Below are 72,089 nucleotides of genomic sequence, written 5' to 3'. Positions count from 1 at the left end.
ACAAATAAGCTTGATCAACTCAACAAAGAATAAATCGAAGAAATCAAATAAAATGATGGCCCGGTAACCGATACATCAACAACAATTTTATTGGTTGTGTAACACATATTCATGCTTCCAAATCAAAAAATAGCCGACTGAAATCTTCTCTTAGGCATAAGTAAGTTACTAAAAAAACATTTGACAAATTCCAACACTTGAAAGCTATGGACGTTATGGCAGTAATGAATAGTATATCCGATTTGAACTTGATAACATATCTTCCCAGATAATACAACGAAACCCAAATCGTGGTTAGCTTAACTAATGGACAATCGCTACATTAAGAGAATTTTAGACTTGACTTACGAATGACGTTAAAAGACATATCTCTAGAATGCCTTGAGGAAATTTAGATAAAGAAAATTACATCTTACAAGCACAATAGCAAATGGTAGATTCTTCATAAGCTCAAAACTTTAAGCTAAATGAGGGTTTGAATAAAAGAAAGGCCCAAGCATGCCATCCTAAAGGAACAAACGTACAAAACGAGTAAATACACGGGGACTATGGCACATTTTCATGCAACTGATGATCAAGAAAAGAGTAGCATAGATTTATCCTAAGATATGTTAAAATCATCGAGACCAATATTATGCACCATTCGGAACCAAGCAACATGGACCCATAATTTTAAACGAAGTCGAACATTTAAACTTGACTTAAATAATATCTAAACAACTAGAGATGAAACCCTAGAATTAGCTGTACCGCAAGAACACCAGAAAAAAGAAGAAGATATATATATATATATATATATATATATATATATATATATATTTATTTATTTATATAAAATAAAGATAACAATAAAATAAAAATTAACTTATACTAATTTGGATTAGAACTAAAGATGTAAATTCCAAAATAGACGCAATGAAAAGCACAGGGATAAATCTTTTAATCTCTTCAGAAGCAAGTAACAAGCTATGAGGAATATTATGAAAACAGAAATAAGATGACATTTTACAGATGCGCAAATGAAAAGGACCTCGAACTCAAGAAAAAAATATCAAATGACTGATTAATAAAACTAAACGGAGAAAAAGGCCCCGACTGAAACGAGTTCTTCATTGCTATTCCAAACCAAAAGAAAAGTCCTCGACCTCTCTTATCACTATCCTCTTCTCTGTGACTAAGTTTTCCCCTTATATTTTCGCATGTGTATTTCCTAAACAATTTTTTTCTACCCTTCTTTCTAAGGCTAACTGACCTTAGAATTCTTTTCAACTATTTTTCTTTTCGATTCTCTGTAGCTCTCCACTCCAGAAATTTCTTCACCAAAAAATTCCCCCATTTTTCATAGTGAAATGATCTTATATGGGGGAAAAAGTAGGGTTTCAGAAAATGGAATTGAGGGGTAATATCGAGATTCTGACCTTAGTCCTTTCATTTGATATTGAAAAAATACTCCAGAGTTATTGGCTGGAGACCTGCGAAATCGTACACTTGCCTAACGGCCAAACAATTTGGGGCGTCCAATTTCTTAGTAAGGACGAACACACCACGAGATTTCGCCAGCTCACTCGATTCGTCGTACCAATCTGCCTAAGAAAAGCAAGAAGAAACAGAATGCATGACTGTCCTTCATTTTCCGTCTCACGTTGTAAATTCACATTGTATCCAATGGCTTTCCGTTGACGCACACTCGCATGGGATGAAAGAGGTGCGTCAGGGATCTGAAGTGGGGTTCACGCATCTGCTGCCATCTTCTTCTTTGGCAAGACGTTAGAGAGTCTGGAACGCTACCCTCTCTTGTGACCCAGATTAGGTCGGGTCAACTAATGAGTAGCTGGGTTGGAGAGCTCAAGAGGGTTGGGTGTTTGGGATGCTTTGGATTTTAAAAAGGGGGATGGATATCAATTGATAAAAGTAAATTGGGGCGACTGGGATTTGGGCTGGTAGAAAGGTGAAGAATGCCCAAAAAGTTGTCTCAAATGGGTTTAGCATTGAAATAATGGTAAAATTCAGCCCAAACAAGAACAAAATGAATCAACATAGATTAACTTAACGAGCCTTTAGTTTTGACAAGCTAAAATAATTAACTTGAATATGAATAACAAGCTGGAGATTATAAGCTATTAATTTAGTAGAAATCAATTTCAATAAAGCATTAGAAAACTAAAGAAATTTGGGACGATTTTTGAATATTTTTTAAACATAAACTAATTATATACAAAACCAATAAAATATGTATCGCTTTAAAACAATGAAAGGTTCCCAAAGTCGTTTTAAAAATGACTCGAGAAAACACTTAAATCTTATAAAATGGCTATTCCAACTGGTTTGGAAATTAAGAAACTCGCTAATTCATTTATGTCGTTGAGGGTCAAATTTGGGTGTCAACACTGGTATACAAGCAAGTAAGCTTCTTTCGAATACCAGCAATGCATCTCATTCAGTGGCTCTATTTTACCACTTTCTAATTCTTTAATAGCATGAGGACATGGTATTCCTGTCAAATCCCATGTCCTACAACTTTACTTCTTTCTAGCAAGATACACAACACCTATCCAAAATCTCCATTAGCAACAACTTTACAACCTTGTGCAATCATTCTTAAATCATGATACAGATCCACAAAATATGGATTATACTCTTCCATCCACTTCTTACCCTCTTCTTCAAGTTTTTTCAATCTTTTCATAACCTATAGATAACAATGAAATATATAACATGTACATGACATATTTAATGTATACATGTACACCTACATATTACTATCATATTAAACATTAATAGATGTTATCATGTAGTTATATAAAATAGCGGCAATACCTTAATTCTAATGTCTTCCAGCATCGTTATTATTGGTCTTGCCCTTGCTTCCAATATCCATTTGTTGAAAGAGTCAGTAAAATTATTATCACAGGAGTAGTTTTTGCAGACAGTGTAATAAAAAACCCTACACCAATGTTCTGGTGGATACCATAAAAGACCTTCGACTGCTTTTTTAGTTACAGAACCCATGGACTTTAATTGGTCTTCCATTTCCTCTCCATATGTACTCCAAGCAGACCACCAAAATATCTTCTTCATCTGTACACCACTCCAAGACTTAGGCCAATTGGCTTCTATGTGTTTTGCACACCATCTATGTTGTGCTTTTGGAAGCAAAGCACTAACAACACCAATCAAGCCGTGTAACAATAAGAAAAAAAATAGAATAGAATAACTTAAAAAGATTCAAGTGTATACAATAACTATAAATAAAAAACTATCAAACACTTGCAAAATTACCTTTTGCATATTATACATTAGTGTCAATCCTTCATCATCTGCCAACCCCAATGAGTTCCTCTATCCACTACTTCCCAAGCAAGTGGATAGAAATGATTCATTGAATCTTGAACAAGTGCAACAAAAAAAATTCCCTTGAACTTCCCTCTTAAAAAGGTTCCATCTAACCCTATAAATGGTCTCAAACCAACTCTCCCACCACTTTTCAAAGCCTGAATATAAATGTACATTCTCAAAAATTTTCGTCGTCCATGTTCCAACAAAGTCTCTTTGGATATGTTTATAATTACATTAGCACTAGGATTACTGTCCCTTAACTCTCTAGCATAACCCTCTAATTTATTGAAATCATTAACATAGCTACCATCTAGTTTCTCTAGTACAAGTCTTTTAACCCTCTTCATTTTTGAATAACCAATATTAAGCTTAAAGTTATCATCTACCATCTTTCTCATTTCAGTCACTTTGCACTTAGGATCATTTTGGACCCTATTCTTGAAGTAGTGTGCTAGAGCTTGATGAGTTGTTCTTCTATTCTTGAATCGTTCTGGACATGTATGTTTTGTTGCAAAGTCTTAATTTGAAATCCTTGCCTTTTCTTATCTTCATAAATAAGACACACAAAAGGACAACTGACAATACAGTTATATCTAACTCTAACAGAGTCACTCTTATCAACTCTAAGGGTAACCTTCATAGCAATTGAGTAGTAACTTACAACCCTTTTAGCTTCATCAAGGTTCTTAAAACTCATACCTTTTTCCAACTCTTTAAAGTTGTCAAGTTGATCATTAATTTTCTTTTCTTTTCCAACCTAAAGGATTCCAATTCTTCACTGTTGTAGACACTTTGATAAGGCTCATTTTCATCATTTTCTTCCTCACTTGATTCACCTTAAGTCGCAACATCTATTCCAGCATTCACTGTGACAATATTAGGTTCATTTTCTTCATCTTCTTCCTTACTTGATAAACCTTCAGTAGCAACATCTACTGTGACTAGGTATGGTTCATCATTGTGGCTGATGTCAATAGCTGGAACAACATCATCCCCCTTGTCTACAACAAACAATTCAAGTACACCAAACTTAATAGACAATGTTGTCTGTATTGTTCTTATGCCAGAATCCCCCTCAATCAACAAATACCTCCCAGAAGGTCCTTTGAGTAAAAGTTGTTGGACCTTACTAAAACCTATCTTTTCATGGAACTCCTCACATGTCTATATATAAAAATAAATCTGGATCATACTCCTTCAAAACATGAGTTAATTTTTTAATGTAAATAATATACTGTCTCAGTACCCACTTTCACCTATAATAGAATAATAGGTCCACCTTGTCCACCATTCTTCAAGAAAAGGACATTATGGACAAAAAAATAAGAAGAGAAAAGGGCCATATTAAATAACAACAAAATATTTTTAAAAACAGATAAATCTACCAAGAGTAAAGGAATAGGGACCACATGTTTCAAAGTAAAACTTTACATACGCAAAAATATATAATATAATACCTAAAATCTAAAAAATTGACCATTTAATAAAATATTTCATAACTAACAATAGTAAAGACATATCTAACTAACACAAATTGAAATGTATTATGAAATGAAGGGAGAAACGACGAGTAAAGATAGAAAAGACCAAACTTGAGACAACAATAAAAAAATCCTACTCAAAATCAACATTGTAACACATAACACTAACATAAATATACAACACTAAACAAATTGTTGTTTCATCATATGTAATTGTCAAAAAAGCACAGAATTCACGAAAAATTAACATAAATAGAAATCGATTCTCAAAACAAGTAACATCGATTAAAACCTAAATCCTAACTATAATTTCGAAGTACACAAGAGTTCTTACTTGAGTTCAACTCGAGATTGTGAACGAAATATCCTTTATAGATTGTGATCATGAAGAACACAGTGAATGTTGCTACTTGAGAAGAAGAAGACAATGAAGTTTCACGATGGAAGTTGTTGCATGATCTATAGATTGTGAAAATTGGAGGAATAAGGTGTTAGGGTATTTAAATTAGATGGTTTTTTAAAAAAATTTGTTCAAGTGGGGCGGGTTTAGTTAAAATGGGTGGGTAATGGGTGGGTTTAAAATTATTTTTAATAATTTAATTATAACCAATGGTTGAGTGCCACGTAGTTAAAAAATATTATTTAATATTTTTAATTTTTGTCCGTTAATGAAGGGGTAAATTTGGACCAAAGGTGGATGTGAAGGGTATTTGGGGGCCAATCAGTGGATGGAGGGTATTTGTGTACCATTTCACATACTTCGAGGGTATTTTAGGCTCTTTTCTGAAAAAATTGGTTGGCAGGTTTATAAGGGATTGAGTAGTAATTAATTAATAAATTATATAATGACTGGAGATATGTTATTGTTTAGCTTTGGTTATGTCTGTTTGAATTTGAATAACTTTTTGTTATTTCAATTAAAATGGGTTCTTGATAGGCACAATATAATTGCAATATAAAATTGTAAGTGGAGCATAATGGTTGCATGACACACAATTTACGAGGAAACTCTATCATAGGCATTAATAATTCTATGAAAATAAGAAATTATTAAATTGGGTTGTTGGAAGTGATTATAAAGGAAAATATATGTAAATATTTTTACTTTTTTATAAGTTGAGAATGTACCAGGATAGTCACCTCAACTAATTAAGCGTTTGACTAGATGGTTAAGTATAAAATAGTAAATTTATAAAAATGTCCTTACTATTGTTCTCTTATTAAAATTCAAGTTTTGCTACAATAAGATAGAAAATTAATTATTGGTGTATTATATTTTATGTGTGTTAGGTTGTGGAGCCTGAGTAATATTTGATGTACTGTCATATATTAATGTTCACGCAGTTCTGGGTAGCGCCCCTACCAAAATTTTAAGATGTACTTTTTATTCTCCATTTATTATCTGTATGAAAAAATACTCTGAATTATTAATATATATACCCACAGCTGTGGAAGTTTACTCACGGGGTGTTACCACAAAATATTGGTTTCTCTCTTTCTCTATCTAAATCTCTCATCTCTTTCTCTTGAATGTTCTTGTGTTCTTCATTCATCAAGTGTGTGTGTGTTCATTCGATCCTAACATGTGAATTATTAGAATTGGTATTGGAAAAAAAGGACTTAACCTTTGGTTTGGAACTTGGAAAATATGATAGTTGAAATGTTAGTTGACATCAAGAATTAAGAATTTGATTATAAATTTGGGTGAATTTTAAGTTGAAGGTTAAACACTTAATAATGTGGATGTTTTTAGTTCCAAAATATTATTGTGAATATATATTTGAATAGATTGTATTGGTTCGCAAGTTCAACGAAAAGAGAAGGCTCATGTCCTAGAGTGATTATTCGATTGATTAAGGCAAGTGGATTTCTAAACTCTTGTTAACCGTATGAAATTCATGTATTTTCTTGTGAGGTGTTGAGAAAGACTTGGACATTTATAGCTTATTTGTTGGTGTTGTATTCCTTGTTGTAAATTGCGCTTTGTTATCAAAATGTTATCTCGTCATTTTCATCTGAGCATGTCATTTGCATTGTAACTGAGACATGGTTGTGGTAAGAGAATGTACCATTTTGAGGGTCGTTTCATGCGCCGCGATGGATATTATATTTCGAGGGACGTATCGCCAACGTGAAGGTTACTTTTATCGAGGGTTGTGTCGTGCACCGCGATATATGCATGGACAGATATGTCCCCCATGGCTCCTAGACTAGGAGATAGCGGGTGTATATCGTTAGGTAAGACATGCATCACTATTCTTTACTTTGCATCTCATGGCATTACACATTATATTATTCATGATTTGAACACGTGTTTTGCTGATCTTGTGAGTGTTTCTCTGTCAAAGTTGTGTCTGTTTAATATTGTGTTGTTATTGAGAATATGTAAATTGATATAGTGTGGTTATTGAGTTTTGTATTTTGTAAACTGTGAGTTGTTTGTATTTTGGAGGTTAAATTAGTGTGTAAGGAGTACCCGTATTTTGTTCACTTAACTTGTGTTTAGAGGTTTGCTTGTTAGGTACCCCGTGGTTTGGTACTCACCCCTTGATTCTACAAATTTTTGTAGGTTACGAGCTTGGATCTTCGTGATACCTCCCATTCTTTTCATTTTTGAGGCATCTAGTGGAGGATTGTGATGTAGTTGCTTGTTATCTCAGTAATTTTCCAGCTCACGTTTATGATATTGTTTTTACTTGAAAGAAAACTTCATTTAAGACTTCTGTTTTATTTCAATTTTAATACTTACATTACAGGCTTATGCATGTGACAACTTGGTTTTGGCGATTGAATTAAGACGACTTGTTTCCATAATAGAAATTGTTGTTGGATTGTTATTTACTTCCGCACTTTGTTAGATATTGAGTTTTAGGCTTACTTATCTTGGTGGTATAAGACGAGTGACATCATGTCCAATTTTGGGTCGTGACACACTTTTTCTTGTTTTTCAGCAAAAAATCCGTCCTCGACTAAGTCACCTATCATTGACTACTTTTTTTGTTTATGCTATTTTCTAGGTCTTTCATATAGACTATTTCTTGTTTTCATCAAATCACATGTCCTCGACTAAATCACTTGTCGTTGACTACTTTTTTTTCTTCTTTCTACTCTCTTCTAGGTCTTTCCAGTTCTCCATTCTCATTTTTCCATGTCCCTGTTATCTTCACTCTATTGGAATTCTGACCCCAAATTTACCTAAAGAATATGTATATTCGATATTTTCCTTTGCATATTAGAGAAATTACATTATGTAAAGTAAATAAAAGAATGACAGAATATATTATCGCGAAAAACCCCCAACTCATAAAGGGTAAAAATCACGAACTACAATTCTGTAAGATTTAACTCCACTTCATAAACTCTGAGCCTAAACCAAAAATTACAAACCTATGTAACCTAAGGAATTATAAACTCTAATTCCTAACTAATACTCACCTAGGTAAGACATAAAGAGACCGCACATACAACATCTTCAATACCCACCTAAGTGATCCTTAAGACTACTAAATATAAGCATACTTCATTTCATTTAGCAAGTCAACATCTATTACTAAAGGTACTAGAGGAAACATACATAGAATCAAGAGCTTCACATAAAGACCATCCTCCAAGATAGCCCCCAAGTTACACTTTGTGCAATGTGAAAGTAGAATCTCATATTACTAATTCCACTTAATGCCCCTTAGGAATCACCCTAGAGTAGTCACATCACATTCATCATTTACATAACTTCATAAAAAGTAGACAAAATATCAACATGTTTCAATAACATCAGAAATAAACTCAACTTACTTCATTAACATCACGTACTAACCCATCATACATTTTCATATATGAACACACAAAGACATTTTCTATATGTCTACTTGTGCAAAGGATATATAGCCTCCCATTCCACCACCTACCCTAAGTAGTACACCATTAAGAAGACCTAGTTCATTTACATTCATTTGTTGGGGGATAGATTTAACTGATATTGACCATGAGAGCTGGGCATGGAATCTCGGTATTAACCCCTACAAGACGAGGGATCTCCACTTGCCTACGGTAGGGTCATTTTCATAGCCTTTACATGGATATCAAATAGCTAAACCTATGCGGGTGCATAGTTAGGGGATAAGGAGATTGCTTATAAGTAACTCATCTCAACTCACGAAGAGTACTCTTTAATAGGTAGAGTTGATACAACATCTCTATTCACGAGGAGGATCCACCCCTTCTTCAAATCCTCTCGGTGCTAAGCATAACGCCCCGCGGAGTTCTATACATTCATTAGCTTAGGATAAGGGATTACCAAGTACTACATCGCAACTCACGAAATGTACTAATCTCTAGAGGTTACTTTAGAATACTACATCTCAAGTCATAAAGAGTATCCAACATACAATCTTTCTTTGGAAAACTCTTGGGAATAGGGAGGTTCCTACTAAACACTTCATCTCAACTCACGAAGAATGTCCTTCCCAAAATCCCCCTACTTCATTCACTAGAGTTCTTAGGAATAGTATGGTTGGTGTTAGAATCTACATCTCTACTCACGAATGATGTCTACCTTAGAATCCCCCATTTTCATTACTTAACTTTATTCATTCATTCGAAGTGTGTGTGTGAAGATATGTGAGAACACTCTTCACATAACCACCATATAAAGGACATTGACTTCTACACATAATCATGCTACAATAATCATAATTCACACACTATAATGCTTCACATTCATGTTATACTTCATTTTTAGAAAATTGACTTCTACACATAATCATGATACAATAATCATAATTCACACACTATCATGCTTCACGTTCATGTTATACCTTATTTAGACAGCGCATCTTAAAGACACATTGACAAATTCACAATACAACTTGTTGACACCCAATTTTGGACCTCCGTAACATGACTTAATCATCGAGCTTCTTAATTCTAAATGATTTTAAATTATTTGATTTTATAAAGTTTAAAATATTTGTAAGTTATTTTGGATTAATCTCATCACTATTATAATTTTAAGATAATATATATGATTTGCATAATTATGTATATGATTAGTATATTTTATGATTACTCGAAAATCATCTCGAAAGATTTTACTTTGTTTAAATATTTTACTAGCTAGTTTACTTTTATAATAGTTTGCATTTTCATTCTAATTTTATTTTTTTCGCTATTTTTATTTTATAATCAAGTCAATTTTTTTATTTTGTTAAAATTAAGATACTTATTGATTAATTTATTTATAGCCAAATATCTCAACCAAATTGATTTTGGGCCTTTTCTTGATACCTAAAAAAAACCCAACACAATTCCCTTTATTTCCAGCAGCCCAATCAAATATTCCCCCAGCCCACTTTCAATTTAAAAAAGACCCAGCCCAACCCTATTCTAGGAAACACAACACAAACTTTACGCATAACAATCCCAAATGCATACAGCCCCACCCGATACCTGCACTTGTTTGTCCTCCAAAAAATCTACCGAGACTACGGGAAATCGAAAGTCCAGCAGTGACTCAGCCCAATCGTGCGTCGTTCTCTTCTCCCGCTCGTAAAATCAGACGGATACCATTCTCATTCCGTTGAGAAACGTACGAATTCTAGCTGGTAGCAATCTCATATCTGAAGAAAGGAATTGAAAAAATATTGAATTTTTGAATTGGTGCTGATTACCCTCCATTTTCCCAGAAAATCTCCTCTATTTAAGCCCTCGTCTTGCCTTAAATTTTTGTTACTGTCTCATGTTCTTAGTGATATTTTAGTTCATGTTTGTTTTGGTTCTAACTGATTAGGTTTAGCTATGTTGATCACATTCTAGCGTGTCTTTCTCGACTTTGACTATTTGATTGTAACTTGTCTTTGTCCTTTTTGTTTTTGGGTAGATACTGACTTTCCTTGGCCTAGCAAATTTATTTATTAAAATTACTTTTCAATAAATAGCACAGTAGTTTAGTCTTCTAAGCTAGTTTGAACTCTAATTTTCTAATTGTTAGTTGGCATTAAGTTCTCTTGCTTACTTCGTTATTCAATTACTAGTCCCGAAGATTTGTTGTTGTAAAGAAGTTTTTTTTTGTGTGTTATTAATGTATCTAATATATTTTCAAGATTAGTAAGATATTTTCATCATTGTTTAAATTGGTAGCTATTTCCTCTTCTTCTTCTTGCATTCAAGGGAGGTGTTAATGTTATGGGATAGATTTTGAATAGATTTATAGTTGGTGCAAGTCCTTTGGGATGATTAAGATTACTGAAGTTTTAGTCCAAAAAGCTCTAGAAATTATGTATGTTTATATTCTATTCCCGAGTTACCGTCAAGTAGGATTCTTGAGTATTGTATTTAAATACGAGAATTTGTAGTTGTTGTGATTTGAGTTCATGTTAATGTCAGTCCAATCTCTTTATCAGTGAATCCATTTCTATTTCAATTAGTTGTTTCCCTTACTTTATATGTGTGGAATATGAGGTCTAACTAATATATGGGAAGTCTCTTTCTTTATTTTGTCTAATTGATAGATAATTATAGTTAAATATTTTGTATAATGTCACCAGCTTGTCCTAAGGACCCGTTTGGTAGGCGGTATTAGGTAGAATAATCCATGAAGCTCCGCTCATCTTTCTCTTGTAATCTGCCCCAACAAAGGTAAACATCTCTTCTTAGCTTTGTTTTTTGTTGGATTCATAGTTGTTCTATACTTTCCGTTTAAGTGTTCTTAGTGATATTTTATTTATTCTAAAATTTATGTTTTTGTCTCATTTCTTAGTGATTTTTTAGTTCATGTTTAGTTTTGGTGCTAGCTGATTAGTTTTAGCTATGTTGGTCACATTCTAGCATGTCTTTCTCGACTTTGAATTTTGGATTGTAACTTGTCTTTGGCTTTTTTGTTTTTGGGTAGAGACCGACTTTCCTTGTCCTAGAAAGTTTATTTATAAAAATTGATTTTCAATAAATAGCATAGTGTTTTATTCTTCTACGCTGGTTTGAACTCTAATTTTTTGACTGTTAGTTGACATTAAGTTCTCTTGCTTACTTTGTTATTCAATTACTAGTCCGAAGATTTGTTGTTGTGAAGAAGTTTTTTTTTGGTGTTAGTAGTGTATCTAAAATGTTTTCAAGATTAGTAAGATATATTCATCATTGTTTAAATTGGTAGCTACGTCCTCTTCTTGTTCTTTAATTCAAGGGAGGTGTTAATGTGTTTGGAAAGATTTTGACTAGTTTTATAGTTGGTGCAAGTCCTATGGGATGATTAAGCTGACTAAAGTTTTAGTCCAAAAAGCTCTAGAAATTAGCTATGATTATATTCTATTCCTGAGTTACCGTCTGGTAGGATTCTTGAGTAATTGTATTTAAATACGAGAATTTGTAGTTGATGTGATTTGAGTTCATGTTAATGTCAGTCAAATCTCTTTAACAGTGAATCCATTTCTATTTGAATAAGTTCTTTTCCTTACTTCATATGTGTGGAATATGAGGTCTAACTAATATGTGGGAAGTCTCTTTCTTTATTTTGTCTAATTGATTGATATTTATAGTTAAATATTTGGTATAATTTCAGCAGCTTGTAGCATGTCACTTAGAGTTTTGAGTTACTTTTTTTGCTTAGTGATATCTCTACTGTGTTAATAGATTGTCTCGTGTTTATGTTAACTATGATCCTAGTGCTGTTGTTAATCTCTATTTTTTTTCTTGTGCATGAGCGCTCTATTGTCTCGAGCTTGTCTTAAATGTGCAGTTTTTTGTAGATTCTTTTTCAAAGTCTAAGGTCATTCATGTGTGTGCCTTAGCGACTTAAGTATGAGTTTATTGCTGAAAAATGGACCTTTGTTCAAGTTCTGTCTAAGTGCTAAATTTGTTAGTGTTGAATTGTATTATTTTATTTTATTTGTTTTTTTAAAAAAGGAGTAGTATGTGAGACTTGCCTATCATGTTTATTTTTTATTAAAGGAGTATTATGTGAGACTTGGATATCATGTTTATTTTTAAGCTTGTTACATTTCCTTACCATCTTATGAATATGCTAGTAATGTCCGTAGGTTTTTTGTTGGCTCACCTTTTACTTAATTCTCATAAAAAATATTGTTCATCATAATATTTTATGTAGTTAAGTGAAGTTTGATTTTGATCACTTTAGTACATATAGCTAACTACCATGTTAATTAATTTTGTTGGAACGATCATCATGTTCTTTAGTCATTTTTAGCGGCCTTATATGATTTCCTTTAATTATGTTATAAGAATATATGTCTCATTTCTTCCTTTTGCGTAATTTAGTATGTTCTTTTCTTACTGTCCGTTTTGGTTAGGTCGTATGTTAATGTTCCTTTCCCTATTTATGCATGTAAAAACCGTCTGAGTTCGCCATGAACTCTTGCCTCCCCTCTTGCATTTTGAGAGATCCGTAAATTCTCAAATTCTCCATCAAATCTCCCAACCTTAAAATCGACGAACAGATCCCCCAAAATTAGAGGATATGAAGTCAATTGAAGAGTTGAAGTCCTGTGGCCAAAAGCAAGTTATTCTTTTGTTTAGTGTTGTACTTTTTAAAATTGGGCTTAATCCCTTGTCATCTTTGTATTATTTTGCTAGAACTTAGGACAGGTACAAAATTTTAATAGGTCAAAAACCTAAAGCGAAATGGGTTCAAATACCGGTCTAGGCGGACAGAAAATCAGATTTGGACCCAACTCTCTTTCTCTCTCTCTCTCTCTCTCTCTACTTTATCTTTTACTTGCTGATTGATACTTATTATTAGTTTTAAGATTAGAAAAATTTAAATCCCCCATAAGACGTCACTTTGTTTTAGCGACTCCACTAAATCAAATAAGTAAATATGCTTAAAATAAATTTTATAAATTATAATTCACTTAGATAGAAAAATTAATACTTCCTTTTTTCAAACAACTTCAAATAATTTTTATCTCAAAAATTAAGTTAGAATATTTTTAGTCAAATAAGTTAGTTGTCGGATAAACGCGATTAAGCAAATATTTTAAGTGTCGTAAAAATCTTTCTAAAATATAAATAAAAATCTCCGAACCCCCTTTTAAGTTTTCAAAACGATTTTCTGTTTAAATCGTTAGAAAACAAAAGTTTTCTTGATTTTCCTTTAAAATTTAAGTGGCGACTCTTAAAAAATCGAAAACCTAAAAAAAAGTTACTTTTCGAAAATGAATTAAAACACAACTCATGCTTATACATTATAAAATCTCAATGTCTTCAATGACATAATGACAATACACACACAAAAGATCAATTCAACAAGAACTAAGAAAGATAGATCAACTTATCCTTCATGCTAGCCTTTGCAACCTTTTCTCAGTTCTCCATAAAATCATCATAATAAAGCACAAAGGTAGTAGGTAATTCAGAATACGACATAAGAAAGACTTCTTTAGCATTATCTAATCATATATATTAAACACAATTCATAAGTTAAAAACTGATAATTTTCATATTCATGGGTTCGTTGAGTTTTTGATCGTAAAATCATTAACTAACATTGAAAAATATCATATTTCATTCATTAAAATATTTTTATGCAAGAACCCATAGTTAGAATTCAAAATATAAGAATTTAGGAATTTGATACCCTTTTTGAAAAGTCTTTGGATTTGCTCCTTGCATGGGAGAAGAGTGAAGGATGAACTAACATACTTTCTATGAAGAAACCCATGAGATTTGGTGAAGAAATCACCCATAACCTTCAGTCCAATCTGTACAACTTCAATGGGGTTTTGAGCGAGTTTTTCTTGGGTGGGAGGTTTTGATTTTGCAAATTGAAGACTAAATTACGTTCTAGGAGTATAAACTAACTTAAAATACCTAAAAACCGTAAAAAAATTGTCGACACCTTTAAAAACACTTGGGATGAATTTACCAAAACACCCCAAGCATGGCCGAATTCAAAATAACTTTTGCAGACTTCCAAACGACGGACCCATCAAATGGGCGTCGTTTGAACGACTATTGAAACAAACACAAAAACAACCAACTAATACTTATATTAATTACTGATCAATTTACAACGATTAAGATTACAGAGAGATAGAGAACTGCAAGGAAATAAGAAGAAACAGAGAAGAGATGAGAAGATAATTACAGAAGAAAATAGAGACGAGAAATAGGGATACAATGCAACAACGATACTCTAAACTAAATACGCCTAGAGATAATAGATTTACATACGGTACTTGCTATACCACTTGTCGCATATTTAGCGCGCACTTTACCCTCACATTCTGTTAGACAAAGTCAAAAAATCTTTTAGATGGTATTTTCACATGATTACTCCTTCAAGGCTGAATAAAATTATCTTCCGATTTAGCCTCATTGTCCTTCGCGTCATCACTCTGGTTTTCCTCCATGTCATCACTCTGTTTCATAATGAAGACCCATCCTGCTGGGCGTCATTTGGTTCAGAGAGTCATTTCTTGGGGACTTATCTCCCATAAATAAGTGTGTATCTGTGCCCCCAAATGATGGGGCGTCATTCAATCTTGCCCGTCGACTAGGGTCGCCATTTGGGCAGTGCTTGACAACTTTTTGCCAAGCCTTGGGTCCTCCTCAAGGACCCTTAGTGTGTCCCATGGGGAGTCGTACCCGGACGTCAAATCCAAAACATTATAGTCTAGGTCTTAGGATCCTCTCCTATCAAATAGAAGCCCAAAAAAAACATAAAACATGAAATGACACACAAAAACACACACAAGCACATAGACGTCTATTCGTTGAACATCTTGGTCGTCCCTTGATGTTTGAATTCTAAACTTATCACACTGACCTTATTACCTCAAATGCTAAAATTTATTATTTTAATACACTAGTAACTCAGGAAACACATGCAAAGCTCTAGTTTGACCTATTTCACCTTGAGGGTCATTACAAATTTATTATGCGATTTTATAATTTTTTATTTATTTGATAATATTAAATAAATAATTAGTCTATTTTAATAGTTTTAGAACTTATTAGATTTTCATTTTTATAAGAAAATATACAACACCAAAATTTCATATCATATGTCCATACTGATGTTGTAATATACCACAAATACAACAAATTATAGTTGAAATAAAATGAACAAAAATGTATAAACAAATATTTAGGTTGAGGCACAAATATCTCGCTATCTTTAAGGAGATTCAATCCCACTGCGGCATAATCTACAATGGTCACACAGTATAACTCTTGATTTTTCCCCTCCAGGATAATATAACCCAACAACAATGTAACTCAAACAACTCTAGATTAGTTGAAGAGTCCAAACCTCCACAAGAGAACATCTTGCTTCAACATATAATAATCTCTTTAGTATAGTGAATATAGTTGAAGACTTTGAACATTTTCTATGTCTCAACTCTCTCTTTCACTACACAAACCTAAATATGATATGACTCATCTTTTTCACTCTATATTTTCTTCTACTTCTCTTGTTTCTTCTTGTATCACAACACAAATGAAGACTACACTATTTATAGGTGATGATTACTTCCTTGCAATGAATAGGAGATAGTGGATAGTAAATTTGTCAAATGAATGACTCAAATGTTACATAATTTACAACACATAAATATAGAATAATGGATGAAATGAAGAGTTGGTGGTTACATAAGTTAGTAAAAACTAATGATAACTTTCTTCCACAATTGATTAGAGTAAAGAGGCACAAATGTAATATATATCAATAGACATAACATGATATATAGTGTGACATATAATATAAATTTTTATTAATATTAAAATGTAACACCAACAATCCCGCTCTCATTTTATTATTAAGATAAGAGAGTTTTTCATTAGTTAGTTGAAGGTAGACTATTATGCATAATGAAGGTGTGCTATGCTTTGAACCTTCACTTAGTAAACAATAACCTTTACTCAAGAGTCAGTAGTGGTCTCATATTTGAACTATGACTGCTTAACGGAAATAAAAAATTACTGCTTGCACACAATAATCAATGTGTTGACATAAGGATTAATAGCCAACACGTTACGACATTGTGTTATCCCGGTTTCATGAGTGTTTCTGAGAATAATCCTATTGTCATAGAAAGTGACCTACTTTCATATTCACATAAGTGAAATCTGTCAAGGATGCTCCTATAATTTTACACCCCACTCATACGAGATACAGAGTTTCATTAAGAGTTTAAATTAACAGTAATGCATCTCACAACAAGTAATCATATGATTTGTTCTTTGCATTGAACCTGTTTATAAGATATATAGTTCCAAAGTTGTGTTTCCTCATATATGACTCAGAATTTATGAGTTTCAATTTTCATCCCTCCATGTGCTTCAGACTCTTTATCTTGCTACGGCCTTGGTTCATGAATCAGCAATATTATCACAAGTTTTAACACAATTGACATTGATGGTATACAACGGATCAATATGATCTCACAATATTATGTTTTTCTCATCATGAGTCTAAATTTATCGTTATAATAACGATTTTGTATTCAACCACTATATTGGTGCTTTCACATTTGATCAAAATTAGAAAAATTATGTTCTCAAAATAAAGTATTTCAATTCACTTTTTTACTAGTTGAAGTTTAATTTATTTATTGTTTTTACTTCAACCTTCATAATAGAGATAACAAAAATTTGTTTGCTTTTCTCATCCCACTAAATAACACCAATTTTTTTTTCTCATCTAGTTTGCTGCAAACAAAATATCAAGACAAGTTGTTAGTCACAACTCATATTTTTATTAGACTAGCAAACTTCATTTTTTTTTACTTACCACAACTTTCTTACACAATTGAATCAAAAAGAGTTGCATGACTCACACAACCAACAAAATCTCATTTTATAATTTTTTCCATATTATGTGACTTGACAAGGAAAATTTCATCACATGTTTTATGGGTTTTTTTTAATTTCAAGAATGAAATTTATCTCAACATAACATTTCATGTTAAATGACTACTCAAAATGGTTTCATAATTTATTTAAAACTCTCATGTTAGATCTAAAAATCATCACATTATAGCCAAATAATAACTTGTGACTTATTCCATAATTAATATATATGCACTTGTAACACTCTTTTAGAGTATTTTTTCAAAGATGCAAAAATCACAATTTCACAATGATTTTTTTATTTCCTGAACCCCCAGTATTTCAAGAATTGAAACATCATTTTTAAATGAAATTAAAAGTTGATTCATTTTATTCCTTAAAATAGTAGGTAAATTATTTTTTTTTACCTTTTCTCCATTTTTGAGCAAGTACAAAAATACATACGGCATACATCTTCTCTTCCATCTCTTGAAGAGAGTGACGTTTGAGCGGAATGATGATGTAATGCCCCGTTTCAAAAATAGACCAAAAACAAGCTTTTATAGAAATATGTGTAGGTGCAACAAATGGTGTCCATCGACGGACCGTAGCCTGACCCATGGTCCATCCTGTACATCGGTCAATGGGGTCAGAAACCCCCAAAATCTAAGCCCGAGAAAAATTGGTTAAGTCCTGATCAATGGACGGACCTACGGTCTGTTGGTCAGACTACGATCCGTAGTTTGTGACCAACTATTGGCAACACATTCATCCACTCTCTGATATGAACCATGGTTGACCAGCACGGACTGTCATTCGATCTACGATCCGTAGGTTTGAACGTAGATGGTAATTAGTAGACAGTTTAGGGGGGAATATAGTTGGGTCAACTTCAATTGATCATATCTCTTAGAACAAAATAAATTAGGCCTCCCATGACATATCCACAGATAAATAATTGAATTATCTTCCCATATCCACCAACCTTGCTAAAATCAGACATCCGAGTAAAAAGTTATGCCCGTTTTTACTAAAGGCCTGTCGAATAGACCCAAATGACGGACCTTCGATGGAATGATGGACTGTCTGTCCAGGTTGTTGTTTGTTCTGACAATAATTAACTCAAGGGTCTTTTGGTTTTTTCCCAATTCGTTTAACCAGCAAGATACGTCATTTCGACCAAAAATCATCATATTTTGGTCAGTTTAAGCCTAGAAACATAACTAGAACTTACCTAAGTCAAATCATTGATCAAAAGCTTAGAAGATTAGAAGCAAGAAATGAGAAAAAGGTCAAGAACCCTAGTTAAGAACTCTACAAGGTTCCAGCATCTCTAGCCCCGAAATTTAAAAATTTCTCAGTAAATTTCATCACCAGGTATGTGAGATTTCACAAGTTGTTCCTATAACCCTTTGGGTACCTATTTTTCAGTCAATTCTTGATTCTCTTATCATGATTAAACCTAGGGTTTCTAGAACTTCGATAAAACTTCATGTAGATGTGTTCACTGATCATATGAGCTTTCAGTATGTTTTCACCCAGAAAGAGTTGAATCTTCGCCAGAGGAGATGGCTTGAGTTCCTTATGGATTATGATACTAGTGTGCTTTATCTTCCTTGTAAGGCAAATGTAGTAGCAGATGCTCTTAGAAGATTATCTATGGGTAGTGCAGCCCATGTTGAGGAAGAAAGGAAGGAGATAGCAAATGATGTTCACAGGCTTGCTCTCATTGGAGTTCACCTTAGGAGCATATTAGACAATGATGTAATAGTTCAGAATAAGGCAGAATATTCTTTGGTAGTGGAGGTTAAGGTAAAGTAATAAAGTGATCCATTCTTGCTTGAACTTAAGGTTGCATTCCACAATCAGAAAGTGAAGGTTTTCTCCCAACGGGAATATGGTGTACTTCTCTACCAGGGTACATTATGTGTTCCTTATGTGGGCGAGTTGAGACAGCACATTCTTGCAGAAGCCCATAACTCCAGGTATTCTATTCATCCTGGTTCCACTAAGATTTATCACAATCTGTAGGAAGTCTATTGGTAAAATGGCATGAACAAGGATATAGAAGACTATGTGAGTAAGTGCCTCAATTGGCAGCAACTCAAGGTAGAATATTAGAAACTAAGAGGTATGACTCAAAAGATCGATATTCCTACTTCGAAGTGGAAAGTGATTAATATGGATTTCATCACAGGGTTACCTAGTACTTGAAGAGAGCATGACTCCATTTGGATGATAATTGACAGGATCGCTAAGTCTTCTCGCTTCTTAGCGGTCAAGACTACAGATTCGGTAGAGGATTATGCAAATCTTTACATTAACGAAATTGTGAGGTTGCATAGGGTTCCTTTCTATATCATATAAGATAGAGGTCCTCAGTTTACCTCTCATTTCTGGAAGTCATTTCAGAAGGGTCTTGGTACTCAGGTTAACCTTAGTAGAACATTTCATCCACAGACAAATGGACAGGCAGAGGCTACCATTCAGACGCTAGAGGATATGTTGAGAGCTAGTGTGATAGATTTCAAAGGTAGTTGGGATGATCACCTTCCTCTAATTGAGTTTGCCTACAACAATAGCTACCATTCCAGCATTCAGATGGCCTTTTATGAGGCTTTGTATGGGCGTAGATGTAGATCTCCAGTTGGTTGGTTTGAAGTAGGTGAAACAGCTTTGATAGGGCTTGATTTAGTCGTTTATGCTATGGAGAAAGTCCAACTCATTAGAGATAGGCTTAAGACAACCCAGAGTCTTCAGAAATCTTACGTAGATGTAAGGAGAAGGGAACTAGAGATCCAAGTTGATGAGAGTGCACACTCTATTTATGTCAAATGGATAAAAGATGATTTTATAATATCAGTTCAAGATTGTAGTTTTTCAGGGTAGTAGAACCAAAGGCGGAGCTAAAAAATTTGTCAAGGGTGTTCAGAATTGGAAGAGAAAACTTTTTTAGCTACTGGGCGTGCAATATATTTATTACCAGAATGGGGGTTGAAATGAAATTACATATTCATTTCCCAATTTTTTCTTTAAACATAAAAATGGTTGTTGTACAATTTCCTCAACAAGAATCAAACCGCAGACAATTGGCACTGAACTAAACCCACTTACCAACGGACTATCAACCTCCACTGTTATTTAGTGTGTGCATTTATTTATATAACTAAATAACACAGAGTATATTGCCAAATATAGGAAACTTTGTATCAAGCAAAGAGCATATGAAAGCTTATATGATTCCACCAACAAAATATCAGAAAGATAAAATTGTTCGACATTGTTAGGATTAAAGGGAAACCTTGTTGTTGCTTTATATTCTTCTTCAAAGTTCAAGAAGAATATGAAGCACCAACAAAGCTTCCTTTCAATCCTGATAATATCACATGATTTTACATACCTAACATTTTGTTAGTGAAATCAGATGAGCATTCATGTGTTCTTTCCTTGATAAGATGCTTCCCAAACTTGAAATATTTATATATGAATGTTTGTACGGTTTTATCTCTCTTTTTTTTTCTTATAGGGGCTATTTTCCGTACTTTTTTGGTTTCTCAATGATTTGAGAGTTGACTTTGTGTTATATCTTTTTAGGTTTACGATGAAAATGGTATATAGTGATACTGAAAAAACACTTGAACTTGACAGTTTATAGAACACGACTTTTGATCACCTCTAGTAAGTTAACAAGAAAATTTTATATTGAACTCTCGGCTTACGTAGTGATCGGATCGGAAGAACTCTTTTCAACCACCCGAAGAATGTCTGAGGTGGAGTATATCTTTGTTATCCAACTCCCCGGCGTTTAAGAGAATGCTAATAGATCGATAGTTTCTTGATCAAGAACTTCTTGACACAATATTACAATTTTTCATTGAGATATCAAATTTTTTTGTGTGCATCACCTAAACCATAAATTATCTATATAGATTTAAGCTGATCTCAATCTTTTGCTTAGAAGTTTAAACTCAAAAGGGAGAAAGAAGTATTAATTAAGTATTATTTATAAATGTAATGACCTGGACCCAGAAGGTAAGGTTTGGAAATTTTTTACAAACTTACCGTTTGATACATCTAGGTAGTTTCCAAGAGTCACTTTTGATCACTTTGTGAAGTTGGATTCGAAATTTTTGAGCTATTTGTTAATTAGGATTCTTTAATTAACGGTGTTTTAAAATAACTAATTTTAGTTAGTAGCTAAGGTCTAAGGGCATACTTTATTTAAAAATCCAATACTATTTTGCACAAAGATATTAAAATAAATAAATAAGGTTAAACAATTATTTACAAAATTAATTAAGAAGCAAGAAGAGTATAGTGAGAAAAATATTTGTGCGACACCTACAAGAGGAAAACGACCTCTTGGTAAGCCAATCTTCACGATTTATGCCTTCTTATCTTATCTCGGCAAATCATTAACATTTTATATGCGCGGAAATAAGATAAGAAGTCATATATCGTGAAGATTTTCTTACTGGGAGGTCGTTTTCCTCTGGTCAGTGCTGCATAAATATTTTTCTCACTATGATCCTCTCGCTTCTTATGTAATTTTGTACATAATTATTTAACCGTATTTATTTATTTTAATATATCTGTGCCAAATAGTATTGGATTTTTAAATAAAGTATGTACTTAGCCATTATCTACTAGCTAAAATTAATTATTTTAGAACACCCGTTAATTAAACAATCGTAATTAACAAATATCTCAAAAATTTCAAACTCAACTACACAAATTGATCAAAACTTACTCTAGGAAACTACCTAGATGTATAAAATGTTAATTTTGTTAAAATTTCCAAAAATGACTTTCTTGGTCATTATATTATCCACCACTAAAATCCATGTTCATCCTCGAACATAAGGAATGAGAAGGAAGATAAACAACAATATCAAAGCTCAGTTATGACCTACCAATAGGTGTTCTTCTTTCCAAGTGAGCTCCTCCTTAAGAACGTTTCATCAAGATTAGATACTAAGAACTGAACTTGAGAATAAAACTTTTATCAACCCACAAAATAATCCCTTAATTCGATCACCGTGGACTATAACGTAATCACCATGATAATCTTTTTATTTTTTTCACATAACCACAATCAAATTCTGAATCAATACCACCTACCACCAGAAGTGAAATTGAACTATCCACCACACACTCATAACTCACAAATCATGATAGAGTTTATTAAGATTCCCTTCCACAATACACTCTTTTCACGAGTTTAAGTTATAAAAATTTCATCTTTAGATATTGAGTACTCATTAACGGAAAATCAAAATTACCTAACCCAGAGAGGGAAATGATCAACTAAACACCCAAAAACCGATACACTCAAAATGTAGAACCACTAAAAACACTCTTAGACAATGATAACTCTTCATAGCTCTTATATAAGTTCTCATAAGCAACGTCGTGCATGTAGAATAACTAGTATACTTTAACTATCCCAAACAATACAAAATCTTCCATAACTGAAATGAACAAGTCTAAACAAGGATGCCACCCTACGAGAAAAATCACATGATCGGTACACCTGATTCACCATTAGGAATTTACCCATAGAAGAAAAAATATATATGAACGTAGAAAGTAAATAATACTCTAAACCATGTCAAGAATGAAGTAGTTGGTCACATAAGAATATACAGAAGTAAGGTTGAATAACAAAATATACTCCTTCCATAGGGCCCATATAAATAAAATTTCATTCATCTGACTCCATCTCTCAATTTTTAGCCACTCACAATCAACCAGTCTGATCCCCATCACAACATTACAAGCACTCAATGCATCAAGCCCCACATACTCCTCCCAGTACTCAATTGAAGCTAACACTTTTAATACCAACAAACATCATAACTACACGAACCATTTACCTTACTCTCAAACTGTCACTAGTATCAAAGTTTCCTTATAAAACACATTGTAGCCTTAAAAAATAATAAAAATATGGTTCACTCTTTCCATTTAAGCATTACATAACATATATGAGTCACACCTAATATTTATAGCACTACTTCCTAAATCTAAAGTACTTTACCATCGAGTTAAAACAATTAAATCACACTCAATATCAACTCCACGTAAACTTTCAGATACCAAATTTCAAGTAAAATTAAAAACCATCATATACTTCATACTAACACTTGAGAAATTCTTCTTCACTCCAATAATTTGGTTATACTATAAGCTCATAACCTCTACTCACTATCAAAAGCCTCTGTAACACATCATAACAGTCTGGAAAGTATTTCAATTTCTTCGAAATCCTCATTAATCATGTAAAACTATAGGTCCACACCGTCAATCATCAATAAGTTACCTATCATAATTTGAATAACCTAGCTTGACATAACGATATAGAATCTTCCACATATCTTTCCTTGTAATCCAAAAAAAGACTCGATCTTTAGAAAAGTCGATAAATATCTAGTAAGTTTGTACTGAACTAGTTCACATCCCACAGTCATATCTAAACTCATAGACAAAAGTCCAAAAAATCCTACAACTACAAATCAAGGAATTATACGAGAGGTTTTATTCCTTCATCTTTTTTAAATTCTTTTCATAATACAATTTCAAATACCTTGAACCCTTCAATATACTACACTCTTGTTTCTTTCATTGACTCACTAACCAATCTTATCATTTGATGGATAAAGCGGAAAGAATTGGAGAAACAACAATTTTTATGAGTTACCTTGTGAACACCTGTACAACTTATTATAAAACAACTATGAGAAAACAGTAATTAATCACTTCACATCTGAAAAGACAAGAAAAATAGATTTTAATAAAGGCTGAACTCTTAAACAAAACTCTAAACTTGTTGCATTTTTTCCTTCAAGAACCTCAACTACTCCATTTTCCTTTTGAATCCATAATTTGTTCATTTTAGACTCTATTGGCTGATTTTGATCGGCTTGTTTTAATTGAAAATGTCTTCAATTTCGTATTATATGATTTTGATTGAAGAAATGAAGAGTAACTTTGTGTTAGTCTCATTTGTTTTATAATTTGTTCAAATAATTTGAAGTAAAACAAAATTATTGTCGAACAGTTTCACAAACAGTTGAACTGAGGAGTTCTGGAACAACATGTGTATCTCCTACCAATACCCCTTACGAAATTTTATTCCACTATCAATAGACAGTGTTTAAAAGGAACAAATTATGGATGAGACAATGATTCAATAGGAAAATAGCATATATTAGGTACTTGAGGGGAAAAATCCAACAAGTTTAGGGATCTTTTTATGTGTTTGACCTTAAATATATATATAGTAAATGATTATTAGTTTTTTGAAAATAAATAAAAGAATAATAAGTCCCCTATTTAAGGTTTGACTTTTAGGCCCCCAATTTTGTTGAGTTGGCCCGGAGTCCATCTACTACACCACCAATCGTCATATCTACGTCTAGGATATGATAACTCATAACATCATGTTAACTTCTTATAATTATTTTTTCTGTTCTTATGAACTTTCGTAAGTAATTAATTTGTATTTTTACTCCTCTCATAGTCGAAAAAACCTTTTACTCTTCTTATTGTAAAATTTCCAAAGTGGCTAAAGTCTTAATTCAATTGGATAAATGGCAATTTCCGTCCATAAATTGCCATTTATATTAGTTACTAATAAATATAATTTTTAAAAAAATTTAAAAATCACATTTTGCAAAATAATATCCCGTTATTCATCAATTGGACTATTATTAACATTATGCTTCCTTTTTAAAACTACTATGTTCCATTTTCATTTTATTTTGAAGTCTTTTATTTGAGTTGAAGATTTAATATGAATAATCTCTCTAGCTGATAAGATAAGAGTAAATTTAACTATACATGATTCTTTTCAAATCTAGCTTACGAGATTATATTAGATATGCAATTATTGTTGAATCATCTTCACATAAAAATGTGAGAAATCAAAGGAAAGCTATGGTAATTTCTACATGTCACTATTTTATAATATTATAATCTTTGCATATTTCTTCAAATGTAATGATATATGAGTAGTTTATATAGTTGATGTAAGATTATATACTTGGATAAATAATATAAGGATCTTTAACACGATAATCTTACATAGATATCGTTAGGAGAACATACCTGATGAGAAAGACATCATCACAGAGAAAAGCAGAAGCGTTAGTCGTAAATTGGTTTCTACCTCCTTACCCTAACTTTATGTTACCACAACCATCAATGATTGAATTATTTTAGAAAATATGTGATAACCCTAATGGGTGCACAGAGGGAGGACCAATTTATAGAGGTTATTAGATACTATTTGTGATATTACTTTGTTTGCAAGTTATTTTGGGCTATAAGTAAGAAATAATTAATAATAATGAAATAATAATTCTCACAGTTGATTCAGAAATCACTCGAGTCATAAATTGTTTTGTGAAATGGATCAAGTAATAACATTATATAATTACCCATTAAATGTAGATAAGGAAGAAGAGTTTTGTAGATTTTAAGGTGTAATCTAGTGATTAATGAAATGAATTAAATCATGAAGGTTTATTAAAATAAGATAAAAATCTACTCCACCTCATCTAACTCTCTGCTCATAATTTATTTTTATTTTATTTTTATATTTTTCTTATTTAGTTTTAAAAATGTAAATAAATATTTTTAGAATTTTTATACTTACGTATAGGTCATATAAAACAAATAAAAATGTTATTTAAAAAAGTTTTGGTGCAAGTAAAAAATATTTTTCAAAAAACATGCATAACATGTGTACACTATTTCTTGTTTTTCAGCAAATAACCTGTTCTGGAATAAATCACCTGTCCTCGACTACTTGTTTTCTTTCTAGTATCTTCTAGGTCTTTCATGTGTACACTATTTCTTGTTTTCGACAAATCACAAGTCCTCGACAAAATTACCTATCCTTGACTACTTTTTTTCTTTCTACTCTCCTCTAGGTCTTTCCATTTCTCCATTCTCATTCTTCCATGTCCTAGTAATCTTCACTTTATTGGAATTCTGACACCAAGTTTTCTTAAGGAACAAGTATATTCTATATGTTCCTTTGCAGATTACGTCAGTTACATTTTGTAAAGATAAAGTAGTGACATAATATTTAATCGTAGAAAACCCCAACTCATTATGGGTAAAAATCACGACCTACACTTCTATAGGATTTAACTCCACTTCATTAAATTATTATTCTCAACAAAAGATCACAAACCTATGTAATATAAGGAATTAAAAATTGTATTTCTTAGCTACACAAGAAAAGAAACCTCAAGTTTAAGTCTTTTACCGTCCATCAAGTTTCTCAAACTTGTTAGACGAATCCTACACACACACTTGATTGTAATTAAATCTTTTATTACAATCTTATAACTTTTTCCTCACAAACTCGCAACAGTCCCCGATAAATCTCAAACTGTTGATCTTGTTTTGATCTTCTTTTTATGTAAGTCGCAAAATTCTTCCAGGAACTATTGCAATATTTATAGACTTTAAAACTCTGCTAAGTATTGTTCAACACAACTTAGTCTTCGCAGCTTTAAAAAAACTTCTTTAAACCGAACTTGACTCGAACTCCTTCTCACGTTAGGACTCCTCCTTGCATTCTGCTTTGAAAAGAAAAACTTTGACGCAGTTTACCTTAACTGAATAAGAAAACTTTATTAATCACTAACTCCTTATTCTACTTTGTTTTGACTTCCTTTTCTACTTTGAATTTTCAAGTTCACGTCGCATGTTTATTTTTTTCTACTTCTTTCAGGATTTTGTCTCCATCTTTACTTCAGCTTCCTTGTTTGTCTGGTTTTCGTATTTGATTAAGAAAACTATCTTGCCTGCGTACTCCTTTATAAAAGGGAATTTTCTGTTCGAGTTTCTTGTCAAAAAAATAATACTTCCGCAACTTTATAATTTCTAATTCTGTGGTTGATATTCTCCTTATCCACTCGATTCGGTCTCTAAAGTACATGTTGGCGCAACCCGTTCTTTTCATCTATTCCTCTATTTGTCAATTATCAAAATCTTTCTCGTTCAAACACATTCAAGATCAGAGGGGGTGAGGAAGTATTTGGAAAGGAGCAATACTTTAGACGAGGTGAGTAAGTTTAATTATCACTATATCTTTCGATGCTTTTACTCCAATTGTTGCTGCAATTTTTAGGCATATAAATGTTGGTTAATTGTTTTTATTTGCATTCAATTTTTTCTTTTACCATTTTTGGTATTTAAAACTTTTGATTAAGAGTTATATGTATAGATGTGGATGATCTCTAAAGTTTTGATCTTTGATTGGGTTTGTGAATTGTAGTGAGCAGAGGGGTAAAACGAAGATAGTTGATTTTTTTTAATGTTGAAGTGGACTGATTTAAATGTCTAAAATCAATGTTTTTATTATTTTTTATTTTTTAGTTTTATGTGTGAATATATGTAAATCAATCTTCTACAACTAAAATCAAATAAGTGGGTAACACTAAGATGACGGTATGCCTAAAACAATAATTTTATTACTTTATTGTTCTATCATGTTAAGAAAATTAAGAATCTTGTATTGGTAGTCTTTTTATTAGGTAGATATATCAGTTCATTTTGTCATTTTCATTTCATCATCTTTGTTCTTTTTGATATAAATTAATAAAGTGTTCGATTTCTTAATGGGTAAATTAAGAATAGTAGAAGGAGAGTATTAGAGAGTTTGATTTATTTAGGATTTTTGTTGAAGTAGCGTTAATATATGTTACAGTGATGATTCCTATTAACACTAAATTATGACCCTCCACGATTTGATTAACTTTTAAGCTTCCTAAATATTGAAAAATGGGAAATAATTTTTGTTGATATTAAAAAATACTATAAAATTATCTTCCAAAAAACATTTTTTTACTTTTTCATATGGATTATATATCTTTATACTTAAAATATATAGATTTATATAATTTTTCAATTTGAATAGGTAGTTAGTAAATTGATTTACCAAAAAACAAAGCTTCAATTAACTATGCAACTTATTTTCTTTAAACTTACAATTAAATTAAGATCTTTCCTTTTGAAATAATTATTTTTATGTTGTTAAATTTAAGAAGCTTGAGTAATTAGTTGACTTTCTAATACATCTCATTTCCCTTTGAAACTCTCTTCAGGGACTTTATTTAGTCCATATTTGGATTATCAGATAACCTTTAACCCAAAATTTTGGCCAAAATTCTTTAAACCCATTTCACATTAACAAATCCAAGACCCAATTAAGAATTTGAAATTTTCCAGAGTCCCACATCGTTTTTCCCTTTATTTCAACCCAGAGTTTGACCTATAAACTCACCCTTACTGTTCAGGGCAGGAGTTTTTGAAGGCGAGAAATAGAACACCTCGCTATGTTTTTTGAAGTTCTTATTTTCGTCATTGAAGTTTTGTTTATTCGCAACTATTTTTGAGTCACAGTGGGTTTTGAATTCGTCACGTCCAGGATTGAGTTCCAGTCGCTACCCAGATCAAGGTAACACTCGTATTCCTTCTTTTTTTGATGTGAAGTGTTGGGTTTAGTTTTTTTTTAGCGATTATGTGTACCTATTGTAGTTTACTAAATAAAGGTTTTTATATTTAACTTCGTTTTTTAGCACTCTTTGTTTGTTTTAGGTCTTGTCTCTTGTTTTTATCTCAATGCTCAAGAATAGAGGTTTATTTTAGCTTCACATTTTGTGAATTAGGTGGTGTTTAACCAATTACATCAAGTTGTGTTGTTTAGTCTTTTCACTTGCTTTTTTATTGTAAAGATTGTTGTTGATAAGCACTGTTTAAATTTGTTTGAAATCCTTGATATTTTCTAGATTAAGTACCTTATTTCCAATTGTAATCTTGACTGCTGGCCCGATATTTCTTCCTTATTTACCTTTATTTAATTATCTTGTCATTCTTGTTTTAGTTGAGAGATTTTCTTGTGTGTCTTACTTTAATTTGTGCAAGCTGTGAAATATATTCCTTCTGTGTCTTCCTTTAATTCTTACAAGCTGTGAAATATATTCCTTTTGTGTCTTCCTTTAATTCTTACAAGCTATGAAATTTGATCTGATTGATCAAATATTCACTTCCTTTTCTTTACTAGATTTGCTCATGATTCACTTGATTCCTGCAATCATGTGGATGGAGAGTCTGCGATTTGGTGATGTATCTCATTCTTTTCCTGCATCAACTGACTAGTTAGTATATGCATTTGTCATTATTAAAACCTTCGATTATCAGGTTAACACAATGTTGTGTGCACCTCTTTATGAGATTTCTTATATGTGCTAAACATTATCTTTTTCTCTGTTTTATGACTTTTCTTAGTTATGACGTCTCAATTTCCATTTTTTTTGGGTCTTTCTACTACTGTGTTGTTTCTGCTGACTAAATATTTTTGCTTTTTACAATTTGCATTGTGTTGTTTTTGCTTATTAAAATCAACTTTACTTTCATGAACATTTGTTAACTTTCTGATAAATATCATCCTAAGACTACAAGATGAAACGAAAAAAAGTAGGACTCTACAGGACATTTTTAATTTTAACAATTTGAATTCCATAGTAACTCTAATTGATACGTCATTATGATGTTTTCTTAATAGCTTGCAGTAAAAGGTGGAAATGTTTCCTTATATTCCTAGCTATTAATGGTGCAATGTGAAGCAAGGGTAATCAATAATCACTGAAGAAATGCGTGTTTGAACATATATAAGAAATATTGGAATTGCAGCTTGGAGTGATACCTTAGCAATCATGTGCATCTGAAGAAATGATTAACCTCTTGAATAATAAGGGATCCAATTCATCAAAAAGTTCCCTCTTCTGAAAAAAAGGAAAACAAAGTCCAATAATTTATTGCCTTTGTTTTCCTTTTCCAGAAGAGGGAACTTTTCGAGGATTTTACCCCCTTATGTTGGTACCTCATTTGATACTATCACTTCTTGCCTACAGGTATTTAGAAAAGTATTCCATTACAATTGTAGATTTTATTCTTCTCAATTACAAATCAACCGGGAAGTTGACAATGATATTTTTCGAATGTAACTACAAGGGGGCTATGAGAAGGTATTCCATTACTCTCATTCTTTTTTCTCATTCCATGAAGTTCAAACACACTTGATAAACACATTTATTTCACACTAATGTGCAGGTGACAAAAATGCTTTAACGTAACACCATTAGTCTAAAGGAACTCTCTCAATGCTTTATTTTTACATTGACTTTCCAAGCTTCTTCTCCAATTGTTCTTGCAATTATCAGGTATATGTTGGTTAATTGTTTTGATTTGCATTTAATTTTCTTTTACCCTTTCAGTTTGCACAAATATCTATTTTTCATAGGTATTTAAATCTTTTGATTGAGGTTTATATACTGTGGATGATTGTCAAAATTTTAATCTTTCATTGAGTTTGCGAATGCAGTGACCAAAGGGGTCAAAGAAGATAGTTATTTTTTCCATCTCTTTGTGAAACTCGATTCTGGTTTCCATGTTAAAGTGGACTGACTTATAATTTTTAATATCAATATTTTCTTTTATTTTTTAATCTTATATGTGAATATGAAACTCAATATGCTAACACATTATTAAAATAAAAAACAAGGGGGTAATACTGAGAAGATAATATACCTAAAACATTAATTTATTACTTTGGTGGCGTATCGTGTTAAGGAAATTGGAAATATTGTATGGAGATAGTCTTTTAGTTGGGTTGATATATGAGTTCATTTTGTCATTTTTATTTCATAAGAAAAACCTACAAAATTGACTTAGTAAAAGGGACCTTCTAGTCGTTAGAAGAAAACTTAAATCAAAATTCCTATTAAATGAGATATAAAGGAACGTAATACTTTTCACAGTGTTTTTTAACAAATATTTTTGCAGTCTTTGTCTCTTATAATTCTTTCATGTATTATTATAGGTTTTAATATGTTGTTAATTTGCACTTAAATCTGTGAGTTATTTATAAAAAAGAAACAATGTTATAGGTTTTATCTCTCGAATTAGATAACGATGAAGTACAATTCATGACTTAACGCTACTATTAATAATAGGAAATTTGAGGAACTTCCCGTCAATAAGGTTTGACGGGGAAGCCCTTGGAATGAATGTTATTGTTGTTTGCTTTGCCTACAAAAAAAAAATCATGGCTTGGCAATTCATCTTTCCATTTTTGGTCTTATTAGTACTGCATTGTATTGGTTTTGTTTTTTGTTTTTTACACTTTCCATTGTGTTGTTTAGAGATCACTTCAAATGAATTAACGTTGTTGGAGAGGCGCCTAAAAGATTGGCAGACAATTACTACTTGTCTACTTTCTAACACAAATTTTGTTAAACGCAGTAGAACAATATCTCAAGTACATCATGATCTTACAATTCCGGTGTCTTCATCAACTTCAACGTTATGTTAGGACATAAAAATATCTCTATGATTATGCGACTACCTCATTAAATGTGTTTGACAAAAATGTTATTAATTTTTTTTTGGTAAATAATGGATTTTCATTTATTAAAGTAAAGACTCATTACAGAGACTAATCTATTTTCAATTAAGTTGATATTCATTTGTATCCTCTTTTTTTATTTGTATAGAAAATATTTTGATCTTATACGAATAAACAAGGGGAATCCAATTGCACGACATAATCTACATGACATTTAGGTTGGGACTTGGGTCCGTTCTGAATATTTATTTTGATACAAAATGTGGGTTTATGATAGAGTAGAGGGAAAATATAGAGCACATTCGATGATAAGTTGTTTGGATATTATACGTTGGATTCTTGGGATGGTCTTATGCACTGTCTATAACAAAAATCTTCAATAGGCACATAGACTATCTGTAAATTTGTAGTGCAGTATGAATCAATGTTTGATTCTACCGTGATACAAGCTTGAAACATGATAAATATTGTTCGAAGTCATATAATAAATATAGCTAAACTATGATCTTTCTCACATATACATGAGAATGTTACATTCCTACCCATGTTAGTGCAAATTCATTTTGATAAATGTAGCTAAACTAGGTAAGTTGTATTGTTACAGTGAATATGATGTCATATTGAACAATTGCTCAATATGAAGAAATTATAGTTATGATTTCCCAGGGAGCGGAGATGCTATAGTTAAAAAGTTCATTTGTCCAGTTTTATCAAGTAGAATACTGAAGTTTTTTTAGTTAATTAATAATGCAACCTTAGCGTGAATAGCATTAAATAGTCATCAAGACCCCCAATTTTACCTAACTTCACCATGTTCAAGAATTGAAATTATACAGAATTATGCCACGATGAATCAAGACAAATAATAAAATGATATGAGAGTAAACAAAATATAAGGGTAAGACTCTAAATGTGAAGAATAAACCTTTGAAAGTTTTAGAGAAGTCTTTTCACGAAGAATAGGGTTGCGGAGATCAAGTACAAGTTGTTCAACAAATTACATTTTGTGATCCTTATTGGTTGGTGCTTTGACATCAGAATATGCCGACGATGTAGCTCCTACTCCTCTGGAAGTGTCAACACCAACTGAGAGACTTAGGCAAGTTTATAATTTATAAAACCTCAATCAAATGCTTTTATCATTATCTTTTTTTCGGTTTTCCAAATTTATTTTCTCTCCTCTTTCTTCTGTTTAGAAATTAAATAAAGAGAATTCACCATTTGATTTAAAACCAGACCATAATCAATGAAGATCATTAATGAACTTTAAAGGTACATCAAAAACAAATTTTTAATCGTTGATGGTGCCGCAATTTTAAATGAAATGATGGTTTGCCTTCATTCAATTATGGAATAGAATAAATAGGAGAGGAAATAAAATAAGGAAATATGAAGTAAGAAAATCATAAAAGTATTTTATTGAAGCTTTAGAAAAAAATTTAACTCAGTCTCTCTGGAACACTTTGACACTATCGACATTTTCAGCGGAGTAGTAAGTTTGTCGCCTTCGTCTTTCGGTGCCGGAACACCAACCAATAAGTACTGCAAAATAAAATTTTCTGAACAAATTGTACTTTATATCCGTAACCCGAATCTACGTGAAAATCCCCTTCTTGAATATTCCCCCAAATCTATGTTAAAAGGCCCTTCTAGAACATTCCAGTGTTATTTTTTCATGTTTCGATGTTTGCTTTCATGTTTCATTTATTATAATATCGTTTTCTATCGATTCCTTGGGAATGATTTTGTATAATTTCAGATATTCATTATGGTGCTTTGAGGATTTTGATGACACTATTAAACACTTGTAACTTGAGAGAGTTTAAATGTAATTGGATGAACAGAAAATTAATTAAGATGGGAAATAATGTTATCGACTGTCGAATATAGCTATTGTTGAGAATATTAGGAGGAAAAAGAGGTTTAATCTCATGTAACCTATTATAATCTTAATGATTTAAGTTATCTCATCTGGGATTGAGTTGTTTCATAAAGAATTGAAACAAAATTTTTAGAAATCAATATCGAAACTATAGCAATATAATTTGCAAGTAGAAAATGGTGTGACTACTGTGTAACAAATACAATATGGACGACATCTTACTTATATCATCCCACTTCAAATTAATAGTGGTACATGGCCCCCTTAATATTATTGTGGCACACATTTGTTACTATCGCTGCATTCTACATATATTTTGATAAATGTTTCACTATAATTCTAGAGTTTATTCGTCTCTCAAATGCACTTGCATCTCTTAGGTATTATACCACAACACTTGGTTACTATCATATTTTCTCCTAAATATAATTCGTATTTACTTCTCAAAACTAATTACACAGAAATAAGTCCAAAAATAAGATCCAAGTAGTATCAAATTAATGCAACTCTACATTTGTTTGATAAATCTTTGTAAGAGAATTTAAATTTGATTTATATAAGAAGAAATTATACACTTGGGTTTTCTTTTCCTCATAATTCACAAAATGTCAAGTAATAGTGACTGTTCATCCTTGACAGTCAGTGATTACCATAAAGATGAAGAAAGGAAATTACATGTTTGTGACATTAAGTTCATAAGGCGCTGACTGGTGCAGCACAAGAATGTTTTCTTAAATAACTATATTCATGAAAAATGTTTTTAAACCTTGAAAAACTGGGATGTTATTTTTCATAAGAAAAAGAACCAAATAATCAATGATGTGTTCTACTGGATTGACTTTTGTGTGATGATAAGCGTAATTGTGATCCATCATAGTTGTGATATTTGGTTTCCCTTTAATAATTCTTTTTGATAGTTTTCTATTTTGCATATTATATTTCTTTGTATTTCTATCCCGTTCTTAATAAAACAAACAAGTCAACACCTTTCCAATAATTGAGGCTTACAAACTTAGGTGTCATTGGTGATCCCGTGAAGGAACTATGTCTGGAAATAAAGTAGACATATTAACTTCATGAGGGCACCAAAGACTCAAATATTCAAAAGGTGTTAGACTTGATTGTTGTATTAAGAAAGGGGGGCAAATACAAAGGAATCTTCGCTGCAAAGTAGAAGAGTGTCAGAAGGATCTATTCAAGTAAAACCAACTATCACAACTATGATAGATCATAATTACAACTATCATCACATAAAAGTCTATCAAGATCTCGAGAACTAATCTGATTCAGAAGTTTATATATCTTATTTTTTTTGTAGAGAAGATGTTCTTATAAGTTTTTGAAGGTCAAAAAGTATTTTTACATGAATAATATGGACTTGGATATTTATCTAACACAACATTCTTATGTTTCATGCACTTGCTAGCTCTTCATTTTCTTACTCTGTATGGACATCAGTGACTACCATGGAAGAATTTTATTTATAACTTGATATTTGTGAACTCTACGGAAAAGAAAACCCAAGTATAATTTTTTTTACAAGTAATAGATAAGGTTATAAATCCAAGTATAGAGCCTTCTTATGTAAATCAAATTCCTATTCTCTTTCGATAAGAATTCGATATGAGACTTAATCACTTTGGACTGAATAGAGATCAATCACCGCCACCTTAAGCACATGCTCTTTTTTATCTCCATTATGATGCACTCCACTAATACATTTCATTTGATTTTGCTGTTGCTTCTGATCCTCAATGCCTGTATTCTTTTGTTGGTGCTATATTTTGATAACTACTGCCTTAGCAACTAAAGAGGGTGGATCAATGTCAAATTCACTTTTTAAACTTGTCATAGAATCTGTTAATAGGATATAATGATAACAAAATTTGTTATTCAGTTGCTTATCTGATATTTTGTTCCTAAAAAATATATCATTATTAATTTGTAAATGGCAATGCCCTATGGTTGAATTGTTTTGTTGGTTCTAAAAATTAAAGTTTTGGTTAATATGTTATGAGGCATAAATAGTAGTTTTCTATTGATTTGATTCATTTGAAAGAGTCTTGCATGAACGGAGTGAAACACAATTTATTTTTTAGGCTGGTTCCACGACACAACTGTTTGATGATGATATATATGGATTAATGTGGCATAAGGAAGAAAAAAATAAGGCAGAAGATGTGAAGAAAGGTAAAATTTATGGACTTGGAGTACAAACTTCCTCAATGCATTCATTGCCATTGTTGTTTGGTGCTTCAACTTCTCACTCTTTGGAAGAAATTTTTTTTAGTATGTTTGAAAATTTTCTATGAGATTTAGACTTGTTTTTAACTATTTACTTCTATTTTGAATAAAAGTTTAATATTTATTAGACTTGTTTCATGTGATGCTTCAACTTTTAAACTTAGTTATACTGAATTTAAATTTGAATGATTAGGAATGTATTTGATGTTTGATTTAATTGTTTAACTTTTATGAATGGATGGTAGTATAATTTAACAGGTGGTGTATTAAGTAAATAATTTTTTCTACATAAAAATGTAACTTTTTACCACAATAATCAGCAGAATGACCTGACTTCTTCAAAAAAATTAATATTTCCTACTACAACAATAAAAGAGTACCTAGTTATTTATTTAATAAATTAGTTATTCTGACTACACTACTCAGAAAAAGACTTAAATGATTATATTGTTGTAGGATGATATATTAATTAAATAATTAATTACTTCAATACTACGACAACTGTAGTTGGGATTTTTTTAATTCATAAACTATTATTTTAATATTTTTCAACTACTGTAGTCGTCCATTTAGATAGTTTAATGGTCAGGACTAGTTTTATATTTTCCGACTACGTTAATTGGCAATGTCTGACTAATGTAGCTGGTGAATATTTTACGATGTTCAATATGCCGACTAACCAAAAATAGTCAGAAAGTCATTGAAATATTCAATTTTCCGACTATATTCAGACTATTTTTGCGGTCGGCAAACGACGAATTTCTAGTAGTACGATAAAGCATCAATGTTATTAAAACATAATAGGTTTCTTGAGACATTACTAATATCTTGTCTTTTTTCGCTGTCATGAAAATTTTCATTCACCCCCTATAAGATTACATGGAGAATTAGTTTTAATAGTTGGGGAAATTCTTCAATTACTAGTTGAATTTTTGTGTGTAGTCTGCGTCCAATTTTTAGTTACATTCTTGGTTTGAACTTGCAAAACATGCTTCCCAGAATTTTCAGCATGTTCAACATCGTCAGATGTATCCATTAGTTTGTGTCCTGACTCCATTAGTTTTTGGCCTTATCCAACTCGCGGCGCATCAACCCCAACTCTTGACGCATTCCCTTTATATTCAGTTGTTGTTTGGACAGAAATATTACTTGTAACTTCATCAATTGAGTGTGTGTACGATTTTGCTCAGAATTGGAAACAACCAATTGTTGATCAACCTTCCTTTTTTCATTTAATATTTCTCTCGCATCACCTTTATACTTTTCACTATTGATACTACCTTTTGAAGCAACATTAATTGTATCATCAATTTTGTTTGTTATTTTAATTTCTTTTCGAGATCAAACGACAATTATCTTCATTATGATCTCGGTGCTTACAATCTTATACGATTTAGAATTTTTCCCGTTAGATCTAGTTTAACCTTGACCCTAGTTGTGCTTGGTGTTGGCTTAATTTTGTAGCTTTATATATAACTATTGTCTTTCCAACTGTCATTGCTATAGACAACAAAGACTTCTTTGCAAACAAATCTGGGGAGATAAATTCAATAAAAAGCATAAAAACCACAATTAACATCGTCGTCTCCTTAGGATTACATCCAATGGACTCTGGAAAAACCCTAATTGGTTCTCCTGTCCAGGGAAAAACTCTCTACAATTGACACCTTCGATTTTTTAGTATTCACCACTCACCTCTCTCGATACATATAACACAAACCCAAACATATTGATTTTTCTTCTCAATTCTAGCTTACGAGATTATATTAGATATGCAATTATTGTTGGATTATCTTAGCATATAAATATGAAAAAGCAAAGGAAAGGTATGGTAATTTCAACTAGTCATTATTTTATAGTATTATAATCTTTGCATTATTCTTCAAATGTGATGATTTATTAGTAGTTTATATAGTTAATTCACAAATCACATGATTCGTAATTTTTTTTAAATGGCACAACTAATATCATTATATAATTATCCATTAAATATTAATAAAGAAGAAGAGTGATCAGTCAAATGAATTAAATCATAACGGTTTAATAAAATAATAGAAAAATATACACCACCTCATCTAACTCACTCTCATAACTTACTTTTATTTTTATATTTTTCTTATTTTATTTAAAATATTTAAATATATTTTTAGATTTTTTTTCCTACTTCCATATTGATCACAGAAAAGAAATAAATATGTTATTTAAAAAAGTTTTGCCGCAAGTAACCTAAGGAATTATTAACTCTAATTCATAGCTACAAAATTATAAACTGTAATTCCTAGTTTCCAAAGACACAACCCCCCATGTATAACTCTTCTACCATCCATAAAGTTTCTCAAACTTGTTAGACGAATCCTACATATATACTTGATTGTAATCAAAATTCGTAATTAAAATCTTAAAAAATTTTCCTCACAAACTCGCGACAGTCCCCAATAAATCTCAAAACTCTCTCAAACTCTTGATCATGTTTTAACCTTCAGTCTATGTAAGTGTACAAAATTCTTCAATGAACTATTGCGATATTTATAGACTTTGGAACTATCCTACGTATTGTTAAACACAACATAGTCTTCGTTGCTTTTAAAAAACTTCTTTAAACCGAACATGACTGAACTCCTTCTCATGTTAGGGATCCTCCTTGCATTCTGCTTTGAAAGGAAAAACATCCACACAGTTTACCTTAACTGAATAATAAACTTTATTAATGACTAACTCCCTCTTCTACTTGGTTTCGACTTCCTCTTCTACTTCAAATTTTACAAGTTCACGTGACAAGTTTTTGCTTTTCTACTTCTTTCAGGTTTTTGTCTCCTTTACTTCTGCTTCCCAGTTTGTCTAGTTAACCAATTTGATTAAGAAAATTATCTTGTCTATGTAATCCTTTATGAAAGAAAACTTTATGTACTTGTTGGTTGTCGAAAAAGAAATACTTTCACAACTTTAAAACTTCTAATTCGCGAGGTTGACATTCATCTTATCGCGGTCGGATTCGGTCTGAAAAGTAGATATTGGCTCAACAAGTTCCTTTTATCTGTTCCTCTATTTTTCAGTTCTCAAAATTTTTCTCGTTCTAACACACTCAAAATCCGAGGGGGCGAGGAAGTATTTCGAAAGGAGAAATTCTTTATACGAGGTGTGTAACTTTAATTATCAGACTAACTTTCGGAGCTTTTTCCCCAATTGTTGCTGCAATTTTTGGGCATATATATGTTGGTTAATTGTTTTCATTTTTCATTATTTTTTTATTTTACCCTTTTCAGTGTTTAAAACTTTTTATTAAGATTTATATATAGAGATGTGGATTATTTTCAAAGTTTTGATCTTTGATCTGGTTTGTGAATAGTAGTAATCAAAGGGGTAAAAATAAGATAGTTGATTTTTTTCCTTTTTTTTTGTGAAACTCGTTCTCGATTTCTGATGTTGAAGTTGAATAATTTAAATTTCTAAAATCAATCATTTTTTGGTTTTGATTCTTTAGTTTTATGTGTGAATATATGTAAATCAATTCGCTACAATTAAAATCAAATAAGGGGGTAGCACTAAAAAGATGATATACCTAAAACATTAATTTTATTACTTTATTGTTATATGACGTTAGGAAAATTCTAAATCTTGTACCGGTAGTCTTTTTGTCAGGTGGATATATGATTTCATTTTGTCGTTTTCATCTCATAAAAACATTGAAGAGCTTCATTTCTTAATGGTCAAATTAAGAATAGTAGAAAGACACTATTAGAGAGTTTGATTTATTTAAGCTTTCTGTTGAAGTGGCATCAATATATGTTGTAGTGATGATACCTGTTGATTCCCTATTTTGACCCTCCACGATTCGATTAATTTTTAAGCTTCTTAAATATTGAACAATTGGAAATAATAGTTTTTGAAAATAAAAAATACTCTCAAGATTATCTTCGAAACACTTTTTGCCATATTTTAATATGGATTATATATCTTTATACATAAAATATATAGATTTGTATAATTTATCTGTAACACTCGATATCCAAAACAGACCATAAACCAGATTTTCAGAAAATTTTACAAGTGCAACCAACGGGGCAATGACGGATCGTAGACTGACCCACGGTCCGTCCTGCACATCAATCAATGGGGTCAGAAACCCCCAAAATATCAGTCCGGGAGAATTTAATTAAGTCATGATTGACAGATGGACCTACGGTATGTAAGTCAGACTACACTACGTAGTTCATGACCATCGATTAACACCCTATTCACCCACATTCTGACAAGAACCACGGATGATCAGCACGGTCCGTAGGTGGACCCACAGTCCTTAGGTGGACCCACAGTCCTTAGGTCTGTCCATAGGTGGGAGTTAGAAGACAGTTAAGGGGGAAATGCAGTTGGGTTAACTTTAAATGGTCATAACTTTTAGCACAAAATGATTAATTGTCCTATGAACTACCCACAAATATATAATTGAATTACCTTTCCATATCCACCGACCTTGCTAAAATAAGAGCTCTGAGTAGAATTTTATCACTGTTTTAGTAAAGACCTATCGAACGGACCCAATCTGTGGACCAAACGACGGACGGTCGATTGAACGACGTACCATTAGTCCTGATTGTTGTTTGGTCCAACAACAACTTACCCAGGGGTCTTTTAGTCTTTTTCCACTTCATTTAAAACTAAGATACATTGTTTTGACCCTAAATCGTCCGATTTTAGTCATTTTATGCCTAGAAACATAACAAGAACTTACCTAAGTCAAAATCTAAGTTAGAAGTTAGAAAGTTTGAATCAAGAGACGAGAAAAAGGTCAGGAACCATAGTTTAAGAACACAACAAGTTTACAGCAGTTCTAGCCACAAAATCTAAGTGTTTCTCTGTGAAGTTCATCACCAAATATGTGGGATTTCACTGGTGGTCTCCTTTCACCCATTGGGTCCCTAGTTTTAAGCCAATTCTTGATTCTCTTATCATGATCAAACCTAGGTTCCGATAATTACAACATATTTTCATGCTTTAGTTAAAATTATGTTCTAAATCATATTATCATGTTGTTACTCAGATTATCACATGAAATTCAGAACCCTAGATTTGTATTTCATTAGTTCTTGAATTACACAAGCTAGATCTGATATTTCAGTTGTGCAGTTATACATGCTTCAGTTTTAATGCATCATTCTCAGATTAAATGTTGCATTCCCAATTTACCTGTTTAGTTTTGAGCTATGCAACAATTATAGAAATTCAGACATAATAAGTTAACTACATAAATAAATGGTAGTAGTATAATACCTAGTTGGACTAGGTTCATCCTACCTAATAGTCCCAGAACTATTAGCAAAGTAGGTCATAAGTCATTTCTATGGGCAATCAGTTTTGTGATAACGCCAACATGCCTTTATACCTATGACAGGGTATATTGCGTCCTCTTGATGGTGCGTATACAACGGAATCCCCATTTTGATCATGTGTTTTTATTATCGGTGATTAGTAGCTCCCACAGTTCAATCAGGCTCTCTTGCAATGACCATTTATCAGTATATTCATTGTTCAATTTCAGCATGTTATCAATTGGTCATTACATTCACTTAGCTCATAATTCAGTATATAATGTTCAAATTATTATACTTTCTTTTGATCTTGTTCAGTTATTTTTTGTTTCAGCTTTACTGTATTCTACATGCTCAGTATCTTCAAGTATTGACGCATACAGGAGCTACATCTTCTCGTGATGTAGATTCAGGTTCTCAGTATTCAGATCACGCATTGATCGATTTTTCACTCTCCAGTTAAGTAGATTCAGTGGTGAGTTATTATCCAAGGACAATACTCATGAGCTTCTTTTTCAGTCTTTTAGGCATTTATTTCAGTTTTTGCTAGATTTAGCTGGTGCTTTTCCCAGTATTTCTAGTCCAGTTTAGAGTCTATTTTAAGACATAGTTTGTTTCAGCTTAGTATTGAGTTAATGACTTCTTTGTATTAAACTCATTAATATCATTTACTGCTTATAGAATATGGGTATTCCCTATCTTTTCAGTTTAAGTTATGATTTAGCTTCCGCATTCAGTTTATTATCATTAGTATGCTCATGATCATGCCAGCATGGTTATCTTTGGATCACTTGCGGTCCTAGATTCGTTGTCCGCTTATCAGGGTAGCCCGGGGCGTGAAATTATAAATTTGAATAAATAGTTAGAAAATCATTTTACGAAAAATAGAGTTTCAATTAAGTATGTAACTTACTTTCTTTATAACTAGAAATTTAATTACGATCTTTCCTTTTGAAATAAATATTTTTATGTTGGTAAAGTTTAGAAGCTCGAATAATTAGTTGACTTTATAATACATGTCATTTCCCTTTGAAACTCTCATAAGGTACTTTTATTTAGTCCATATTTGGACCATCAGATAACTTTTAACCCAAAATTTTTGCCCAAATTCACTAAACACATTTCACATTAAGATACCCAAGACCGAATTCGGGATTTGAAAATTTCCAGATTCCCACATCATTTTCCCCTATATTTTGACCCAGAGTTTGTCCTACTCAAATCCGCTCACTCTTACTGTTCAGGGTAGGAGGTTTTGGAGGTGTGAAAAAGAACACCCAACTATGTTTTTGGGAGTTCATATTTTCGTCGCTGAAATTTTGTTGATTCACAACTATTTTGAGTCGAAGTGGTGTTGGAATTCGTCACGTCCAGGCTCAAGTTCCAGTCGCTCCATAGAACTAGGTAACATTCGTATTCTTTCCTCATTTCATGTGATGTGTTGGGTTTAGTTTTTGTTTTAGTTATTATGAATACATATTTTAGTTAACTAAATAAAGGTGTTTAGAATTAACTTCGTTGTTTAGCACTCTTTGTTAGTTTTAGATCTTTTCTCTTGTTTTGATCTCAATGCTTAAGAATGGAGGTTTATTTCAGCTTAACATTTTGTGAATTAGGTGGTGTTTAACTAATTAATCAAGTTGTGTTGTTTAGTCTTTTCCCTCACTTTTGTCGTTTAAAGATCATTGTCGATAATAAATGTTTAATTATTTTGGAAATCCTTGATAGTATCCAGATTTAAGTACCGATATTTGTTCCTTGATTGTACTTTTTTGTAATTAACTTGTCCTTCTTCTTTTCCTTGAGAGATTTTCCTTGTGTTTCTTCAAGTTGTAAAATATTTTCCTTGTGTGTCTTCCTTTAATTATTGCAAGCTCTGAAATTGTATTTGATTAATCAAATATTCACTTTGATTTCTTGATTAGATTTTCTCATGATTCACTTGATTCCTGCAATCATCTGGAATGAGAGTCTGTGCTTTGGTGGTGTATCTCATTCCTTTCCTGCAATAACTGACTAGTCAGCATATGCATGTCATTATTAAAACATTTGATTATGAGGTTAACACAAAGTTGTGTTCAACTCTTTATGAGATTTTGTTTATGAGTTATTAAAATGTCTTTTCCTCTCTTTTATGGCTTTTCTTAGTTATGACGTCTCAATTTCCATTTTATTTTTTTAAGTATTTCTACTACTGTATTATTTTTGCTTATTAAAATCAGTTATCAGAATTTTTTGAATTTCTCATAAATAAATCATTTCCTTTGTTTTCCTTTTCCTGAAGAGGGAACTTTTTTGGGATTTGACCCCTTATTGTGGCATTCATTTGATATTAAATACACTTCATGCCTACATGTATTTTGAAAAGTATTCTATTACAATTGTAGATTTTATTCCCCTCGCAAATCCAAAAAATTGGGAAGTGGACAAAGAGGTTTTTAGAATTTAACTATGAGAGGGCTATAAGAAGGTATTCCATTCCTCTCACTCTTTATTCTCATACTATCAATTTCAAACAAATTCGATAAACACGTTTAATGTACACTAATTTGCAGGTGTAATTTGTTTTTCTGAAAGCCATCTCCCATTTGTACGTGGTATTACAGGCAACAAAAATGTTTCAACGCCATTAGTCTAAAGGATCTCTCCCAATGCTTTCTATTCACATTAACTTTTCAAGCTTATCCTCGAATTGTTCTTGTAATTTTCAGGTATACGTTGGTTAATTGTATGATCTGCATTCAATTTTCTTTTACGCTTTTGGGTTTGAAAAGATATCTATTTTGCATTATTGTTAGATGCATTTAAAACTTTTGATTAAGGTTTATATTTTGTGGATTATTTACAAAATTTTGATCTTTGATTGGGTTTGCGAATACACTGACCAAAGTGGTCAAAGAAGATAGTTGTTTTTTTCCATCTCTTTGTGAAACTAGATTCTGGGTTCCAATGTCAAAGTGGATTTGCTTAAATTTGTAAAATCATTATTTTGTTTTATTTTTTAGTCTAAAAGAAAAGGTAGGAATAAAATGTCATGCCCGACAAACTTTCAAATTCAAATGATTTTTTAGTATAACTATCATCCTCATAAAAAATCAAAGAAACATCACAAGAAGTTGACTCTCAGATTTTGAGGATCTCATAAGAGCGATACATAACCAATAATTAAATTAAAAAGAGTCAAAACACTACAAACCTACATTTCGAGATATTCCAAATATAGGAAATCCTTTTACATTGTTATGATTAATGGGAAACCTTGTTCATGCTTCATATTCTTCTTGAAAGTTGAAGAAGAATATGAAGCACCATCAAAGCTTCTCTTTAATCTTGATAGAATCAAATGATTTTACCTACCTAACATTTTGTTGGTTAAATTAAATAAGCGTCCTTGTGTTCTTTCATTGATAAGAAGCTTCACAAACTTGAAATGTTGACATGAATATATGTGGTGCTTTAACTCTCTTTTTTCGTATAGGGGTCATTTTTTGTACTTTTTTTGTTAGTCAATGATCGTAGAGTTAATTTCGTATTATGTTTTTTTTTTGGTTTTCGATGAAGATGGTATATAGTGATACTAAAGAATCACTTTAACTCTAATGTTTATCAGACATGACAGTTGAGAACCTTAAGGAAGGTTAAGCAAGAAAATTTTATATGAAGAATGTCTGAGATGCTGTTTATCAATCTTTTATTAGCCAACTCCCTGGGGTTAGGGAGAACGCTAATAGATCGATAGTTTCTTGATCAAGAATTTTGTGACACAAGATTATAATTTTTCATTGAAATCTCAAATTTTTTTCGTGTGCATTACCTAAAGAAAAAAATTGTTTATATAGATTTAAGATGAACTCAATCTTTTTCTTAGAAGTTTAAACTCAAAAGGGAGAAAGATATGTTGATTTAGTATTATCAAAAGTGACTCTGTGCAACTACCAAGATGGGTATAATGGCAATTTAGTAAAAGTTTCCAAAACATACCTTTCGGTTCATTACATTATCAACCACTAAAACCATGTTCATCCTCAAACATATGGAAGAGGAAGGAAGAATAGACAACATTATCAAAGCTCAGTTATGACCTACCAGTCGGTGTTCGTCTTTCTAAGTTAGCTTTTCCTTAAGACCATTTCATCAAGATTAGCTACTAAGAACATAACTTTTGAATAAAACTTCTATTAATTCACAGAACAACCACTGAACTTAATCTAAATTGAAACACTCTGGACTATAACATAATCACCATGATGATTCTTTTTCCAGATAACCACAATCAAATTCTGAAAAAAACCACCTACCACCAGAAGTGAAATTGAACTAACCACCATATACTCATAATGCATAAATAATGATATATTTTATTAAGATTCCTTTTCAAAATACAATCTTTTCACGAGTTTAATTTATAAAATTTGACTTTAGATGTTGAGAACTCATTAAGGGAGAATCAAACTTATCTAAGCCATGGAAGGAAATGATAAAGTCAACACCCAACAAGCGATACATTTAAATTGTAGAACCTCTAACAACACTCTTAGACAATTATAACTCTTCATATCTCTTATATAAGTTGTCATAAGAAAAGTCGTGCATGTAGAATCATTAGTATACTTTAACTATTTACTTCCGTTTTGAATAACAATTGAATACTATTATACTTACTTTAGGTGATGCTTGAAATTTCAAACTTAGTTATATTGAATGGAAATTTGAATGATTAGGAAAGTATTTGATGTTTGATTTTATTGTTCAATTATCACGAATGGATTGTAGTAAAATTTAAAAGGTGGTGTATGAAATAAGAAAAATTCTATATAAAAGTGCAAGTTTTTTACCACAATAATAAGCAAAATGACCTAACTTCTTAAAAAAATAAATATTATGTACTACAGCAACTGGAGAGAACCTAATTAGTTCATTAATAAATTTTATATATATATTATGATTACAGTACTCGGAAAAATACTTAAATGACTATAAATAAGTTATATATGCCGACTAACTGTTGTCGGAACATATATAAATTCTAATATATAATAAATTAAATACTATGGCAATTGTAGTCAGGATTTTTTATAATTAATAGACTATTATTTTAATATTTTTGCAACTACTGTAGTTGGTCAATTAAATATTTTGATGGTCAGGACTAGTTTTATATTTTCCGACCACCGTAATTGGCAAAGTCTAAATACTTTAGTAGGTAAATATTTTACGACGTTCAATATGCTGATTATTCAAAAATAGTCCGAAAGTCATCGAAAAGTTCCATTTTCTACTACATTTTAACTATTTTGCCGGTCGGCAAATGATGAATTTCTAGTAGTTCGATAAAGCATAAAAGTTATTCGAACATAATAGGTCTCTTGAGACATTACTAATATCTTGTCTGTTCTCACATGAAAATTTTCAGTCACACCCTTTTCACTTTATGGAGAATTATTTTAACTAGTCGGGGAATGACTTGGTCTACTAGTTTAATTTATGTGTGCAACCACCGTCCAATTTTTAGTTACATTCTTGGTTTGAACTTGCAAAACATGCTGCCCAAAATTTTCAGCATCTTCAACATCAGATGTCTTCATTAGTTTGTGTCCTGACACCATTAATTTTTGTCCTGAACCAACCCGTGGTGCATCAACCCCAACTCTTGATGTTTTTCCTTTATATACCATAGTTGTTTGGACACCAATATTACTCGTAACACATCTATTGAGTTTGTATGGCTTTGCTCAGAAGTTACAACAACCAACTGTTGATCGACCTTTTTTTTCATTTAATATTTCTCTCGCATCACCTTGATACTATTCACTTATTGATAGTACTTTTTGAAGATTGTATCATCAATTTGTTTGTTATTTTAATTTCATTTCCACATCAAACGACAATTACCTTTTTCATGATCTCGGTGCTTAAAATAATTAAAATACAAAGGTAGATTATCATATACAATCTCTTGAAAAAACTCATTCAACATACCAGATTTTCCATCCTCAAACTGCAACCTTATATGATTTGGAAGCTTATCCATTGGATCATTATAACCTTGACCCTAGTTCCCCCGGGTCTTGGCTTAATTTGACTAAGAAAGACTTATTTACAAACAAATATAGAGGGATAAGTTTGATAAAAAGACTCAAAATCACAACTAACTTCATTTTCTCCTTAGGATTATATCGAATAGACCATGCAAAAACCCTACATGGTACTCCTGTCCATTAAAAATCTGTCTAAAAGGTACACCTTCGAGTTTTTAGTATTCACCATCCACCTCTCTAGATACATAAACACAAGCCCAAACATATTGACTTTTCTTCTCAAATCTAGCATACGAGATTATATTAAATATGCAATTATTGTTGGATTAACTTCGCTTATAAATGTGAGAAATCAAAGGAAAGGTATGGCAATTTCAACCAGTCATTATTTTATAATATTATAATCTTTGTGTTATTCTTCAAATGTGATGATATATAAGTAGTTCATATAGTTGATTAACAAATCACATGTGTCATAAATTGTTATTTTGAAATGACACAAGTATATGTATTATAAATGTTGATGAAGAAGAAAAGTGATTGGGGCATTCAAGGGTGTAATCTACTGATCAATCAAATGAATTTAATCATAACGGTTTAGTAAAATAAAATAAAAATATACTCTACCTCATCTAACTCTCTGCTCATAACTTCTTTTTATTTTTATTTTATCTTTTTCTTATTTTTTTAAAATATGTAAATATATTTTTAGATTTTCCCCCCGAATTTTATATAGATAATATAAAAGAAATAAAAATGTTATTTAAAAGTTCTTCTGCAACTTAAGTTAACTTTTCTAAAAACGTATAACATGTGTATACTATTTCTTGTTATTCAGAAAAATAATCCGTCCTCGACTAAATCACCTGTCCTTGACTACTTTTTTTTTTATTTCTACTCTCTTCTAGGTGTTTCATATACACTATTTCTTGTTTTCAACAAATCACCTGTCGTTGACTATTTTTTATTCTTTCTACTCTCTTCAAGGTCTTTCCATTTCTCCATTCTTATTCTTCCATGTCCCAGTAATCTTCACTCTGTTGGAATTCTGTCCCCGAAATTTTGCCAAAAAAACATGTATATTTTCTATGTTCTTTTGCATATTAGAGCAGTTACGTTTTGTAAAGAAAATAAAATAATGATAAAATATATTATCGCTAAAAACCACAACTCATAATGGGTAAAAATCATGGCTTACACCTCTGTAGGATTTAACTCCACTTCATAAATTCTGAGCCTCAACAAAAGATTACAAACTGATGTAACCTAAGGAATTATAGATTCTAATTCCTAGCTAAGAAATTATAATCTGTAATTCCTAGCTACCAAGACAAAAAACCCCAGGTTCATGTCTTCTTACATCGATCAAGTTTCTCAAACGTGTTGGACGAATCCTGCACACACACTTGATAGTAATCCAAAATCTTAATTACAATCTTACAACGTTTTCCTCCAAAACTCGCAACACTCCCCAATAAATCTAAAAACACTCTCAAACTCTTGATCATGTTTTAATCTTCTCACTATGTAAGTGTACAAAATTCTTCAATGAACTATTTGTTGTTCATTTTATATTCCTAAGAGACTTAAAACAAAACTTTGAAGAACTTAATAATACACAACAAAGTTTAAGAATATTTTCATGACTAGAAAATTAAAAGTATAGAGAAGCTAGATCAGAAACATAATAGAAAAAATATACGAAATATTTTTCATAAAGAAGAATTGTTGTCAATCTGTGTATAAAGAAATTTTGCTGATTTCAATAAATTTTGTAGAAATATGAAGTTACCAAAGTTTAATGAACCAGTGAAAAACAAAAGAACTGAATTTAATTCACAAATATAAAATCTGTAACACATACCAGAATTTTGAAATTCAAAAAGAAGATCAAACCCACTAATTGCACAGTGTCTCCATAAGGAAATTATTCCCTTCTAGTATCCGAGGTCTGATTTTAAATATGTCCTCCCAGGAAAAAATGATATCAATCACCAGTGTATTGATACCCAAAACGCTAGGTCAGCGAGCCTCTCAATGGCAGTAAAGTACACTTAGAATACTAGATCTAGAAGTAGTTGAAGTAGTACAGAAATTCTATTATTAAAATGAGATCAAACCTCTCAAATTTTCAATAAAAACGGTAGTGCGAGAATGTTCTTATTATGCCTTACAGGAAAGATCGCAAATCTTTGAAAAAGTCACAGTCTTTTTGAAAGGTTATCACCTTCCATAAAAGTCACAACTTTCCATAAAAGTCGCAATTTTTCATAAAAGTCACAAATTTTCATTCAAGTCGCAACCTTTCAAAAAAGTCACAACTATTCATAAAAGTCGCAACTCTTCATTTTCCATTCAAACATTTAAAACCCAACAATTCCCGCATGAATGGCGAATAACTCCAAGAAAAAGAAACGCACAAGTATGTGTACTTTACAAGCAAAAAATTAATTGAATCAGGCTAAATAGGTTTCCCCTTTGAATTTCCGTAGTGAATATGTGTCGGATATACTCGGTTAATCGATGCGATATCTTTGAACCGTAGAGCTTTGGTGTATACCTAGAAAACCATATGTCACACAATTAACCCTTTACCGTTTATGGTTCTTACGATTGTGTTCGTTTCAGCCCTGACCATCTCCTGGTTTCATGAGTGTAGAGAGAGATGGGCTTCTGACAATCATCCTCTTTGAAGTGGCTTACACTTCACACTCACATAGGTGATTTCTAACTGTGTGATCATGTAAATACACTATTTGGTCAACTCTGCCAAACATAGCAAATCAGTAAAACCATTAAACTTTATTAACTCATTAACAACCCTTAATGTTGTATCCTTGTCTCTGAGCATTGTATTCATCATGAGAATGGATTGAGATTGCTGACAATGATGAATCATTAGTCATAACTTTATTTTTCTCCTTAAATATATCTCTTGGGATCTCGAGTCTGCTAGATAGAGTTACCGCCATGCTGACTTGTCCTAAGCCGTAAATTCTTTCCCTTAGATGATCTTTATACATTCTCTCTAGTTAGGCCTTTTTATAAGTGGATCCGACACATTATCCTTTGACTTTAGATAGTCAATTATGATTATTCCACTAAAGAGTAGTTTTTTAACGGTATCATTTTTATGTCATATATGACGAGACTTTCCGTTATACATCATGCTACATGCCATACCTATTACATCTTCACTATCAAAGTTTATGCATGCAAATGCCAATGCTTTGGGCCCAAAGAGATTATCTATCAAGAAATTTCGGAGTCTTTCAACTTATGCACCGACCTTATCTTGAGCACCCAGCTCAAAGATCATTATTTAGCTAGCGATGCATGGTTCTTTTGAAATATTTCCAAGAGATTGCTCCTTTACGAAGTGTAATTATATATTCACTTGTGAATTTTACTTCATTTGTTCGGCGATCAAATTTGCATCACTATATCCTTTTAATACTATTGGATATTGTTATAATTCAAGGAATCGTTTAAAGTATTGTTTAAATACTCCAAAACTCTCTTTATTGTCATTACATTAGTTTGATTGGAATTACTTGTGACTTACTAAGTTTATTAATAGCAAATGTTATACCTGATCGCGCACACTTCATGATGTACATCACACTTTCCAATACTCTAGCACATACAATTGTGAATCACTTTCACTTTAACTCTTCTGAAATGCAGAATTCACATTTATAGAAGACGTGACAATATTGACATCCAAATATTTGAACTAGTCAAGTACTTTTTCAATGAAATGAGACCGTGAAAATGCTAAACATTATGGAGTTCAAAGGATTCTTATACATAAGATCGCATCAGCATATCCTATTTTTTTCATTCCAAGCTTGCTTTCAAGCATATTTTTTGTAGAATTTATGCCGTTAGTGTATCTATTGATGATCAACATATCACAAATATACAAACAAACAATGACCTTCTGATCTGAATGTGAATACATTTATCAGTTCTATCATTGTTAAATCCATTCGACAACATGGTTTGGTCAAATTTCTTATGTCATTGTTTTGGGTGCTTGTTTTACTCCATAATATGACTTAACAACTTCTCACATTTTCTTTTATTCACCAGGATCCATAAAATCCTCAGGTTGTTTCATCTAAATTTCGTACTCCTATTTTTAATTTAAGAGAAATGTTTCACATTCATTTGATGAATTTTGAGGTCATATATCACAATAATAATATTAGCATCCAAATGGATACAATTCTAGTTACTGATGAGTATATATATCAACAAGATCAAAACCTTGTTTCTTTTTTCCTACAGTATTTGACACAAAGTCTTGTTGTATATTTGTCAATAGTTCTATCGACTTTCATTTTCATTTTGAGGATTCACTTTCAACCCAAAAATTTATTTCCTGGAGGAAGATCAACCAACTGCCAATAGGATTGCTCAAGGTTACATCAATCTCACTATTGATACCATTTTCCCAAAAGGATGTGTCTACATAAGTCACAAGAAATGTTACAAAATCATATTCGAAGGAAGTATATGTTCCTTTGAGATTTACTACAACTCCGAATCTCTTTATTAAGTACATTCTCGTTTTGTTCTTTCAAAGGTCGTTTAGATCTTGGACTAGACTACTCAAGTCTAAATTTACAGTCCATGGTTTTAGGTTCTATTTCAATCCTTTTAGGAATAGGAACTTGGACTTTTGCTAGACACCCCCACACTTTGAAATATTTCAAGTTGGATTTCCTTCCTTTACATTTCTCATATGGAATAGATTTTGCCCTGAACAAACAAAATTGCTTCTTTATGAAAAGACAATTTTTTTTTGTTCCCTTTTGCAATAAGGATAGTTCCTCCACACAGATTTTGTGGTAAACCAGAACATCTACAAATGCATCCATCATTTCTTTCAATTTTCAATTGTTTTCTTTAGATTGATGCAAATATGGCTGTAGTTTGATGGATAAATCCACTTTCCAAAGCTATTTCTGCTCAAGGAGATTCATACTATCCATTCTTATCACTTGTTATCTTTTTCTCAACTGATTTTCAATTTCGATATTATATTGTCTAGACATTTTCTATTGCTTCATCCTTACCATTAAGAAAATAGACACTCTTATTTTGTTAAATGCAATTATCAATTAAAGTAACGAGATACTTTTTTCGTACTACGAGATGGTATGAACTTCATATCACAAATGTCAGTATAAATCAATTTTAAGGGATTAAAATTCCTTTTAACATGTTTATAAGAATGCTCAGCATACTTAGATACCACATAAACTTGATATTTTTATTTGTTGCACTCAAAGATAGACAAAACTTCTATGTTGATTAGTTTTCCTTACAAGGTTTTGTAATTGACATGCCCCAAGTAATCATGTCACAAACATTGACTCAAGCAAGTAAGAGCAAAAAAAAAATCAGTTCAAAAAGCTCTTTGCGAGGTAAGCTTTTTCTTCACTTATTTTTTGTTCCTATTTTTTAAGATTTTGTATGATACAAATATTGTTTAGAGTCACCACCTTGTCAAATGTCGTTTTCAGAAGGACTTTTCCACAAATTTTCAGGTTAAATAAAGGCAATATAAATCAAATGTTACATTACCAAAAACATAAGAAATGACTATTCACCAATATTCATGTGTATGCAAATACATTTAATATAATAGACATATATTTTCATGAAAAATCACAACAATTTAAGCGACACTTTCTTCATAAAAGAACACGATTATCTTGAACATGTATATATATAATTTGGTTGTTTCATACTAGTAACACTATATACTAATAATAGAGAAACTCTAACATAATACAAAAGTATCCTTGAATTTCATATCTTTTGCTCCAAAGTTAAATTAGACACCAAGTCTAATCATAAGGAAATAACCCCCACATTTTAAATTGGATATCAAAATTATTTTCAAGTATTTGAAAATAATTTTTTTTACATATTTTTCCATACTCTCAAAATGTCATTGGTAGTACGAAACCTCTTCTAAAAATATTATCCTACGAAAGAATTATAGAGTTTCAATTCTCTTTAACAATCTTTACATAGTGACAAAGTTCATTCCATAGAGGCACAAACACACTAACTCTAAGTCGCTAGTATTTCTCGTCTATCACAAACAGACATACTACTTAGTATAAAGAATACTAACAATAAAGACAAAATTTTGTACAGTTTTTTCTATTTAACAATGAAGTTTATAGAACATACAAAGTACAACACTGACTTATCATGTGAAGTTTTAATATTCTTCAAAGCAATTGCAAAGTCCAATTTATTCAGAGTAGAAAGCAACAAAAGTTTTTAGTCTACAACAATTTGATACAATCAAATTGACAGTGAGTACAAAAGTACAAATTTTTTGTTTAATTTCAAACATAATAAAACATATTCCTAAATTTATCACATAGATATGTTTTTTTTTAATTTCAAATAGTCTTCCAACTAAAACATTTTGACATAATATTTTATCAAACCAAAATATCCATGTCTCACTCTGCAAACTTGTGAATTTTAAAGTCAACACTATTTTCCAAGGAAAATTCATTCGAAAATCATACAATTTGCTTAACTTTTTTCAAAGGCATACATGATAAATATAAATATCGTTAACCTTAAGAAACTTTTTCCCTCCTTAAATGAATAATAAGAAGGTTACATCTTTAACTGGAATACAAAAAAAACCTTTTTCTGTTACATTCTCACTTCGAAGTTTCTAAACAAACCAATTAATTATGGTGAAGTAATGCATTTACCTTGTACTTCCATGATCAGATTCTCTCTATCAGTAGAATACAAAAAATAATAATAGTATAATAATTTCCATAAGATTGTTGTTCATTTTATATTCCTAAAATACTTATAACAAAACATTGAAGAACTTAATAATCCACAACAAAGTTCAAGAATATTTTCATGACTAGAAAATTAAAAGTAGTAAAGAACTAGATCAGAAACAAATTAGAAAAAATATACAAAATATTTTTCTTAAATAAGAATTATCCTCAATCTGTATTTAGAGAATCTTACTGATTCCAACAAATTTTGCAAAAACACGAAGTTACCAAAGTTTAATGAATCAGTAAGGAACATAAGAACATATATTGATTCACAAATCTAAAATTTGTAATACATATAAGAATTTTGAAAAAGAAACAATAGATCAAGACCACCGAATGCACACTATATCCTGAAGGAAATTATTCCCCTCTAGTATCCGAGGTTTGATTTAGAATATGTCCTCCCAGGATAGAATAATCTCAATCACTAGTGTATATCCAAAATGCTGGTGTCAGCGAGCCACTCAACTATAGTAAGGTACACTTAGAATACTAGATTTAGAATTAGTAGAAGAAGTCCAAAATTCTATTATTAAAATTGGAAGAATGTCTCAATTTATTGAAACAAAGGATAGTATGAAAAGGTTCTTATTGTGCCTTATTGGAAAGGTCATAAACCTTTGGAAAAGTCACAATCTTTCGTAATGGTCGTCATCTTTCATAAAAGCCACAACATTTCATTAAAGGCACAAATTTTCATAAAAGTCACAACTTTTTATCAAAGTCACAACTTTTCATTAAAGTCGCAACCTTTCATAAAAGTCAAAAGTATTCATAAAAGTCGCAACTCTTAATTTTCCATTCACATGTTTAAAACCCAAAATGATTGAGGTATTTATAGACTTTTAAACCCTCCTAAGTCTTGTCAACACAACTTAGTCTTCACCGCTTTAATGAAAGTTCTTTAAATCGAACTTGACTCGAATTCCTTCTCACGTTGGGTCTCCTCCTTTCATTCATCTTTGAGTTTTTCATAGATATAATCCTAATACTCCACAAGATAGGGAAAAAAAGTAGGATTCTGCAGGACATTTTAAAATTTAATCATTTGAATTCCTTCGTAACCCTAATTAATATGTCATTGAAATGCTTCCTTAATAGCTTGCCGTAATAGGTAAAAATATTTCCTTATACTCATAAATTTTAATGGTGATGTGTTACGCAAGGGTGATCAATATTCGCTGAAGAAATGTTTGTTTGAATAGATATAAGAAATATTGGAATTGCAGCGTGGAGTGATACCTTAGCGATCATGTGCATCAGAAAGACGAATAAACTCTAGAATAACATTGAAACACTTTATAAAATATATGTATGAATGAAGTGATTGTACCAAAAAAGTGCAATAATAAGGGAACTAATTCTATCAAAAGTTCCCTCTTCTTGAAAAAAGGAAAGCAAAGTCAAATAACTCATTGCCTTTATTTTCCTTTTTTTGAAAAGGGATCTTTTCCATGATTTGACCCCTTATTGTGGCACTCATTTGATATTATATAAACTTCATGTCTACACGTATTTTGAAATGTATTCCAATACAATTGTATATTTTATTCCTCTCTCAAATGCATATCAATGGTTAAGTGGACAAAAAAGTTCTTAGAATCTAACTATGAGAGGGCTATAGGAAGATATTCCATTCCTCTCACTCTTTATTCTCATGCTATGAATTTCAGAAACATTTGATAAACACGTTTAATGTACACTAATGTGTAGGTGACTTTTTTCCCCTGAAAGCCCCCACCCATTTATACGTGGTATTCAGGCAGCAAAAAATGCTTCAACGCCATTAGTATAATGATCTCTCCCAATACTTTCTATTCACATTAACTTTCCAATCTTATTCTCGAATTGTTCCTGTGATTTTCAGGTATACGTTGGTTAATAGTTATGATATGCTTTCAATTTTCTTTTACCTTTTTGGGTTTGAAACGTTATCTATTTTGCATTATTGTTTGAGGTATTTAAAGCTTTTGATTAAGGTTTATATTTTGTGGCTGAATTTCAAAATTTTGATCTTTGATTGGGTTTTCGAATACAGTCACCTAAGGGTCAAAGAAGATAGTTGTTTTTTTCCATCTCTTTGTGAAACTCGATTCTGGTTTCCGATGTTAAAGTGGATTGGCTTAAATTTCTAAAATCATTATGTCTCGTTGAAACTAGTATATTATAAACTAAATACTATGTCTCTTGACTATATTCATTTTATTAATTGTGTCTAGTTTTTTCATTCTTAAGATTCGTCTTAAAATCTACTTATCGAAAATATCAACAATATTGTTTGAGGTTCTGTATGCTTGGGTGTATCACTTGATGGCGGGTACTTGATCATTTTCTCATTTATATCGGATGAATTCGGTTTAATCTGATGATTAATTGATGTCTAAATATCATATTTTTATAGCTTAATATCGATGAGAGATTATGTTGTGACGATGTAATTTCAAACATATCTCAGATGGTTTGTTCAGGTTCACTGCCGATTGTAACCAATATTGATTCGGGATTTTAGCATGGTTAGGTTACAAAAACATTTGTCCTTATGGTTGTGTCAAGGTCTAGTGGTAGAATTGCTTAGTTGAAGAGTTCACTTGAGAATAATTTTGTTGTTAGCTAAGCTTGCATAGAAGAATAGTTCTCATCAGAGTATTGAGATGTCCCTATTTAGGCATTTTATAGGAGGAGGTATAGATCTCCTGTTGGTTATTTTGATAAGTTTGAGATGAGACATTGAGTACAATTATTTTATAGGAATCACTGATACATGATTCACCCTTTCTGACCCTCACCTTCTTTTGATCGTTCGTGCACGAACGATTGGTATATTGGTATCTAATTTTTTAGTTTTTAGTATAAGATCTTTATATTTCATAAAATACTTTTCGGTGACAATATGAGGATTAACAAATTTGCATTGGGTAAAAACCTTTAATCTCTCTTGAACATTGATACTCATGGATATATAAGGTTATATTATTTTCATAAGTCTGCCTGAATCGTGATAAAAAAGGAATACATATTAATATTATCGTATACTAGAATTGAATATTAAGTATCTTCATGAGGAAGGTGATCATCCTCCTGATCCAACTATATTTCGACAATTAGTTGGGAGTTTAAATTACTTTATTGTTACTCGACTTGTTATCTCTTTTGCAGTTCAACAAGTTAGTAAGTTTTTGACACTCCCCTGACCACTTGGTAGTTGTTCATCACATTATTCAGTGCATTCGAGGAACATTTACTCGTGGATTGTTCTTTCGAAGTGGTTCTCCGATTCGTCTTAATATTTTTATTGATTCTGATTGTGTGAGATATCCTGATACTCGTATTCAGTCTCAGGTTGGTTCATGTTTCTTGGAATGTCATTGATATCTTGAAAGAGTAAAACGAAATATCGTGTGTCAAAATCTTCAACAAAGATCACATATTTATCCATGTCTATTCATTGCTCCTAGGTTGTAGGTTTCGTGGATTACTTAATGAGATTGGATTTCCTCGATCTGATTCTAGTCCTCTCCACCATGACAATATAATTGTTGTTCAGCTTCCTATGAATATAGCTTTTTATGACAGGACCGAACACATCAAAGTGGATTGTCATTAAAAACTAGATATTGAAGATAAATGAGTGATTATTCTTCCACAGTTTACTAGTGATCTTCAAGTAGCTGATTCGTTTACAAAATCTATGGAACAGCAACACCATTAGTTTCTAGTAGTCAAATTTATGCTTCTTGATCCACCTACGTTAATTTATGAGGGATGTTAGCATGATTGACAACTAAATGATTGTATATATTAAAGTTATTATATAATAATATATATTAGCATGATCATATATATTTGTTGTAGAATCAAAGGAATAAATATTGTGATAGAATAATTTATTTGAAAGGATAGCACGACATATTTTGAGGAATTCAATAGAAGATTTGTATAGACAGAATAGTTGATCATTAGGGATAATACTGGTGTATCTTTAGGTATGTGTAATCTTTATTTTCTCCAAAAGATTAAAGTTTGTTTGTTGTGAATAGGAGCTTTTGTTGTGTCTACGATGACTAGATTTGAGTTTCTCCATATGACTGATGCAAATACAAAAATTAACGGGGATGCAGGGCTTAAATCTACAAAAATGTATTAGTCTTAAATTTTTTTATTCTTCCTTGGGAGATTGCAAAAAAAAAAACTCATTAAGTTAATTTTGTATCGTGGAGAGTTTTCCATGTGTTAATGTGAAGCATCTTGAAAATCTGAATCTGGAGGGTTCCCAAACATTGAAGAAATTCCCACAAAACCTTGGGAGAATGAAGTCGGAGTTAGAGATAATGTTGAAAGGCATTGTCAAAAAGGAAATACCGTCATCTATTATTGAAAACCTAGCTCATCTTACAGAGTTAGATTTTTCAGTCATGAAAAAACATGTAGCTTTTCCAAATGTTGGGTATGTAGAAAGAGTTAAAGGGAATTGGATTAAAGATGAAAAGAGAGGAACTTGAAATATTGGGAACTTGAAGAGTTTGGAACTTGAAAAATTCTCTTATGATTTAGTGAAAGACATTTGTCCCTCATCGTGGTGGAAAGAAGAATAGGAGAGTTTAAATATTGAAACACTCATATTAATAGTTAAAAGGGTTTGAAAGAGGGACCCCCCTCGCGCCATTGTCGTCGTCGCTCGCTCGACTCGGCCTTGACTTTGTCTTTAGAAAAATATCGAGAGATTTTAAGTATGCATAATAAGTACAAAGATTTAAAGTATGCATAAGAAGTGTAAGAATATCTCCTTGTAAATAGTTTTGGTCAGATGCAATAAAAAATTTTAAATTCAAAAAGAAGTTATTAAGAACAACATCTGAGGTTGCTAAAGAGACAAAAAGACGTGGAACAATAAGAATCCCAAGTAAAGTGGAACCGCGTCCATATAAGATCAAAAATAACTAAATTCAAATGGACGACGTTAGACTCCATTCTTATGAGCCTCCATCAATCTCTTTTATATTGTTGTATGCCATATTTTATTTTAAACAATTTATGAATCACAGATAGATTTTAAGTATAAAAAAAAGAGTAAGAAAACTTCCGTGAAAAGAGTTGGTTAGATGTAATGAATTTTTAAAAATGTCAAGAAGTTATAAAGAATAACATCATACGTTACTAAAAAAAGTGACTAGAAAACGTCGGACAACAAAAGTCCTAAGTAAAGTAGAACATCACATCCATAACAGATCATAATTAACTAAATTAAAATGGACGACCTTGGACTCATTTCTTATGAACCTCCATCAATCTAGTTTTTATTATTGTATGACATATTAAGTATATGCTAAAAATAACCCTACAATTGTTATTATCATAAATGTTTTTTTGGTCATTGCCTACAAAATAATCATTACTAATTATAAGGTTTCATATCACTGGCCCCAACATTATTTGGATTGAACCATAGTTATGATTATGATTATAATATGGAGTTACAAAAAATTAATGGAATTATCAACCAAGCAATAGGTGACATCTGAATATTCACAATAGGATGTACTAAACAAAATTTTTGACATATGACATATAAAATCTCACAACATAATTTTGTGAGCTCTTGAACTCACCAATATTAAAAAATATTTAAAAAGACGACCTTAATTTCCTAACAATCAAGATGAAAAACACATGTTACTCAATATATTTTTCGAAAAAGATAGTCTTCCATGTTGTTTTCAAATTTATGGTTCACAAATTTAATTGAAAGAAGCAAAAAGAAAGATTTGTTACTTCTTTATAAAATAAAATTAAAAACTTTATCAAAGGGGAATGAGTTATCAGTACAAAAAATGATCTTTAATGATAATTAATAGCTTAGTTATTGATAAGAATGTATTTTCTGAGGCAATTGGTACTCTGTATAAATGTCCCTGAAGTCTATAGCAACATTGAATACAATGATAGTTTATTAATATCGATAAAGGCAATAGTTCTCTCGGTGGACGTCCATATTTATTGACGATAAAAACATTTTTATAGTGTATTTTTGATATTTGTTAGTTTCACAAAAATATGATCTCTTCTATGCCCAAGAAGAAGAGAACAAGAAATATGACAAATTAGTTAACTTGCAATAAAAGATGTGAACTAATTGTCTCTATATAAATACTCTAGGAATAATGCAATGACATACAAAATGTTCGTACCTAATAAAAATAATTAGAATGATATACTAACTGTGGCATGCAAGAGAGAAATCATTTTAGTTCTTTTAACAAACAACAACATTGGTTCCGCATTAGTTATCAAATATTTGTTATTTTGTGCTATCAAATATAGCACAACCACAAGAAATTTTCTCGAAAATTATAAATTTTCAATCATCCTCACTGGTCTTTTAAACATAATTTAAAATAAGTTACCCAAATTGCAAAAAGAAATTGAAATAGGTACATAAATCACAATAATTTATAGTAAAAAAATTAAGCTTAATGAAATAGGAGGAAAAAAACTTTGAGAAAGAAACATACTTTAGAAGAAGCTTAATTAATGTATATGAATTAAAAAAAAATATACAAACAATAATGGAAGAAATAAAGATTTTTTACTAAAGAATCAAATGTAATGAATTCAATCATAAACCATTTCAGCAGCGTATCACATTACAATTGAAATCAATTTTCTTTGCTTATATGAAGAAACCATTAGAAAGGGACAACATAGAAGATCTAATTTCAATCATCCGTGCTGAAAATTAATAGAGTTTAAAAAATGCCATGAAAATAAGGGAAAAATTTGCCACAGTTCGATGAATCACTTGACTTATAGAAAAGATTATGTTGCATGAAAACTTTCAAGAATGAAAGGTAACTTCAGAAAAATTTAATTAATGTATTTGAATTTGACTACCTTATAGCAAGAAAAAACCCTACAAATTATAGTTGTACAAAATTTCTCTACTTATACACAACATAAGATAGTGTGAACAAATGTTTATTTTGCCTTATGAAAAAGTTACCACTCTTTTGCAAAAGTTAGAATCCTTCATAAACGTCAGAACATATCATAAAAGTCATAGTTTTTCATAAAAGGCGCAACTCTTCATAAAAGTCACACCTTTTTATGTAAGTCAAAAGTTGAAACTTATCGTGAAAAGAGAGGGCTAGTTTTGAAATAAATAAATTTGAAAGGGAATGTTGGTTTTTGGTTGTGTCACTAACATATTTTATATCAATTTATGATTGTTTAATTTTTTAAAAAAGGATAAAAATTGGTTGCGGGTTCCTTATCTTGATATAATTAAGGTACAATGATTAAATAATGATAGTGTAATGATGAGTACAAAATTGTGATGCGCTAGAATAGTTAATGGTTGGACAACAAATTGATATTTCAGTATGCACTAGTTCGAAAACTATACGCTGTATTATATTTTATTCTTTTTATCATCAAAACTTAATCTAAGGTTAAAAAAATTGAGATAGTTAATTAATTATTAACTATAGTATATTATTAAGAGAAATATAGGCTTAAACTTAGGATTGAATATAATTAACAAGAGACTTGACATGTTCCTGGACCTCAAGATTAGGAACTTTAGTATAGATTTGTGTTTGATGATTTTTTGGTCTAGTCTATACATACAGTAATTTAAGTATCTATAGACTCTTTGAATTACAAATTACAGAAATTGGATAAATTGGAAGTGTTCGAAGGCATTGAGAAAGGGAAAATTATTGAAGAAGTAACTTGTTTGACTTTGGTTCTTCGGTGGAGGTAGGTTATGTTTATTTCTATTTGATAGATAAACTCTCAATAGCGATTAATATGTATTGAGTGATATTGTTAGTTTCCTATGTACTTGATTGTGTGGTTGTATAGCTCGGTTGTGTGGGTTGGGGTTGGTCTTAAATTCTAAGACTGTTGAATTTATGATCTTCAACCCTCTCTATCGAAGTTATGCCGGGAATAAAGAAGGTTTGATGAAATATTGTTAATGAATAGAAAGTGGTGATAATAATGAATAAATTAAGGTTATTATTAGATTATAGTAACCCGTTCCGGCATTGTAGTATTGGATAGGAGTGTCACGTTCCAACACGGTATTATTGGATCAGAGTTTCACGTTTTGATACGGTATTCTTAAATCATATTGTCACGTTCCGACATAGTATAACTAAAGCAGCGTGTCACGTTCCGACACAGTAACATTATTGAAAAAACTTATTGAGTTAACTTAACATATTCAATCTCAAAGAACCCACTTCCCAAATGAACGTTGTGTGGAGTCATCAGTCCCCATGTGTGTCAAGGATATTGTGAGTGATTATGTACTGGCTTCTGTTGCCACTTGTTCATGTTTTTTGTTGCTAGTTACTGGTTAAGTGTCATAGTTGATTTGCCAATATTATTCATTGTGTATAGTTTCTTTTTTGGGTTGGCCGATGATACCTACACATTACATGTTGCCCCATACTAAGTCCTACTTAAGTTTTCCTTTATTTTCTTTTGTACAATGAGTATACCGACGACCTCGAATCTCCTTCATCTATAGCCAGTCTCAAGTATATCAGGTTCCAGGTTGAGCTACTCATTCAAGCTATTGTTGGATTCTCTCTGTCATGACATAATGTCATTAGTTTTCGGACATAAACCATTTTATTTCATTATTTTGATGTCTTTTATACTCTTAGACTTAGTATTGAAAATTAGATTTTCTTAATGTGATGACTTTCATGTTTTGGGAATGAGATATAGTAGATTATATTGGATTTGTGTTTCTTACACTAATGAGATTTAAGCATCTACGTTATGATTGGTACTTTGTAAGGTGAGAATGATTAATATATGTTGGGGTTGAATATTTGGTTTGCCCACCTAGGAGGTTAAGTGTGGGTGTCACTTAGGACTGGATTTGAGTCGTGACCGACATAAAGACAATTAGAGCTATAACATGATACTATGGTGTATCCCATACCCAAAAGGGTTGTCCTACTTGTCCAAGTAGAATCATGGACTTCTAGGTTAAGTAGATTTAGCATATAATAGATATATGGGGGTACATCACTAAGGGATAAGGATATTTCTAATCGAAACATGTCCTCTACTCGAAAGATCTTTCATCTCAAGAGATTACTTTGAGAAACCAAGACTTTATTTCATAGGAGCTTCAAGTTTACCTCAATATCCACTCGATACTAATTATAAAACCCACAAAATATTTATTAAGTCCCAACTTACCTTATTATGGAGTAGATCCTTATAACATGCCTGAGAAAACCTTCACCATCCATGATGTATTAAAATAGTTTTTAGCCTCGAATTCAATTAGGTGAGAATAACTTTTAACCTAAGAACCCTTATTATGTGAGGAAACCTTTGACATCATGCTAGTTTGTGTTTATGAGAATGTCCTTTGAATAACACAATAACACCATCATCATTGGTACATTACTCTTAAAGCCCCTTAAAACAATGGCATAGACATTATAAGTACTTGCAATACTCCATAATTTACCTGCCTCTGGAGATCAAATCTAGTTTCAAACATAATTACTTAGAAAGCATAGTTTAGGTATGAATTTAATCATAACATCATGTAGATCTAGCAATATATGATTAATTTAATAAAAATCTCCTTTTACATTGAAAATCTAACATCACATGATTCATAACTCAAAAATATAGGTGTTTAAATTGTTTTATGGGAACATAATCATAAAATCATAGTAATTCATTAATTCATACATAAATTTAACATAATCAATCATTTAAATAAATTTTGGAGAGCACCCATGGTAATTGAAGTAAACCTTAACAAATTGGGAATTTCGACCTGTTGAGATTGTAGAATTTGAGAACTCCATGGATGAAAACTATCATAGCTAACTAGCAAAGCCCAAATAAATTGAAGTATGGAAACTTCTTTTTTGAACCTTATATTGAATCTTCAACTTCTTCTTCTAAATCTTCAATATTCAAGAGAGATAATTATTTTGAGAGTATGAATTTTTGGGGATCTGTTTTGGGTTTACCAAGGTCTAGCAGGCAATGTGATTCTATTTGGGTGATTCTTAATAGAATGAGAAAATTAACTCACTTTTTGCAGTTTTTGTCACCATTAATTCAGACAAAGATTAGAAATTTACTACACAACTTTGAAAACATTCCAAAAAGGTTTCGGTTCAAAAGTTAACCTAAGCACTTCCTTTCTTTCTCATACAAATGGTCAAGAAGCGTGCACTATTAAGAACATATAGGATATATTGATGGCTTGTGTGATTTATTTCAAAGGTAATTGGGATGATCACCAACATCATATTGAATTGGCTTACAAAAATAGTTACCACTCTAGCATAAAAATGAATCCTTATGAAACTCTTTATGGGAGAAGATATAAATCTCATATTAGATGTTTTGAAGTTGGAAGCAGCGTTGATAGGGTATCCTTTAGATCATAAAGATATGGATATGGTTAAAGTGATTCAAGAGAGGTTGAAAATTGCACAGAGTTGTAAGAAATCCTAAAACTATGGTTGAAAAATGGACTAAGAATTTTAAGCAAATGATTGGGTATACTTGATAGTTTCGCCCATGAAAGGTGTTGTAAGATTTTTTAAGGAGAAGCTTAGTCCACGGTATATCATCCCTTACATAATACAAAAAATTGTAAGTAATAAATCTTATGAGTTGGAGCTACCACAAGAGTTAGCCGCAGTTCATACGGTATTTGAAATCTCCATTTTGAAGAAGTTCATTGGCGATCGTTAATTAATCAAACCAACTGAAGATATTGGGATCAGTGATAATTTATCTTATGAGGAGATTCTTGTCTAGATTCTAGATCGAAGTTTTCAAGTTGAGGACTAAGGAAGTAGCATCAGTCTAAGTTCTTTGGAGAAACGTGTTTGTTGAGGAAGCGAGTTAGGAAGCAGAGGAAGATATAAAGAAGAGATATCCATATCTCTTTGAAACCAGAGAAGTTCCAGTTCAAGGTATTAATTTTGTTTTTAGTAGTCTATAGTTTATATACTTGATGTGTTAGATTTTCTTGTTGGGTGTTTGAACTAAATTATTTATGTTATACACTTAGCCTAATAAGAGTAATATCAATAGGGGATGAATAATCTAAAAGGGTAGTACTGTAACATCTTGCAAAATGAAATAACTAGGAAGAAGTTAAGAAATTCAAATCGCCATTTTTTGCAAAGTATATCGAAATCTAGAAAATTTGTAAAGTATGTTGAATTGAGTTTTTGGTTAGATTACAACGACAATAATTCCTAGTTCAGGATTATTTAGATGAGTTTCCAAATATCGTAGGAAAGATCATGAAATAATTTTTCCAACGCCACCTAGTTTGTGCAATTTCAAGTTTGTATGAGTGAGATATGCCTATTTGAAGTTTGGCTATTAAAATAATTAAAGTCTAATCGGGATTTTTCAAGGGTATTTAAGTATATTTCTTACCCAATTATTTTAATTCATTTTTATGAATTTAATTGGGGTCAAATAAGATTTTAGACGGTTTAGAAAAGTGTATGTTCATGCTAGGGCTTGGAGAAAAGACTAAATAGGAGAAACAGGAAGAAAAAACTTAAGACAAGAAGGTTCGAGTTTGTATAGTGGATTCTCTAAGGACTCAATTCTAAGAGGTATGTGAGATCATATAGAATTGGTTTGATTCACCCGTGCGCCAATCATGATTCAAGGCCCATTTGGATGGGCTTAATAAAAGCTGCTTTAAAAAAGTACTTTTGAAAGTGCTGAAACTTATTTTTAATATAAGCAGTTCTGCGTTTGGATAAAAGTGCTGAAGTTGCTATGCCAAACGTGAAAAGAGAAAATATGGAAGAAAGAGATATTAGCGTTATGTGGGTAATTTGGAGATTGTATAAAAATATTAAGGGCAAAAAGATAAAAATGTGGTCAACTTAAAACAACTTATCAGCTAAAAAAAAAGCATCCCTACCCTAGCTTTTAACTTTTAGCTTAAAATAAGTTTTTTTTTAAACTTAAAATAAGTTGTTTCGAGTATTGTCAAATATCTAAATAAGTCAAAACCCATCTTTTAAGTCTATTAGACCAGGTTTTAAGCTGAGCCAAACGGGCTCTCAATTAAGTGAAGTATAAGATTTGAAATCAATGTTTTTGAGTTGTTGATTAAATTCTTTTGAATTATTGTGGGTTGTATTCTTGATTTTTCTTGATATTTGATTCATATTTTGGGTGAAATTTTGAGTTGAATCTAGTATATATTGATAGTATAACTCAATCCAAGCTTTTGGGGAAGGAATTATGTGAAATTAGAGAGTTTCGAGTTGAAAATACCAAAGTAAAGTTGGGGAGCACCAATGGAGTCATCTCTCTTAGATCCCTAAAAAGGGGTCTCTGAATTATGGGCTCTGGGGATATGCACAAGCCATAGCACCCTAATCCTGTCTTTGAATTTCAAGGTTTTGCGTCTTTCACCTCTGAAAGTGCCAGGGACGACAATTCTTACTTTTCTTGTTCCATCTTTTTATACTAGTTCCATAGTATCATGCCTATGTTTTCGAGTTGATTTCAACATTCTGAGGTACATGTTTAAATCATCCATAAACATGATATCATGAACCTTGAATCCATAATTCAATTGAAGTAATGTTAAGAATCATGTCTACAAGTAAAGAAGTAAGTCAAGTGAAGTTCATAATTTTTTCAAAAGATATTCAAAGAAGTTAGAAATGTTTTCAAATTTGAGCAAGAAAGGAAACAACAATCCAAGAGAGATTTTAAGATATGTTTTTTAGTAATAATGTCATACCAAATAAAGAATATTATTTCAAAAACAAATGAGTTAAGTACACTTTAGGAGTAGTATTGAGAATGTATATGGGGACGCGAGTTGATAATGAATCAAGACTACGTAAACCATGTAACCATCATGGGTAGTAAATGATCATATTATTAAGATGATTCCTTTGTAATTTTTTTCATAAACTAGTGTATCTACTTATTTAAGGTGTCCAATATGAAACAAATGTATACGATAATTTTGAAAGTGTGGGCAAGACGTTGTATCAACACTTAGGCTCATAGTGATTGTTATCGGTTGGATAAACTCCCATAGAAACTATATTACTTTATTATGTGAGTTAAGTTGTGTATATTATTGAATTTGTTAATAAACTGAGTGTCTTTCTACTATTATTAAAGCTTTCTATACATTTCATATGTTTTATTGCTTCTTATTGAGTTATGTTTTTCCCAAGTAGAGTAAAGTCAAAGTAAGTGTTTCTTTCAGATTCCATTCAAGTTTATGTTATTTTTTGAAGTCCCATGACATAATCGTAGATTAAATGAACTGATGTCATTTGGTCTTCATCGTTTATTGATGTACACACAGATAATCAGGATAAACATCCATGGTCGCGTTGATCAAGTTAAGCACTCTGAGTCGGTTGGTTCCATGCTTTCTTGAGGGATCCTCTTATCATTTCCTTTAGTATTTCATTTTTTAGGACGATTGGAGGTCTTGTCACGACAATCCTTTTTTTTATATGCTTGATAGACCATTAGTTATAGTTCTTTAGTCTTTTAATTTTCATTATTGTATGTGCAGACTTGAGTTTGGTTAATTGGCTGGTTGAATTTTTTCTTTATCACATTCTAAGTTCTATATGAACTATCTTTGTTAAGTTAAGTCTTCCTCTGAGAAAGTAAGTTAGGACAAGGGTTTCCTTGGGGTCAATAATGGTTCTCGAGTGACAATCCCGCCCAGGGTGTATGCTCATGGAATCACAACTCTAAAATTATTTGATTGTAGAGGTTTCTATTAGAACTCTGCATCGAAATGAAAAGATCAACGACATTGTATGGCGACAACACTATTATGCAATCAGAATAGCAACAAACCCCGTCCATCATGAAAGCACAATGAATATAGATGTTATATTAGAGAAGTTGTTGAAGATTGGAGTATTAGCCTAAATTATATATCCTCTAAAGATAAACTGGCTGATTTATTCACAAATGCCATGTGAAGAAGTAGACATAATTATTTGTTGGCCAAACTCATGTTTCATGAGAAACAACGTTAGTTTGATGGAGGCTGTTGAATACAACCTTATTTATCAAAACCAAATTAGGAATTTCCCGATATAGATAACGGTCATTATCTTTAAAGAAATAGATAATTATGATTCCAATAGATTATATAAATACCTTTTAAATCCTACTATTTTATAATTAATTAAAGAGATCACAATTCTTTTATCCCTAGTTGTTTTGGGTCTCTATCGTTATTCAACTTTTTAGAGATTTCTTATCTAAATGTAGAAGTGGCAAAGGATGTTTACTACTTCACAATATATCAACAACTCACCTTAGTAAAAGAGATATCAAGGGATTTGGTAAAATGTTGAAAGTCGTCTATTGATGATTAACTATACCACAATAAGCCTGATTCCAAAGGTTAAAAATACAATTTATGTCAAGGAATGTAGACCTATTGGTTCCTGAACAACCTTGTAAAAACTATTTATAATGTAATAACGACTAGATATAAGAAAGTGGTTGAAAAATAGGTTGGAGAATCTCATCATGCTTCATTTCTGGTAGGAGTATACTAGAAGAAGTCATAGTAGCACATGAATTTGTTAAAGGTTATTACAAAGAAGGATTTTCCCCTAGATGCCTTATAAAGATTGATATCTAGGAGTCCTATGCATCACTCAAGTGGAATTTATTTGAAATTTCATTGCTCGAGTTTGGTTTCCCGATCAAATTAGTTAATTTCTAAATGGAGTGTGTTACCACTATAAACTACTCTTTATTGATGAATGGAACTCTAACCCAAAAATTACAAGGAACTAATGGTTAAAGGCAAGGTGACTTCAAGTCCCCGTACTTGCTTTTATCAGAAATGGGTTATACGTTAACAGATTCCTGAAACAACTCCAATTGAACCCAAACTTTAATTTCCATCCTAACTGCATCAAAGTCAATTATGTAAATATTTTTTTTGATTATCTTATAATATTCAATAGAGCTGATAAAACCTCTTTCAAACTACTAGCACAACAAGCTTTCTATCAATTTTTGGAGGATTTGGGGTTGAGGAAAATCTGTACCAATGCTCAATATATATAACTTAAGTATTCGAAGAATTGAAAAATCAACTATAATATGAAATGCACTTTAGACTTGGAGAAATTTCTTTAAAATAGCTTGAGTTCCTGTAACATCCGGGAATAACCCCTAGACGTAAATAGTGTTATCGTCCTCTTTGAGGAATAAGACTAGCCTCGTAGCATACATCATTACATTAATAGGTCAAATTTGGCGGTAATTTAAAAACTTTTTCATTACATCTACTCGGAGTTTTACATAGACCTCTACATACACAAAATATATATATCGAGTTTACATAGACCCTTCGTATAGGAAGATTACTTAGTGTTCTAATTTCATTCCACGTAGAAATTGATACATAAAAGATAATATAGTCATAATAGTCGTCTCATCTCATAACTATCTCGTGTAATAATTTGGGCATAACCCATACATCAAAGTAAGAATGCTTCACATGGGCTATACAACATTTGAAATGTCTTTTCACATTCATTCGACCAATAAAACTTCTTATTCTTTTGCGTCAATGTATTCAAGGGAGATGCAATGGGCGTAAAACCATCGACAAACCTCCGATTATAACCCGCTAGACCCAAGAAACACTTATTGTTTGTTGGATTCAATGGTCTAGGATAATTCTTGACTTCCTGAGTTTTTGTTGGAATAACCTCAAATCTCTCACTAGAGATGATATGACCAAGAAATACCACCGACCTCAACAAAAACTCACGTTTGCTATATTTGGAAAACAATTGGTTCTCCTTAAGCACTTGTAACATCATTATCAAATGGTTCATATGATCACTCTCATTTTTTGATATACCCAGACATCGTCAATGAAGACAATGACAAATAAATCTAGGTAACTTCAGAACACTCTATTCATGAGATCCATAAATGTCGTCGAGGTATTTGTGAGACCAAAGGACATTACTAAAAACTCATAGTTACCATATCTAGTCTTAAATGTTGTCTCTGGTATATTCTCACCTCTCACCATAGGTTTTTTATACTACGATCTAAATCCAATCTTAGAAAAGTATCTTGCCCCTTGGAGTGGATCAAACAACTCGTTAATTCTAGGGAGAGGATACTTATTTTTTGTAGTGACTTTATTGAGTTGGCGATAATCAATGCACATTCGAAGGGACCCATCCTTCTTCTTCACAACAAAAACCAGCGCACCCCATGAAGAAATAATAGGTCTTATAAAGCTCTTTTCTAGTAAATACTTGAGTTGAGCCTTCTACTAGTTCAATTTAGATGGAGACATCCGATACGGAGGAATTGAAATGAGATTCGTATTCGGTAACAAGTCTATACCAAAATCAATTTCTCGTTTGGGAGGAATATCGGGAAAATCATTACGAAAGACCTCTGATTTGACTTGGGAGGAACTTGATTTGACACCCTCTTTTTGAACCTATACATGTCATATTAATCCTACATTTTGAAGAAACACCATCAAAGGATCTTGCCTTGTAGTGATCTCTACTCCTCCTTTTAGACCTTATCTCTTCCACTAGTTGAGCATGAACCATGAGACGATAAATAATCATATTGTCATGTATCATAGCCGAATGACACTCTTCTTTCAAGTCATCCGACATTCCTATCAGAAAATGGTTTATTTCATCTCTAGGGTCAGAAACCAAAGAAGAAGCATATTTCAACTATTTAACTAATTTAAAATAGTATTCAAGAACACTTATACCTTCTTAGCGAAGGTTGATGAACTCCACCACCTTGTCTTCCCTCTTCTCACTAGGAAAGAACCTATAAACAAATGTCTTCTTGAACACTTTCAAAGTCACCGTCCACCTCTTAACGACCTATTGTCCCTTCATTAGACGCACCATGTTTTAGCCAAATCTTTGAGTTGGTAAGTGGATAATTCAGCCTTTTCACTAGTAGACAACCACATCGAATCGAGAATCTTTTAGATTTCATCACTAAACTCATAGGGGTCTTATTCTACCTTGGACCCATAGAAAGTAAGAGGACTCATCCAAGTGAAGTCCCTTAGACGAGAGGCCATAGTAGCAACTTATTCATTTTCCTTTGGTCCAACCTCCGAATTAGATTGGGACATCAAGGCTTGAGCCATTTGGAGAAGAGCATCCCTTATATTCTCATCCATTAGAGGAGGAGGATTCACCGGAGCTTGGTCATAATTCACATCTTTCTCAAGAGGAGGAACTTGATCATCTTGGGGAGGAACTCCAGCATTGGAAATCTCTTCTTCAACTCTTCGTGTTTCATTTCTTAGAGTATTCATTTCACTATAATGGCAATAATAGGATTAAATTCAAGAGCACATAGAGCTAATCACTCCAAAGGCACGATAATGGACTTCCAATAAAGTGAGAGTTTTTTAAGCATCATGTAGGTTTCTTATCCATTAGTGTGGCACGCTTCACAATTAAGAATACGAACTTGCATAGATGTTGTTGAGGGAGACATAGACTAAAATATAATTCAACCGTATGCTCTGATACCAAATTTGTCAAATTTGGAATGGCCCCTATACGTAACCGGCGTCGTTGTCCTCTTTGAGGACTCAAACTAAACTATTAGCTTACATCATCACATTCATAAGTCAAATTTAGCGGAATTTTTTTTTCATTTCATCTACTTGGAGGTTTACATAGAAATCTACATA

At 31.6% G+C, this 72,089-nt stretch overlaps 1 protein-coding gene across 1 annotated transcript; it reads left to right on the top strand.

Moving 5' to 3' along the window:
- Positions 1-19,112: 19,112 nt before the first annotated feature.
- On the top strand, positions 19,113-41,917 carry LOC138348887 (uncharacterized). The gene is made up of 6 exons (XM_069298476.1): positions 19,113-19,409; positions 19,467-19,582; positions 19,847-19,928; positions 20,010-20,161; positions 20,231-20,372; positions 41,789-41,917. The coding sequence occupies exons 1-6, from the start codon at positions 19,113-19,115 to the stop codon at positions 41,915-41,917; spliced, it is 918 nt and encodes a 305-aa protein (XP_069154577.1).
- The last annotated feature ends 30,172 nt before the right edge of the window (positions 41,918-72,089 follow it).

The sequence above is a fragment of the Solanum lycopersicum genome, chromosome 5 (assembly GCF_036512215.1).
Source record: "Solanum lycopersicum chromosome 5, SLM_r2.1".
Lineage (NCBI taxonomy): Eukaryota > Viridiplantae > Streptophyta > Magnoliopsida > Solanales > Solanaceae > Solanum > Solanum lycopersicum.
The sequence above is the reverse complement of the archived record's forward strand: the minus strand, read 5'-3'. Positions and strand labels throughout refer to the sequence as shown.

What these genes read in the sequence shown, in the direction of transcription:
- LOC138348887 (XM_069298476.1), top strand. Translation starts at nt 19,113, where the DNA reads ATGAGCTTTCAGTATGTTTTCACCCAGAAAGAGTTGAATCTTCGCCAG. An exon ending in CTTTGGTAGTGGAGGTTAAG is followed by an intron (nt 19,410 to 19,466) that starts GTAAAGTAATAA and finishes TTCCACAATCAG; the next exon opens with AAAGTGAAGGTTTTCTCCCA. An exon ending in TTCAGAAATCTTACGTAGAT is followed by an intron (nt 20,373 to 41,788) that starts GTAAGGAGAAGG and finishes TTTTTGTTTCAG; the next exon opens with CTTTACTGTATTCTACATGC.